Raw genomic sequence first — 72089 nt, forward strand, 5'->3', positions numbered from 1 at the left:
TGCGTGATGCGCGAACAACGCACAAATATAGGACAAGTCGTGCGTTTTTTGCAGCGGACTCACGCTGCGCAAAACTCACGGACTGTCTGCACTGCCCCATAGACTAACATAGGTCTGTACAACACGCGTGAAAATCACGCGCGTTGCACGGACGTAATATACGTTCGTGTAAACAAGCCCTTATGCACAGTTTAGGCAAAGCCGCAACAAAATCTGCAACACAGATTATGTGCGGCTTTGATGCGGACAGTGTCTGTAGAAAGACGTCTGGTCATACCCTTAAAATAGACTAAAGCAGCAAGTCTTCTAACATTCTCAATCCTTGTCTGAAATCTCAATTAAGCATGAGCTGCGCAAATCTTATATTTGTATTGACTGCCTATACCGACACGTGGACCTGCTTTATTTTTTATTTTCCTGCGTTTAGGGTACTATTGCAAATTTTAACTACACAGACTTTGTTTATTCCAAAAGTTATTTTTTTTTACACTTTTAAATTTTCTTCTTTCAAATACAAAATTCTTTCAATAATTTTCATCTATAAAATTGCTTCGCACTGAAAAAAATTACATTCCCCCCCCTACGATAAAAATAGAGCAAAAAAATAAATAAATATATATATATTTTTTTTATTATTTTATTTTCCTGCTTTCAACCAAACAGTTTTTTAACATCTGGGGACACCTCATTACACCATCTTCCCCATTGCTGAGAACATTTTCTAGTTGCCTTCATGTTTTTACATGTAATACCTTTAAGATGGATGTATCTCAGGACCGCTACCTTCATTCTGGGGCTCATTAGAGATCCATTGTTTCAGTATCATTTTTCTAGCAATATATAAACTACACCCTAGAGATCTTTTTGGGGAATTATTTAGAGTTGTCCCAAGACTACATCAAAGTATACATGTAATTGGACTGCAATCTATCTCAACGTTATAAATTCTATTCAAAACTTCTATAACCCTGTTCCAGTATCTTCTTAACTTTGGACAATTCCACAACAAGCGGATCAAATCTCCCTGCAAGCCCTAACATCTTGTACAACTATCCGTCTCTCGATAACCCATTGAATATTCCAAAGTTAACTACTTGTTTGAGATGGATTGGTCAAATCCTTTGTTAGAAAAGCACACAAAACACTTCTTTGAGACGAGGTTATGTTTTATTGATAGAGAGAATATAGAAATGATAGCTGTTTGTACTGCTATTTCTCTTTCATGAAACCCTTTTTTAAAGATGTTACTTTTTGCACACATGGTGCGGGTCGGTGCGGGAAGTTCTGATATTTGCAAAGAACTTTTGATTGTTTTTCCTGCTTTGCACTTTTGAATTGTAAACATTAGGTTTTTTGAGATTCTGTTAGGAAAGTTTTATTTAAAATGTATGCTTATTTGATGCAATGAAATGAAATATACACTGAGCTATGTAGAGCTTCTCAGGAAATGATTTTTCTGATAAAGTGTTAAATATGCTTTGCTTTCAAGTTTGGGGCAGTTGGATTTCTCAATAGAGACAGATGGACTTTAAGGAAGTTCAACTTTATCCCAGTTTCAGTTGTTAGTGTCAAAATATGCTATATGAAGCAAAACTGCATTAGACTAGTATTTTGTGTAAGATACTCACTGTCATGTGCAAAATGTCACCTGGTTGTGGTTAAAGCCTATATAAACGTGTGCTTATGTGATGAAGCTCAGACAACTGCTGATCTGCCATTTGTCTCCTTGCCGCAAGAATAAAAGAAGCACTTATTCAGATGAATCATTGAATTTTTATTGATAAGAATGGAAAATTCTCCCAACAGATTCCTGAAAGCGGATGGAAGGGGCTGATTTTGTAACCCTCTGATAAAGCAGAATTATAGGCTGATCATTTCCCACCAGCCAGATAGTCTCCAAGTTGTTGTATAATCATTGTCATATATTAACCTGAGATTTGAGCGTGGTCTCACAATCTGTCCATTCTGCACTTCTATGATCCTCTCTCTCAGGTCCTGCTCCTCAGATCTTAATAAGTTGATGTTTTCCTTAGGATCTTCTACCTCTTTCAGGACTAGCTCTGTAAGGTCATCCTGCATGGTGGGCTCTGGGTCTGAGATCTCTGGTTGAGATGATGTAGAAGAGGAGGGTTCTTTAATGCTTTCTAATCTTTCTTTGCTCTCTCTACTTTTTTCTTGAGTGACTTTCTTTCCAGAGATTTTAGATTTAGCAACTTTCCACCAATATCTGATATCATCACTCATTCTTAGCCAGCCCCCTAAAACAAAATAACACAATTATAAAGCCGCAACACAAAGTACCTGCAATACCTTTATATACCTACAATATATAAACTATGCCTCGTTCACACTTTGCAGTGTTGGTTAATTTTTTGTGCAGTGAATGGATAGTTATGACTACCCATTTACACAACTGTTGGTGAATGCTGTGGTTTTGAGGGCCTATTGCATTTTTAACCTCATCATGCCTAAATCCTGGAATTTTTGTACACACAGGTTACGTGTATGGTGGGGTGCAGTGTACATCACTATCGCTGAGTGAGGACGAGCTCCAGTAATATTCTAGTAAATATTGTGGGCCACCCAGAAGGATACAGGAATAATGTATATAAACAATTGTAGGTAGGAACAGCTGACTTTGTTTATGGCGACCAATCAAATTTAAGTTTCCATTGTACTATTGAAGGTTAAAATATGAAAGCAGAGATATGATTGGTTTCCATGAGCAGCAGCATTGTATTTTTCCTCTAAATTAGATTTAGACCCCCTGTGTATTCTTCTGAAGAGAACGGCGTATTCAGCGATGCACATATAAGATTTATTAGGGCATATGGACATAATAGAGGGGGACCCCTTAATCAGTAACCCCCTTTATTACCCGGGTTGTGTAAAGTAATCAGGTTCCGATACTAAACTCCTGCATATTACTTCGTCTTGTAGCACCTTCTGTTCACATGACATTCACATAGGAAGCAGCGTCTTATCCAGGAGAAGACGGAATAACTGCAGTCACACTTTCTATAAGAGCTTGATGTACAGACACCATACACACTATAAAAGATGACTTACTTCTCTTTATATTCTCCTCTTCTATCCAGCATTCAGGATCGATATTACGGATCTTTTCATTGAATTTCCAATCCATTGACCTGTGAAGTGCAAAAAAGGAAAAATGAAAAGATATGTGAATTATTGCATGTTATAGAACAGGGGTCAGGAACCTTTTTGGCTAAGAGAGCCGTAAACGCCACATATTTTGAAATATAATTCCGCGAGAGCCGTACAATATGTTTAAAGGGCCATTGACAGATCAATCGCTCCAATGTTCACTTAGTACAGCAAGGAATGCTCCTCCCTGCTGTATAAAGCCACAACTGGACTGAAACAATGGTAATTAGCAGTAAAAAAATTAAATAAATAACTTACATTGTGAGCTTGCGATGCATGACATCAGTCCAGCAGTCTGGCTTCTTCTTTTTCCTGCGCATGACTGGAAGCTGGCATTCTTCCCACCTGATGTTGAGAGAATGCCAGCTTTGAGGCATTCGCAGAAGAAAGAAGCTGGAATGTTGGACATGTCACACAACGCATTGTCAGTTATGTCAATTATCTATTTTATTATTTTACAGCGAATTATTGTTTAGGTCCAGCGGTGGCTTAGTGCAGCAGAGAGGAACACTCCTTTGTGTACTAAGTGACCGCTGGAGCAATTGTATCTGTCAGTGGCCCTTTTAAAAGTGTTGGTCTTACAGAAAATGAACAAAAAAGAGAGGCTCAGACCCATCTGGGAGACCTCCAGAGCTGTAATAAAGCGCTCAGAACAGATTTTTGCCCTGATAGTGGTCCTTTAAATCAGTTTCTTATGCCCACAAGAGATTAATTTAAAGCCCCCAAGAGTGTAATATGGGTGGCAGATGTTTTTTAAGGCCATATTTTTATTTTTTTTTGGGGGGGGGGGCTATATTATGGATTATGTGGGATTATTTTCAGGGGTGAAGTGGGAAGGGGGGGTTGGTGGGACACACTGTATTACACAGCCCCTTTATTGATGCAGCTCACTGCTGCTGACCATGAGGCTGTGTAACAATTTCCATGTTATAATGTTCACCTTCAAAGCAGCAGCACAGCCAGGGGTTTCTGGAACGTCCAAGGGAGACACAAGGGAGGAGGCAGATGCCGCTTCACTAGGGGACGCAGGTGCGTGCTTGCAGACGGCGCGGCTATGCAGGGAGTTATGGGAAATGTAGTCCATGCTCCCTGCCGCTCACCACTGCCGCCAATGCTTATCAGGCCATCAAAGAACTACCGTATATGTCGGCGTATAAGACGACTGGGCGTATAAGACGACCCCCAACTTTTACCCTTAAAATATAGAATTTAAGATATACTCACCATTTCGTGCAGGAGCGCTTCACTATGGCCATCGGCGGCAGGACCCAGGACTCTCTGTCTCTTTGAACTCGCGCATGCGCAGATAGGCGAGGTACATGATGGGGTTAATTACTATTAATGTGAGGAACATGGAGGGTAAATTCATCGCACCTCGCGCCTCACATTAATAAGTGAATGAAAGCCGTGTTTATTTCATTTTTTTACAGCGTACACATCATAAATGATGCAAAAACATTGTTGTCCGCGCCATTACTGAATGTGTGTATTTTATGTATTGAGACTTATTTTAATGTTTATTGTAAAAAAAGGTGAAGGTGTATATTTTTTTAAAAATGTAACCATACTTTGTTTTTACTTTATTTTTAAACTTTAATGTACTGACATATATCAGATATGTGCCAGTACATTAGCCTGTGGACAGATAGCACACAGGCTGTTGTTAGGACATACTTGGGTATATCCTAACAACAAGAGATATGGTCAGACAGCCCTGGGGTCCGTCAATAGACCCTGGGCTGTCTGCCCATATATGGTATGGCCCTCGATCGCGTCACAGGAATTCCCTGTGATGCGATCCAGGGGCATCCCCCCTTCTCACTTTCCCCTCAATGCTGCAGTCAGCTGTGATCGCAGCATTCACGGGAATAACGGCGGAGATGAGAGGTTCTCTGATCTCCGGCGTTATAGAGCGGGGCTGCGGCTGTGTAATACAGCCATTGCCCCGCTCCTGACAGGAAGTGCGCGCGCGGTCAGCATGAGGAGATGCGGCCGGCGCTGCACTAATGAGCGGCAGTTCAGGCACTGAAGACAACATGGGGGTGCTGTGTAGCGTGCCCGCCATGTTCTGTCTTCAATGCCGCAGATCATTAGTGCAGCGCCGGCCGCATCACATGATGCTGACCCCGCGCGCATATGTCAGGACTCAGGAGCGGGGCTGTGGCTGAATTACACAGCCGCAGCCCCGCTCTCATAGTCATGTGTACTATACTGAGCTGTGCGGCTGCAACGTGCATCCCTCCCATAGACAGGTAGGAGCCCTGTCTGCGAGCCAGATACGGCCATCAAAAGAGCCATATCTGGCTCGCGAGCCATAGGTTCCCGACCCCTGTTATAGAACAACTTCTGGAGACACAGTCCTTTCTTTTACTGAATTTTATGTTACCCTATTTCTCATACTTGGGGTTTAAATTTATACTATGTTTTAATTAAAAAAATGGTACCTTGTCCTGACTCAGCCTCTAGGGCCTCATTTATTAATATAACCTGTGGGGTCTACATGTCCCAGCACAAAACGTAAAAAAGACATAAAATAAAATGATGAGAGTGAAATAAATAACATACCTTGTATCTGCAGATAATATGTCATCAAGATGAAACTGTGAAAGACAATGAATAAAGACGTTAGTTCCTATTTGTGACATACAAGGAACCCCACAATCCGGCATCTCTAGATTGTAAGCGCTAACGGGCAGGGGCCGCTCATTTGTCCCGTGGAATATATTATACCTGCTGTAGAAATGAAGGTTATTACTATTACTATTATTATTAAGGCTGGGTTCACACACCCTATTTACGGACGTTAATCGGGCGTTTTAGCCCCGAATTACGTCCGAATATACGGTTCCAAAGCATCGGCACACATCTGCCCATTCATTTGAATGGGTTTTACGATGTTCTGTGCCGACGGTCATTTTATTTACTCGCGCCGCTGTCAAAAGACGGCGTGTAAAAAAGACGCCCGCGTCAAAGAAGTGCCTGTCACTTCTTGAGACGTAATTGGAGACATTTTCCATTGACACAATGGAAAAACAGCTCCAATTACGTCCGCGAAAAGCGCTTGCACTTGCCATTACGTCTGAAATTGCGGAGCTGTTTTCTCCTGAAAACAGCTCCGTGATTTCAGCCGTTACGGACGTGTACGTGTGAACATACCCTAATAAAGCATGAGCGGCTGAGCTGCAGGAAACATTATGTCAAAGATACAGGAGAAGGCCTTCAATCTCCATTAGACTTCACCAGAACGTCCTAATACAAGTCTCTTTGTTCTGTGCCATCAATTTCTCCTTTTCCATCACTAAACCTACAAAACCCCAGTAATTCAGTGGATAAAATCTTGACTCACAGGTTCCTGCTGGTTGATGTGATGGATTATATATTCCCACTGAAGGAAGGTTTTGTCACGTTCTCCTTTTGGGGAATGAACGTGAAATAAATGTTCTCCTTCAGTTTCCACAGACACAATTTGATATAATTGGTGAAGCTGTTTTGTGGCCATCTTGATTTTGGACACCGGCCACATCCTGCAGGAAATGAAGAAGACAGAGAATAAGATTTAGCGGAGAATCATTGTTGGAACAATTTCTCTATATTATAAGTTATAATTCTTACTACATTATAGTTCATATTATTATTATCAGCCTTTATTTAGACAGCACCACATATTACACAGCTCATTATGGGGGAGGGGGCTGTTATAACACAAAGTATATTGAGATTTATAGTAGATAAGACTTGTGGCAATATACCATATGATGCATTACTGCAAAATTAGTGAGGTTTTCTATGGTAATGTGATCAGTTTAGTGGACATATGGAAGGATATATAATTCCCATGATCCCTTACCTTCTAGGCATGAATTCATCCATTAGAGGGTTGTAATCTATCCATAGGAGTTCCTCCGCCAGAAATGAATCCTGCTGCCTTGATATTACAGCCAGCACTGTTATTAGAGGCGCTCTCCTAAACTCGATAATTTTCTCCCTCTTTTGTCCGATCTTCTCTTTTTTAATCAGCTGCGTAAGTAAATGGAGACAGAATTACACACTGGGAGTATACACTGGTTTTATATATAGCCTTCCCTATCCTAACCTCTGTATACAGCTACTAGTCACCACTGCTGTATACAGAGGACAGTGCTGTACAATGTACTGGACAGATCTACAACTTCTCTCACAGCAGAGCTTCATTCTCAGCCCAACCAGGAGATCAGACAGAACATATGGAAGATGTATGACCAATATTACTCTGAATATATTCACTGATAACATTCATAAAGCATCTATGAAAATAACACTCGTCCATATACAATCATCTCTTCATATACAACCTGCTGGTCAGATACATAGAACTGCAATTACCTCAGAGAAGATTCCATGGACGATCTGGGATGTTTTCAGGAAGACCAGTTCTCCAGATAATCTCTCCTTAAAGTCAGGGACATCGGTGATCACTGGGTTTATAAGATGGTCACTGAACTGTCTGCCTTCCCTTTGGAGGCGTTCTTCCGATTCGTCATCGGCGGCCCTAAAAGTTGAATAAATAATTAGGAAAATGAGAACATTGAATGACTGGATCATTATTGTACATGCAGCATTAGCAGTGACTTTAAAGAGAAAGCTGAATGTATTCTGTATACTGCATCTACTATACATGGAAACAATACAATAAATAAACAATGTCTCCTCTGACAGATCCCATTTATTCCATCAGGATGAAAACAAATGGTAAGTACATTAGTTGGAATCAGTGTGCACATATTCTGTATGGATGTCTTATAGGATCCAGGAACTTGGCAGACAGAACTATAAAGTATAATGTCGTCTCTGTTTTTGCTAGAAGCAACCATTGAGGACCATCATAACAACTTAACCCTTTCAAGACCGAGCTCATTTTGACCTTCATGACCAGCCCCATTTTCTCAAATCTGACATGTGTCTCTTTATGTGGTAATAAGGGGGGATTCACACGAGCGTGTATTGGGTCCGTGCGGGCCGCGTGGTTTTCACGCGCCACGCACAGACCAATACAAGTCTATGGGGCAGTACAGACAGTCCGTGCTTTTTGCGCAGCGTTTGTCAGCTGCGCAAAAAGCGCGACATGCTCAATATCTCCGCGTATTTCGCGCATCACGCACCCATTGAAGTCAATGGGTGCGTGAAAACCACGCTGGTCGCATGGAAGCACTTCCGTGCGAACCGACTGAAACAGCGCACCAGCTGTCAAAAGGATGAATGTAAACAGAAAAGCACCACGTGCTTTTCTGTTTCCAAACATCCAAATGGAGTGTCTTTGAGATGAGCGAACCCGGACAATCGAACCGAACTTCACCGGGTTCGGCCGAACTCGTTTTGGCCGAACCCGGCAAAAAAAATTCCGGTACGCGACGTCAGGAGATAGTCACTGTCCAGGGTGCTGAAAGAGTTAATTATGATTTTTCTCATTTTAAATGTATCTGCTTGTAAAACAGATAGTAATACCACACAAAATAGTTACTATTTTATATATTCCATATGTCTACTTTATATTTGCATTGTTTTTTGAACATTATTTTATTTTTCTAGGACGTTACAACGTTTAGAACTTTAGCAGCAATTTCTCACGTTTTCAAGAAAATTTCAAAAGGCTATTTTTACAGGGACCAGTTCAGTTCTGAAGTGGCTTTGAGGGCCTTATGTACTAGATAGACCCCATAAATCACCCCATATTAAAAACTGCACCCCTCAAAGTATTCAAAATAGCATTCAGAAAGTTTCTTAACCCATTAGGCACTTCACAGGAATTAAAGCAAAGTAGAGGTGAAATTTACAAATTTACAAATTCATTTGTAATACATTTTTTTCTGTAACACAGAAGGTTTTACCCGAGAAATGCAACTCAATATTTATTGCCCAGATTCTGCAGATTTTAGAAATATCCCACATGTGGCTCTAGTGCAGGGGTGGGCAAACTTTTTGACTCGCGGGCCACAATGGGTTCTAAAATTTGACAGAGGGGCCGGGCCAGGAGCATTTGGAGGGAGTGTTTGGGCCGGATATACTAAAGCATTAAATGTAGTGTGTGCAAACCTCATAGCACAGTAAGAACACTACAACCCAATTTATTAACTGTCTTTCAAATGTGAAAAATAGCCCTTATCAGTTAATAAATTTGTCTCAAGGAATATGCAAGATATGGCATTTACATACTATTTCGCAGATACTGGGAGGAGGAAATGTAAATAGATTAAAATAACATACGCACTGTGATTTATCAAGAAAAAAGTTCTGTTGACTCTGTAAATTAGCTGCCAACCTCTGAGCAGTAGCCGCCCGTTCTTGTGTTGACTGCTTGCTAGCATAGTTTGCATGCTTCGTGGCAAAGTGACGGCTGATATTGTACTCTTTGAAAACCGGAGGGCTTAATGGTGACGTGAAACGAAGTGAAAATTAAAGTGAAATAAAGAGAAATACGCGCCACATTAACCCCTTAATGACCGGGCCATTTTGCACGTTAATGACCAAGGATTATTTTTTGTTTTTCCACGGTCGCATTCCAAGAGTCGTAACTCTTTTTTTATTCCGTCGACATAGCCGTATAAGGGCTTGTTTTTTCCGGGACGAGTTGTATTTTGTAATTGTACCATTTTTAGATGCTTATAACATATTGATTAACTTTTATTAACTTTATTTTAGGAGAGAATTGAAAATAAGCAGCTATTCCAGCATTAATTTTCACGTTATAAATTTACGCCGTTTACTATGCAGCGTAAATAACATGTTAACTTTATTCTATGGGTCGGCACGATTACAGGGATACCAAATGTGTAAAGGTTTTATATGTTTTTTCTACGTTTGCACAATAAAAACCCTTTTAGAAAAAAATTACTTGTTTTTGCATCGCCGCGTTCCAAGAGGCGTAATTTTTTTATTTTTCCGTCGATGTGGCCGTACATGGGATTGATTTTTGCGGGACAATGTGTAGTTTTCATTAGTACTATTTTGGGGTACATAGGACTTATAGATGAACTTTTATTTTATTTTTTATGGGGGGAATGGGAGAAAAGAGAGAATTTTGCCGTTGTTTTTTGCGTTTTCTTTGGACGCCGTTCATCCGGCGGTTTAATTAATGTGTTCATTTTATTGGTCAAGTTGTTACGATCGCGGGGATACCATATATGTGTATGTGTGATTTGTTTTGACCGTTTTATTAAATAAAACCACTTTTTGGGGCAAAAAAGTAGTTTTATTTGACTTTGACTGTAATTTTTTTTATTTTTTTTTCACAAACTTTATTTAACGGTTTTACTTTTTTTTTTTTAGTCCCACCAGGGGACTTCACTATGCGATGTGCCGATCGCATATATAATGCTTTGGTATACTTCGTATACCAAAGCATTATTGCCTGTCAGTGTAAAACTGACAGGCAACCTGTTAGGTCATGCCTCTGGCATCGCCTAACAGGCAGATGCTGAAGACAGACCTGGGGGTCTTTGTTAGACCCCCGGCTGTCATGGAAACCCGACGGCGACCCGCGATTTGTTTGCGGGGGCGCCGATCGGGAGACAGAGGGAGTTCTCCCCTCTGTCAAACACATTAAATGCCGCTGTCACTGTTGACAGCGGCATTTAATGGGTTAAACTGCCGGAATCGGCGCGTGCTTCGATTCCGGCAGTTGAAGCAGGAGCCAGGCTGTGTATAACAGCCGTGCTCCTGCCGCTGATCGCGTGGGTAAACTGTCAGTACCCGCGCGATCACAGGACGGATATATCCGTCCTCCTGCGCGAACTAGCAGCTGCTGAGGACGGATATATCTTGGACAAGTTCGGCGGGCCGGATTAAAAAGCCTAACGGGCCGTATGTGGCCCGCGGGCCGTAGTTTGCCCATGTCTGCTCTAGTGTGATAATGGACTGAAATACCGGCCTCAGAAGCAAAGGTGCACCTAGTGGATTTTGGGGCCTCCTTTTTTTAGAATATATTTTAGGCACCATGTCAGGTTTGAAGAGGTCTTGTGGTGCCAAAACAGTGGAAATCGCCCAAAAGTGAGACGGTTTTGGAAACTACACACCTCAAGGAATTTATCTAGGGGTATAGTTAGCATCTTGACCCCACAGGTATTTTGCTATATTTATTGAAGTTTGTCTGTGAAAGTGAAAATCTACTTTTTTTTCTGAAAAAATATTAAAAAAAATAATATTTGCAAGGAATAAAGATTAAAAAGCACCCCAGAACTTGTAAAGCTACTTCACGCCAATACCCCATATGTGGTACTAAACTGCTGTTTGGACCCACGGCAGAGCTCAGAAGGGAAGGAGCGCCATTTGGATTTTGAAGCGCAGATTTTGCTGGATTGGTTTTCAGTTCCATATCGCGTTTGCAACGCCCTGGAGTAAGCAAAACAGTGGAATCCCCCCAAAACTGACCCCATTTTGAAGACTACACCCCTCAAGGAATTGTTCTAGGGGTATAGTTAGCATTTTGACCCCACAGTTTTTTTGCTGAATTTAGTGGAATTAGGCCGTGAAAATGAAAATCTACTTTTTTCTGAAAATACATAGAAATTTTTAATTTTCACAATGAATAAAGGAGAAAAATTACCCCAAAATTTGTAAAGCAATTTGTCCTGATTACAGCAATACGCCATATGTGGTAATAAACTGCTGTTTGGACCCACGGCAGGACTCAGGAGGGAAGGAACAATATTTGGCTTTTGGAGCTCAAATTTAGCTGGAATGGTTTTCGGGTGTCATGTCGCATATGCAAAGCCCCTGAGGTACCAAAACAGTGGAAACCTCCCAAAAGTCCCTTTAGGGGACTGGAACGAGCGATCATTAGGTCGCTGGTACAATACACTGCAATACTAATGTATTGCAGTATAATGTCATTATACAGGCTCCTGTAACAGCGCGATCGCTGTTCCTGTCCGTTAGTCCCGGGTGTCAGCTGTAATACACAGCTGACACCTGCAGAATATGGAGCGTGCACAGCGCATGAGCCCGCTCCATAAATAACCCCTCGCACCACGACATGCTATTAAGTCGTGGTGCGCCAAGGCGTTAATGCGCAGCGGATGGTGCAAAGTGAAAATTAAAATTTTCCACTGATATGCCATTTTAATGTACAATATATTGTGCCCAGTTTGTGCCACTGAAGACAAATACCTCATACAATGTTGAGCGGGTTCTCCCAGATATAAAATGTCATATATGTGGACGTAAGCTGGTGTTTGGGCACGCTGTGGGGGGAGGGAACACCATTTGGCTTTTGGAGCGCAGATTTTGCTTGGTAACTGTTCTGTTTGGGGTTTTGCTGGTATTTCAGTTTATGATGTGGGGGTATATGTAATCTGTGCGGAGTACATCAGGGCATAATAAGAGGGTATAATAATGGGGTACATAAATAATAATTCGCAGATATGTGGCCGGTGTCGCACTGATAAATGGTGCCCAATCTTATCCGCTTTTGGAACACTCTGCACATTTTGCATCGCCATATTCTGAGAGCCAGAACTTTTTTATTTTTTCTCCAACGGAGCCGTGTGAGGGCTTATTTGTTGCGGGACAATCTGTACTTTTCATTGGTACCATTTTAGGGTACATGTGATTTTTTTAAATCACATTTTATTAGATTTTTTTGGAAGCAAAGTGACAAAGAAACATGAATTCTGACAATGTTTTTCGTATATTTTTTTTACAGTGTTCACCGTGCGGTATAAATGACATTTTACTTTATTCTGCGGGTCGGTACGATTACGGCGATACCATATGTATATAGGTTTTTTATGTTTTGTGGCGATTGCGCAATAAAATCACTTTGATGAAATTATTTATTTTTTGTGTATTCTGAGAGTCATAATTTTATATTTTTTCCGTCAAAAAAGCGGTGTAAGGGCTTGTTTTTTGCGGGACAGGTTGTAGTTTTTATTGGTATTATTTTGGGGTACATGCGACTTTTTGATCACTTTTTATTCTATATTTTGGGAGGGTTGATGACCAAAAAAAAGTGATTCTTGACATTGTTTTTTAATTTATTTTTTTTTGCGGTGTTCACCGTGCGGGAAAAATAATATTATAGTTTTATAGTTTGGGTCGTTACGAACGCTGTGATACCAAATATGTGTACTTTTTTTTAACATTTTCATTTTTTTCCTATAATAAAAGACTTATTATAGGGAAAAAAGCATTCTTTTTTTTTGTAACTTTTATAACTTGTTTTTACACTTTTATAAAACTTTTTTATTACTTTATTTTTTACTTTTTACTTGAAGCCTGGCAGCACTGATCGCTGCTATAATACATTACACTACCTAGGTAGTGTAACGTATTATAAACTGTCAGTGTGACGCTGAGAGTCACACTGACAGGAAGCTTATGAGAACCAGCATCCGGCTGGTTCTCATAGGCTGCTGTGCATGGCAGACCCGGGGGCTGTTATATGGCCCCCGGTTCTGCCTTATAACCGACTGCAGCACCCGCAATCGGTCCCCGGGAAAGTTTGTTGTAGCAACAAACTTTCCACTTTGTTATAGCAACAAACTTTCCAGTTCGTTGCTACAACACACTTTCCCTGCGATCACATGACCGGGACCTGAACTAATCAGGTCCCGATCATATCTCCGGGACCAGAGGCAGGTGATAACAGCGCGATCCGGGTGTCAGCGCTACTCTGAGACACCCGGATCGCGCTTTTAACACCCACCGTGAATTCAAGTCGGCACTGCACAGAGCCCAGCAAGTGCCGACGTGAATATACAGTGGGCGGTCGGGAAGCGGTTAAACTGTGTGACTATAGTTTCCCTCCTTATTTCAGGTTCTTTCCACGATTGAGTTGGCTCCGAGAGGAGATTATAGATCTGGACACTGCAGATTCTGCAGCCAACTCAATCGTGCAAGGATTGAAATTAGGAGGCTTGACGACTAAAGTGGATAACATCTGTAGAACCGAATTTGTTGTGTGTATTGTCATGTGTCCCTGTAATCTCTATTACATCAGGAGGACCATCCACCCGATATTCAAGAGATTCAGGCAGCATGTACGATCTATTGGGTACAAGGTAGGGATCTCCTCCTTTTAGTGAACGCATGCTTACATATCATGGAGGTAATCCCAGGGGAATGTGGATTGCGGGCATTTTGTGCATTAAACACGCTTTCACAGGGGGGAATAGACATAACCTTTTGCTTCAAAAAAGAGGCAGAAATTGATCTTACAGGCGGAAGCCCTCGTTCCATTAGGTCTTATTGATCGCAAAGATCTAAGTGCATTTTTTAAGTTAAAGTATGTTATTCTATTCATCTTATACAGATGTAACTGCGTAGACTCTGTCCAAACATTTGTTGTGTCTTATGTATCACTGTAATGTACGATTTAAAGTTGCCTTGTTTCTATATAACGCCGAGGCCTTTACAAAGTATAAGGGTACACGTGAAACTGCCGTAGGTTAACACTCCACATCCCACTACTGCTTATGCTGAATAAAGTAGAAATCAACATTGCTAAATAGTGAGCACAGTGGTTTTTCTCATCATACAAATACTTGATCTAATGCTGCACCGCAGGGTCTAATGACTAATGTCTAATTTTCATAAAGGGAAGCTCTAACCGTGAAAGTGCAGGTGTCTCTAAGAAAGTGGCCATTCAGTACATAAATATACTGATAGAGATATATATATATATATAATACAACACATTCCTCCATAAATCATATCTAAATAGCAGTATTAGGGTAGTGGGGGTTATTACTCCATGCAAACAGCCCTTACAAGCTTGTCCACCATTAACCCCTTCCCGACATGCGCCGTACATGTACGGCGCTGTCGGGAGGTGCTTCCCGCAAAGCGCCGTAGATGTACGGCGCAGTGATGGTGCGGGCTCAGAAGCAGAGCCGGCACCATCACCGCGGGGTGACAGCTGTATTATACAGCTGGCACCCTCCAGAAGAGGCTGGACGCAGCTGCAGGCTTAAGGGAAGCCGACATGACCGTCCTGGTAGGGAAAGGGTTAATGTTATGAGGTGAGGGAAAGTTGAAGGAGCTGAAGGAGCTGCAAACAGCAATTTATGGCCACAAGTAAGGCATTACCATACCCGGGAGAACCCGCTTAACAATTTATGGGGTTAGATTCTCCAGGGGCACAACATATTGTGCGATGAATAGGCATGTTTTGGTAATTTCCTCTTCTAAAAATGAAATAAAAAGTGATCAAATAGTCGTATATGTCCCATAATGGTACCAATAAAATCTACAGCTTGTCTCACAAAAAACAAGCCCGCGCACTGCTCCATCAACCGAAAAATAAAAAAGTTATGGCACTAGTAATGCGGCGATGAAAAAACATCCCGATCTGAAGACCAGAGGGGAACATTCCTTCAGTTTCAGGGCCCTAGTATTTAGGAACTAGGAAGGGAAGGGACATAGCACATCTGCTGGAAGCGAGGGCACCCGTGTTATACCAGGGCAACACTTTCCCAGTAAAATTTCCCAAACTACTGTAGTATATCTGGGGCAATAATGGGCTGCATATTGTTACAATGTTATATGACTTGACCCAGAGTGCTGGGTGTGGTCACTCAGCAGTGGCGGATTAAGTGTACCCTGTGCCTTGGGCTGTTGACACAACTTGGGCCCCCTTCTCTCCCCTCGCACGCAATTCGACCCCCCCCCCCAACCCGCTGACACAGTACCCGTCAGTGCCACTAACCTGACGGATACAGGTTTTAGCACTAGATACAGACGCTATTTATTCAGGATATAAAGCAGCTGTATCTCAAAAAGTAAAAATAATTTTTAATAAAAAGTATTTAGAAAGTTGCACCAAACACACTGTTTTATTAGAGAAACAAAAAAAAAGAATAAAAAAAAAGGTATCACCTCTCTTTAACCCCTTAATGACCAAGCTTGTTTGGACCTTAATGACCAAGCCAGATTTGTCAAATCTGGTATGTGTGACTTTATCAGAGAATAATTCTGCAATAGTTTTGCATATCCAAGGAATTCTGACATCGTTTTTTTGTCCCATGTTGTACTTTATTTTATTGGTAAAAGTAGACTGATACGATTTGTGTAAATTAATGAAAAAATATCTAAATTTATGACATTTTGTAAAAATTAACATTAACATTTTTCCCTATTTGGAACTGGCAATATGTCACATATGTGTACATACATACTGTACATTTTTTTAATTAAATATATATTTCCATCTCTTTACTCTATTCCAGCAGCAATTTTGAAAAAATAAAATACATTTTGAACAATTTAGAAGACTTACAAATTTAATAATCATTTCATACATTTTGAAGTACATTTTGTTTTCCTGCACCAGGTTTTCAGGGCCTCATAGGGGTCAGAATGATGGAAACCCCCACAAATGACCCCATTTTGAAAACTATACCTATTAAGGTATTTATCTAGAAGTGTAGTGAGTATTTTGACCCCACAGTTTTTTTGTAAGAACTCATGCAAAGCAGGTGAAAAAAAAAAAAATTCCACTTTTTCCACAAACGTGTTATTGTAAAGACAGATTTCTTTGTAAAGCGAACATGAGAATAAAGAAACACACCCAAAAATCTATCACCCTGTTTCTCCTGTCTTCATAAATACCACCATTGTGGCCCTAATACGCGGCCTGAACACACGGCAGGGCCCAAAAGGAAGGGAGCACCTGGAGGCTTTCAGGATACATATTTTGCTTGAAAATGTTTTAGACCCCACCGCATATTTGGAGAGGCTTTGAGCTGCTAGACCGATAGAAACTCCCCATAAATTACCCCATTTAGAAAACTAGACCCCCTTTGATGCCACAAACATTTTGACCCCACAGTTTTTTGCTAAATTTAATGTAAAGCACGTGGAAAAAAATAAAATTCCACTTTTTACACAAATGTGTCATTGTAAAGACAGATTTCTTTGTAAAGCGAACATGAGAATGAAGAAACACACCCCAAAATCCATCAAGCTGTTTCTCCTGTTTTCAAAAGTACCCTCATTGTGGCCCTAAAACGCTGCCTGGACGCATGGCAGGGCCCAAAAGGAAGGGAGCACATGGAGGCTTTCAGGGCACAATTGAATAAATTATAGGCCCCATATCAAGCATTTAGAAGCAATGAGCTGCCTGAGCAAAAAAAAAAAACACCCAGAAATGACCCCATTTTAAAAACTAGACCCCCTAAAGGTATTCATCTAGTGGTGTAGTGAGCATGCAAAAGAGAAGTGAAGCTGTGTATTTATAACGGATGCATGTCGCTATAGACGTATTTGCCTGTACTTATGACTATGGCTTGCTAAAGAAGCAGTTGTCCCTCATCTGATGTCATTGTGGACAGAATTCTGTCCTAATATAAAATCAGTCAGAGAGGAAAAAATAAACTATACTGGAGTGACGGGCAATATTTAAAAAAAAATAATGGAGGAAAATGCATCCAACTATGTTGCAAACTCGAGTCTGTTCACTCAACACCTGCACGGCTGTCATGACAAGGTTTTTTTTTTTCAGTGACTGGTTGTACAACGTCTCTTTAGCTCCATCAATCCCTATATGACGAACGTGCCAACTGATTCTGCCCAGCAAGGTAGGAACTGTTATGTGCACAAAACAACCAACGGTTAAAGTATATATAAAGGGGCAGTGTCCAAAACCATCTATAGGAACAGTAAGGGTATGTTCACACAGGCGATTTTCAGCCGTTCTTCGAGCCGTAAACGCCCCGAAAAACGTCTAAACATGCGGGGGGCTGAACGCCTCCTAACATCTGCCCATTAATTTCAATGGGAAAAACGGCGTTCCGTTCCCACAGGGCGTTTTTAAAAACGGCCACGTAAAATAAAGCAACGTAAAAAGAAGTGCATGTCACTTCTTGAGCCGTTTTTGGAGCCGTTTTTCATTGACTCAATAGAAAAACAGCTCCAAGAACGGCCGTAAAAAACGCCGCAAAAAACGCAAGTTGCTTAAAAAACAGCTGAAAATCAGGAGCTGTTTTGGCTTGAAAACAGCTCCGTATTTTCAGACGTTTTTTTTAAGCGTGTGAATATACCCTAAAGGATCACTAATCCCCAAAATGATGTCAGTATTTCCAGAAGCATTGTCGGATGCAGGAGGTCCTGCGAAAACCCAAATGTAGTAAAGCCCATAGTGTATTGATTAGGAACAGCTCGATTATTAGTGATCCTCCAAATAAAAAAAAAAGATCATGCCCGTATCACCAATTAGAAATATTAATAAAAATAACAGCTTTGTTCAAAAGAAAAAAAATGATCTAAAATATGAAAGGGTTAAAATATTTTCTGAATAAATAAACTCTACTACCTCTCCCAAAAGAATTCCTCCCCACTTGGAAAGCCCACAAACTAAAATGAAAATATAAATTTAAATTTAGTTGAAATGGGCACATCGGGCAGTAGAATCGACTATCCCTCCTCCTTCCATGCTTACTGGAAATCCGGCACCTTTTTTTGGGGATATCTTTGCGTCTCGGTGGAAGGGACGGGGTGAAGAAAATGGCGCTCTGAAAGACTTTGCACATCGTCAGACTTGTAGGGTTATGCAGGGTCATTGGAGTAAAATAGGAGACGCTCAATAACCTCCTCCTGGAACTGGAGGAAGGTGAGCGTTCCTTGTGTTTTTTTATAAAGTACAAACCCATTATAGGTAGTGATCTGAATTAGGTAGATTGCTTCCTTTTTGTACCAGGCCCTGGTCTTCCGCTTCACTAAATACAGTTGAAGCATCTGGTCCGACAGATCTACACCCCCATGAATTTATTGTACTCTGTCACACAGACAGGCCTACGCTTTTCCACGATGGCCCCCTCTCTCTAACAGCCACCGTGGTGCCTGGATGCATAGTGGACAACATATAGATGTCCTTCTTCTCATTCCACTTTACTACAAGTAACTGCTCGCTTACCAGTGTGAATGACGCCCCCCTTTCCACACGTCTGGACACCAATTGCTTTGGGAATCCCACTCTGTTTTTATGGACTGTTTAGCAGGCCCCTGTATTTGCAGCATGGAGGGATTTAAAAAGGGGGACACTGCTATAAAATTATTAGTGTAGACGTGGTACCCTTGGTGCAGGAATGGCACCATTAGGTCCCACACAATTTTGCCAGATGTGCCAATTGTCTATGGGCAGCCTGGGGGATTAATTTGGCGGTCTTTGCCTTCATAGATCAAGAAACCACAGGTGTAACCTGTTGTGCTCTAGCACACTTTATATAGTTTAACGCCATATTTTGCACTTTTGGAGGGGATGAACTGCCGGAATGAAAGACGGTCTTTGTAGCTAATCAGGGATTCATCCACCGATAAATTTTGATCTGGGGTGTAGAATTTGACGAAAGATTCTTGTAGGAGGGAAATTAAAGGCCTCAATTTATTAAGGCGACCGTAGCTTGGTTCATTTCTTTGGGGGACTTGGGAGGTATCTGTAAAATGCATGAAGCGCATTATAGATTCATATCGGTATCGGGACATAACTGCTGCAAATACAGGGGTAGTGTGGACAGCTCTTGATGCCCAGTAGGAGCGGATAGTTGTTTTTTTGACCAACCCCATATTTAGATTAGGCCTAAAAAAAAATTAAGCTCAGGGACACTAGTAGGGGTCCATGATGAGTAGATGGATGTGGGTTTCTGTGCAATAAACTGTCTTGCATAGATATATGTCTATTGGACAATTAACTCCAGGACTTGGTCACTGACAAATATGTGGAAGAAGTTCAAAGGGGTATAATTAGCAACATCCACATTTATTCCTGGGATTGCTGACAGTTGCGGGACCTGGAGGTAAATTAAATTGCAGGATCCCAGAACATGGGAGGCCCTGCACCACTTGACCCTGCACCGGGGATTTGACAGCAACAATTGATTCTACCACCATAGGGCCTGGGGTCCAGAGGTAGAAGTATAACTTGAGCCGTCACTGTCTGAAAAAAGTTCCACCTCTGAAGCAGTCGGTGTGGCTGCCTGAACTGCCGGAGCATATCAAGGTGTACGCTTGCTCCACAGTAAACCTTCTCTGAGCCATTATTTAGGTAGAACTGTAACCATTAGGCTACTACGTTTTTTTACGTTTTATGTCTAAAAAACATTTTCTTTGTTTTTTGGTATTTTTTTTCAAACTAAGAAAAAAAAAAAAAGTTTATCACTAGGTAGATAAATAGATTCCTAAATCCAGCGCCAAAAAATATATGTAAAACTGGCTGATCACTTGTGCTCACACAGGGGATGAGGGGGCACAAATGGGGTGATCAGGGGGCACAGACATGAAAAGTTTGTGTTTTTTTTCACTTTACTTCATTTGTACAGCTCAGGATTTGGTTATAGTGTCTCTCTCTTCACTCACAGATCAACTACAGTGAGGGGAGAGGAAGACAGCCAATGTCCTTGTTGTATTTTCTAAACAGACTTACATAGATCACTGCAGGGACCACTCAGATTGATCCCTGGCTGTTACTATTTGCCATATGCTGCCACAGGCAGCATTGGCAATATGCAAACGGCGCATACCGTTATCAGGGACAGGGTGGTGGGCGGGCGAGGGTCTAATAGGTGCTGGCCCTTATTTTTACTATTTCTCTCTTTTCTCACAGAATATATTCTTAATATAAAACTTTTGACATGTCATAGTGATATGTCAGACTTTTTAATCGGTGGGGGGTCTGAGCACTGAGACCCCCACCGATCGCTAAAGTGAAGCGGCAAAAGCACTCGATTGAATGCTAAGCCGCTTCGTTTCTGATCGTCATTCCTCGGAGTGGTACACCACTTGCTCGGCTTTTCAAGAAGAGCAGATCAGAAACTAAGCGGCACAGCGGTCCTTCTGCCACTTTGTTATAGCGATCCATGGGGGTCTCAGTGCTCGGACCCCCACCGTTCAAAACTTCTGACATTTCACTATGACATGTCAGAAGTTTTTTAGTAGTTTAGTTACACTTTAACCCCTTCCCGCCGGATCACGTATATTAACGTCATTAAAACCGGTGTCTTACCGCATTTTGACGTTACTGTACATCATGGAGATGAAGCTGGCTCAGGAGCTGAGCCAGCAACATCACCGCCGGGTGACAGCTGTATGTTACAGCTGGCACCCTGAGGTATCGGCCAGGACCGGAGCTGGCCTCCGATCCGACCGATTAACCCCTCACATGCTGCGTTCAATAGAAATCGCAGCATGTGAGGAGTTTATAGCCACCGACACCCCAGCAACGTGATTGCTGGGTTGCCGGTGGCTGCAAAGGCGATCGGAGGGCTAATGCTTACCTCCCGATCAGCCTGTAACGGAATCCTCCTATGCCTCGTCGTCGGCGGGGCCCAGGAGGCTTCCGGTACCATCGGCAAGATGGCGCCGCCTTAGCTTCCGGCTCAGAAGCGGAGCTGGCGTCATCAGCAGTGGGTGTCCACTGTATGTTACAGCGGACACCCCGATCTATCACCAGGAACCGGAGCTAGCTCCGATTCCTGGCATTAACCCCTTCGATGCAGCGATCCATTGTGATCGCTGCATCCTAGAGGTTTGTAGAAAATCGGCAGCCTTGCCATGCGATGGCAAGGCTGGCGACTGTTACTATGGCAACAGGAGCCCTAACAATGGGCTCCTGTCTGCCATTACGTAAGCTGATTAGGCCCCGCCCAGAGGCGGAGCCTGATCGGCTTGCTGTCAGTGAACAACTGACAGTTCCAAGACATTGCACTACATAGGTAGTGCAATGTATTAGAACATCAAACAAACAGTTGGACATTCAAGTCCCCTAGTGGGACTAAAGAAAAGTGTAAAAAAAAAGTGTAAAAAAGTAAAAATAAAAGTTGTAAAACATACAATAAAAGTTTAAAATAATAACACAAAACACAATCGCCCTTTTTCACTTATCAAGTCATTTATTATAGAAAAAAATAATAAAGCCATACATATTTGGTATCGCTGCGACCGTAACGACCTGAACTATAAAAATATTATGTTATTTATCCAGCGCAGTGAACGCCGTAAAAAAAAAACCTCAAGAACACTGCCATAATTACTGGTCACTGTCTTCCAAAAATTGAAATAAAAAGTGATCAAAAAGTCGCATGTATCCAAAAATGGTACCGATAAAATCTATACCTCGTCTCGCAAAAAACAGCTGCATCGACGAAAAAATGTAAAAGTTATGGCTCTCACAACTTGGCGACAGAAAAAATACATTCTCTTTCCAAAAGTAATTTTATTGTGCAAAAAGTTATAAAAAAAGTTCTATAAATTTGGTATCGACGGAATCGTACTGACCCGCAGAATGAAGGTAACATGTAGTTTATAACGCATGTTGAACGCTGTATAAAAAAAAAAACAACTAAAAAACTATGGCAGAATTTCTTTTTTTTTTGTCACCTTGCTTCCCAAAAAAAGGATAACAAGTGATCAAAAAGTTGATTGTACCCCAATATGTACCAATAAAAGCTACAGCTCGTCCCGTAAAAAAAGAGCCCTCATACCACTACGTCTATGAAAAAATAAAATAAGTTAAGGCTCCAATGATTCAGGAAAGAAAATTATCCAGTTGTGCCGGCCCGAGGGGAACATTTCTTCTGTTTCAAAAGGCGATGTATCAAGGCACTAAAATTAGGGAACCAGGAAGGGGAGGGTCCAAACATATCTGCTGGAAGCGACGGTGCCCGTATTATACCAGGACAACACTTTCCCGGCAAAATTCCCCAAACTGCAAAGGTGCGGAGTGTGGACCAAAAGGGGCATAAGGAAGGACATTTATCAGTGCGACACCGGCCTGTGCAGAAAGGATCGATCACAGCGTAATACACATCTATGGATCATTTTATTATTTTTTTTACCTTATTATTATACCACCTGACTATGCCCCTAATGTACTCTGCCCAGCTCAGATGTGCCCCACATTATAAACGGAAACAACAGTGATACTCCAAACAAAACTATTACCAAGCAAATTCCACGCTCCAAAACCCAAATGGCGCTCCCACCCATCTGAGCCCTACAGTGTGCCCAAACAGCAGTTTACTTCCACATATATGGCATCACCATACCCGGGAGAACCCTTTTAACAATTTTTGGGTGTGTGTCCCCAGTGGCACAAGCTGGGCACGACATATTTGACACTGAATTGGCATATCTAGGGAAAAATTTAAATTTGTACCTTCCGCAGCGCGATCGTTTATGGAAAAGACACGTGGGGTGAAAATGCTCACTACACCTCTTAATAAATGCCTTGAGGGGTGCAGTTTCCAAAATGGGGTCACTTCTCAGGGGTTTCTTTTATTATTTCACATCAAAGCCTCTGCAGTTGTGAACCAATACTTTATATGTCGCCAAATTAGGCCTCAATTTTACATGGTACTCTTTCACTCCTGAGCCCTGTCGAATGTCCAGGCAAAAGATTAGGGCCACATGTAGGGTGATTCTAAAACAGGGAAACACCGCATAATAATTGAGAGCTGTCTTGTTATGGTGGCACAAGCTGGGCACCACATATTGGCGTATCTAAGGAAAAATTACCATTTTCATTCTCCCACATCGTGTGCACACGAATTTCTGCAAAACACCTGTGGGGTTAACATGCTCACTACACCCCTAGGTGAATACCTTGAGGGTGTTGTTTCCAAAATGGGGTCACTTCTGGGGGGGATACACTGTTTTGGTCCCACAGGGACTTTGCAAATGCAACATAGCGCCCAGAAACCAAACCAAATGCAGCAAAATCTCTACACCAAAAGCAACTGGCGCTCCTTCCCTTCTGAGCCCTGCCGTGTGCCCAAACAGCATTTTATGACCACGTGTGGGGTATTGCCGTACTCCAGAGACGTTGCTTTACAAACGTTGGTGTTCTTTTTTTCCTTTATTTGTTGAGAAAATTAAAAATTTGGAGCTAAAGCTACGTCTTATTGAAGAAAAAGGATTTTTTTTGTTTTCACTGCCCAATTCTAATAAAATCTATGAAACACCTATGGGGGCAAAATGCTCACTACACCCCTAGATGGATTCCTCAAGGGGTGTAGTTTTCTCAATGGAGTCACTTTTTTGGCGTTTTCACTGTTTTGGTACCTCAGGGGCTTTGCAAATGCGACATGGCCTGCGCAAACCATTCCTGCTAAATTTGAGCTCCAAAAGCCAAATAGCGCTCTTTCCCTTCTAAGCTCCGCTGTGTGTCCAAACATCCGTTTATAACCACATGTGGGGTATTGTTTTACTCGGGAGAAATTGCTTTACAAATGTTGTGGTGCTTTTTCTCCTTTAGTCCTCGTGGAAATTAGAAAAAATTAGCTAAACCTACATTATCTTTGAAAGAATGAAGATTTTTATTTTCACGGCCTACTTCCAATAATTTCTGCAAAAAACCTGCGGGGTCAAAATGCTCACTATACCCCTAGATAATTTCCTCAAGGGGTGTAGTTTCCCAAATGGGGTCACTTTTGGTGGATTTCCACTGTTTTGGCACCGAAAGAGCCCTTGAAACCTGACATGGTGCCTAAAATATTTTCTAATAAAAAGGAGGCCCCAAAATCCACTGGGTGCTCCTTTGCTTCTGAGGCCTGTGTTTCAGTCCATTACCGCACTAGGGCCACATGTGGGATATTTCTAAAAATTGCAGAATCTGGGCAATAAATATTGAGTTGCGTTTCTCTGGTAAAAACTTCTGTGTTACAAAAAAAATAGATTAAAAATGAATTTCTGCAAAAAAAAATGAAATTTGAAAATTTGCTCTTGCTACCGCCCAGCCTCTTCCTGACTTCATGGAAGTCACCCTCTGTAACTTTCCATAATTCTCATAGTAGTGAATGGCAGTTACGGAAGCAGCGTAGCATGCGAGCTACGCTGCTTCCGTAACTACCATTCGGTTCTATGGGACTTACGGAAACAGTGTAACTCAGCAAACTATGCTTTTTTTTGTAACTCCCGACATTGAAGTCAGGAAATGTCCGGGAGGCAGCGAGAAAGAGGTAGAACATGGTTTAGGGGGCCCCGTTCTTAAGATAGGTGCGGGTCCCAGAGGTGGGACCTCTTTGGCCACTTTTGACCTTCCTGACAGAGCCCCATTTTTCAAATCTGACATGTTTGACTTTATGTGGTAATAATTTCGGAATGCTTTTACATATCCAAGGGATTCTGAGACTGTTTTGTCATGACACATTGGACTTTATATTACTGGCAAAATTTGCTCCATACATTCAGTATTTAATTGTGAAAAACACCAAAATTTAGCGAAAAATTGCAAAAATGAGCATTTTTCTAAATTTAAATGTATCTGCTTGTACGACAGGCAGTTATACCATACAAAATAGTTGCTAATTAACATTCCCCATATGTCTACATTAGATTGGCATTGTTCTTCTGAACATCCTTTTACTTTTCTAGGACGTTACAAGGTTAGAACTTTAGCAGCAATTTCTCACATTTTCAAGAAAATTTAAAAAGGCTATTTATACAGGGGCCAGTTCAGATGTGAAGTGGGTTTGAGTCCCTCATATATTAGAAACCTTCAATAAGTCATCCTATTTTAAAAACTTCACCCCTCAAAGTATTCGAAATAGCATTTAGAAAGTTTCTTAACCCTTTAGACGTTTCACAGGAATTAAAGCAAAATAGAGGTGACATTTACAAATTTCATGTTTTTTTTCAGAAAGTATTACCAGAAAAATGCAACTCAATATTTATTGCCCAGGTTCTGCAGAGTTAGAAAATATCCCACATGTGGCCCTAGCGTGGATTCTTTGGGCCTTCTTTTTGTTAGAATATATTTTAGGCACCATGTTTGAAGGGCACCACTAAAAGTGACCCCATTTGGGAAACTACATCCACCAAAGAAATTATCTAGGGGTATAGTGGGCATTTTGACCCCACAGGTTTATTGCAGAAATTATTGGAAGTAGGTGATGAAAATGAAAATCTACATTTTTTCAAAGAAAATGTAGGTTTAGCTAATTTTTTCTCATTTACACAAGGACTAAAGGAGAAAAGGCACTGCAAAATTTGTAAAGCAATTTCTCCAGAATAAAACAATGTGGTTGAAAATGGCTGTTTGGACACGGCAGGGCTTAGAAGGGAAAGAGCGCCATTTGGCTTTTGGAGCTCAAATTTAGCAGGAATGATTTGCAGAGGCCATGTCACATTTGCAAAGCCCCTGAGGGACCAAAACAGTGAAAACACCCAAAAACTAACTCTATTTAGGAAACTACACCCCTTGAGGAATTCATCTACGGGTGTAGTGAGCATTTTGACCCCACAAGTTTTTCATAGAATTTATTAGAATTGGGCAGTGAAAATAAAAAGACGTAGATTTAGCTCAAAATTTTTCATTTTCTCAACAAATAAAGGAAAAAAAGAACCCCAACATTTCTAAAGCAATTTCTTCCGAGTATGGCATACCCCATTTGTGGTCATAAACTGCTCTTTGGGCACACAGTAGGGCTCACAAGGGAAGGAGCGGCATTTGGATTTTGAAATGCAGATTTTGCTGGATTGGTTTCTGGTCGCTATGTCGCATTTGCAAAGCCCCTGTGGGTCCAAAACAGTGGAAACCCCCCCAGAAGTGATCCCATTTTGGCAACTACACCTCTCAAGGTATTCAGCTAGTGGTGAAGTGAGCATGTTAACCCTGCCGGTGTTTTGCAAAAATTAGTGTGCACTCGATGTTTCAGAGTGAAAATGGGATTTTTTTCTATAGATATGCCAATATGTGGTGCCCAGCTTGTGCCACTATAACAAGACAGCTCTCTAATTAACCCCTTCCCGACATTTGACGTATCCATACGCCAAAGTTGGGTAGGGGAAGTATGGAACGAGTTCACAGAGTGAACCCGCTCCATACGATGCCAGTGTTTGCTGTATGTTACAGAGTAAAGAGCGGCATCTCGCTCGAGTCCGATCCCGCTCGTTTATCTCGTTAAATGCTGCGGTCAATAGCAACCGCAGCATTTAACTCATTAGAAAGAGGGGGGCGACCCCCTCTAACAGCTCATTGCGCCCCCCGCAACGCAATCGCGCGGGGGTGGGGCGATGGTTTCTATGGCTGCCTGGGGGCCTAATGAAGGCCCCCAGGTCCGCCGTCTTTGTGCATCTATTGAGCCCTCACATAAGTACTTACATTAGTATTGCAGTATATTGTGCAAGCGATCTGACGATCGCTGGTTGAAGTCACCTAGGGGGACTAATAAAAAAAAGTAAAAATGAGTTAAACAAAGTTTTTTTCTTTATGTAAAAAAAAAAGAAAAAAATTAAAAGTGCAAAAAAAAAACATTTCCCCATTTTCCCCCTAGACAGAGGCGTAGCTAGTTTCTCCTGCACCCGGGGCAAAGATTCACCTTGGCGCCCCCCCCCCCCAAACTCTTTCCCGACATCTCCTTCCCACTCACAATGTTTGCTTAATCAACCAATCAATGAGGTGTAACTTTTTTTTCACTTTTATTTTAATGTAACTGGAGCATAAAGCCATTTGTACATTTTACAAGCAGTATAGTTCTATGTGCGGTCCTTGTTTTGCGGATCCGTGATATGAAGCCGTATAAATGGCAACGGTTGTGTGCTTGAGGCCTTGGGCCTCATGCCCACTTCAGTTTTTTTCATCAGGGTGCTATCCGTTGTTTGAACTGATAGCACCCTGACAAATTTATTTCAATAGGTCCATGCACACTTCCATTGTTTTAACTCAATCGTGCCACCGTTCCCTCAAAAATAGGGCAGGTCCTACTCCTGCCCGTTTTTGACGGAACAGTCTCTGCATTTGCATTGATTTGGTCCGTGAAACAACGGACTGTACACGGAAGCCATCCGTGTGAGGTCCGTGATTCACGGAAACCGTCATTAGCGGCAGTACAACGGCCGACGGAAGTGTGCATGAGGCCATACAGTCAAATCCTTCCTCCCCACTAAAACAGATTATACAGAATCCCCTCACCCAACTTATTTATATGCATACTCACACACCTCCGACACAAAAACGATTTATAAACACACTCACACACCTCCACACACACCTCCACACACACCTCCACACACACACACACACACACACACACACACACCTCCACACACACACACACACTCACACACCTCCGACACAAAAACGATTTATAAACACACTCACACACCTCCACACACACCTCCACACACACACACACCTCCACACAAACGCACACACACACACACACACACACACCTACACACACACACACACACACACACCTCCACACACACAAACCTCCACACACACACTTCCACACACACACCTCCACACACACACCTCCACACACACACACACACGCACACACCTCCACACACACACACACACACACACACACCTCCACACACACACACACACACACACACACACACACACCTCCACACACACCTCCACACACACTTCCACACACACCTCTATACACATACACCTCCACACACACACACAAACACACACCCCCAAACACCTCCAAACACCTCCACACACACACCTCCACACACACACACAGACACACACCTCCACACACACACACACACACACACACCTCCACAAACACACAACTCCACACACCTCCACACACCTCCACTCACACACACACACCTCCACACCTCCACACACACACACACACACACACACACACCTCCACACACCTCCACACACACACACACACACACAACTCCATACACACACACTTCCACACACACACCTCCACAGACACACACACACACACACGCACACACACACACACAAACACACCTCCACACACCTTTACACACCTCCACACACAGCTCCACACACACCTCCATACACACACACCTCCACACATACCTCCACACACACACACACACACACACACACACCTCCACACACAAACACCTCTACACACACACACACACACACACACACACACACACCTCCACAAACACACAACTCCACATACACACACACACACACCTCCACTCACACACACCTCTGCACACAAACACCTCCACACACAAACACCTACACACACACACACACACACACCTCCACACACTTCCACACACACCTCCACAAACACATACACATACCTCCATACACACACATACACACACCTCCATACACACACTTCCACACACCTCCACACACACACCTCAACACACACACACACACACACACACGCGCGCGCGCGTGCGCGACACACACACCTCCACACACACACACACACTCACCTCCACACACACCTCGACACGCACAAACACACCTCCACAGACACACACACACACACACACACCTCCACCACAGATACACCTCCACCCACACACACACACACACACACAACTCCACACACACACTTCCACACACACACCTCCACACACAAACACACATGCACACCTCCACACACCTCCACACACCTCCACTCACCTCCACACACACACACACACACACACACACCTCCACAAGCACACAACTCCACACACACACCTCCCCACAAACACACACCTTCACTCACACACACACCTCCACACACACACACACACACACACACACACACACACCTCCACACGCACACGCACACACACACATACACACACGCGCGCGACACACACACCTCCACACACACACACAATTATACACACCTCCACACACACACACACACACACACACACAGACACACGCACGCACACACGTCCACACACACACACACACCTCCCCACACATACCTACACACACACATACGCACACACACACACGCACACCTCCACACAGACATACACACACACACACACCTCCACACACACACACACACACACACACACCTCCACACACACCTCCACACACACCTCCCCCTACTTGCACATACACAGCTGTACTTATCAGTTCGGAGCTCCGTAGTGGGATCTTCATGTTATGAGGGGTCACACGTTGCAGGCAGGAGAATAGCTGTGGATAAGACTGCTCCTCCCCATCCCTCTCTTCCTCCATCCTCCCTGCTTGTCTGTCTGCTAGCTGGAGCTGAACACTTCAATGGTGTTCTCCTCACAGGCAGAGTGTATGGCCGGCTGCATTATATGACGTCACATGTGACGTATAATGCAGCTGCCCGGAGCACACACACACACGCTCTGCCTGTGCAGGAGAACATCGTGCATACATTACACAGCTCCCACTCCTGTCCCATGTGCTGCCCATGGCACTAAATGTCTATGGGGGTATCGGCCCGGAGGGCACATGCCTCCACTCCCCTGGTCGGCGCCCCCCCTTCCTTCCGTTGTAGTTGCATCTGGGGCACATGCCCCGCCTGCCCCCCCTAGCTACGCCCTTGCCCTAGAGCATAGTAAAAAAAAAAAAAAACTTAATTGGTATCGCCGCGTCCGTAAAAGTCTGAACTATTACAATATATCATTATTTAACCCGCACGGTGAACGCCAGAGCCTCTATTTTTTTGGTCAACTAATCTCCCACAAAAAAATGAAATAAAACGTGATCAAAACGTTGCATGTACACCAAAATGGTATTATTAAAAACTACAGCTTATCCCGCAAAAAATAAGCCCTCATACCACTTAATCGACGGAAAAATAAAAAAGTTACGGCTCTCGGAATTTGGCGACACAAAATACATTTTATTTTTTACACTTAGGTTTTTACTTGTAAAAGTAGTAAAATATAGAAAAAACTATATATATTTGGTATCGCCGTAATCGTATTGACCCAAAAAATAAAGTTAACATGTTGTTTTAATTGCACAGTGAATTCCGTCAAAAAAACTACGCACAAAAAACCATGGAGGAATCGCTGTTTTTTTCATTTTCTACCCCACAAATAACTTTTTTTCCCATTTTCTACTTCATTATATAGCACAATAAATGATGCAACGGAAACCTACAACTCGTCCCGCAAAAATCAAGCCCTCATAGGACTATATCGACGGAAAAAACGAAAATGAAAATCTGAAAAAAGGGCTGCGGCGGGGAGGGGTTAATATGCTGTGTTTCCCGGTTTTAGAAACACCCTACATGTGACCCTAATCTTTTTCCTCAACATTTGACAGGGCTCAGGAGTGAAAGAGTACCATGCAAAATTGAGGCCTAATTCGGTGATTCACAGAGTATTGGTTCACAATTGCAGTGGCTCTGATGTGAAATAATAAAAGGAACCCCTGAGAAGTGACGCCATTTTGAAAACTGCACCCCACAAGGCATTTATTAAGGGGTGTAGTGAGCATTTTCACCCCACAGGTCTTTTCCATAAATGATTGCGCTGCAAATGATGCAAAGTAAAATTAAAATTTTTCCCTAGATGTGCTATTTCAGTGCCAAATATGTCGTGCCCATCTTGTGCCACTGGAGACACACACCCAAAAAATTGTTAAAAGGGTTTTACCGGGTATGGCGCTGCCATATATGTGGAAGTAAAATGCTGTTTGGGCATGCTGTAGGGTTCAGAGGGGAAGGATCACCATTTGGCTTTTGGAGCATGGATTTTGCTTGGCAGTAGTTTTGTTTGTACTTTTACTGGTGTTTCCGTTTATAATGTAGGGGGTACATGTAAGCTCGGCGGAGTATATAAGGGGCATAGTCAGGTGGTATAATAATGGGGTAAAAAAAACAATAAAATAATCCATAGATGTGTGTTACGCTGTGACACAATCCTTTCTGCACAGGCCGGTGTCTCACTAATAAATGGTCCTTACTTATTCCCCTTTTGGTCCACACTCGGCATCTTTGCAGTTTGGGGAATTTTGCCGGGAAAGTGTTGTCCTGGTATAATACGGGCACCCTCGCTTCAAGCAGATATGCTTGGGCTCTCCCCTTCCTGGTTCCCTTATTTTAGGGGCCTTGATAATTCGCCACTTGAAACAGAAGAAATGTTCCCCTCGGGTCGGCACAACTGCATATTTTTTCTTTCCTGACTTATTGGAGCCTTAACTAATTTTATTTTTTCATAGACGTAGTGGTATGAAGGCGTTTTTTTTTTTGCGGGACGAGCTTTTATTGGTACCATTTTGGGGTACATGCGACTTTTTGATCACTTGTTATCCTTTATTTTTTGGGAGGCACGGTGACCAAAAAACAGCAATTCTGGCATAGTTTTTTAGTTTTTTTTTTATACAGCGTTCACCAGGCGTTATCAATTACATGTTACCTTTATTCTGTGGGTCAGTCCGATTCTGGCGATACCTAATTTATAGCAGAGGCTGGACGGCAGCACGGAGGGCTTAACGGGAAGCCTCCATGACTGCCGTAGGAGGGAGGGTTCAGCCAATAGGAAGGACAGGTTAGGTGAGGGAGGAGGGAGAGATGGGAGGAGCCAGGGTGTGGTAACTGTTCCTCCCGCTGTTTTCGGCATTGAGCCGGAAGAAGCGGGAGGAGAAACAAGCAAAAAACTTAGCTTCCACCCACCCGCCCTGAATTAGGTTCCATTTATGGGATTGGGGTGTGGGTTTATCTGTTTCTTGTGCTTTTGATGTATGCTTATGTAACTTGTGTTTTGTTTTATTTCTTTTAAGCAGGTCCGGGTGTCATGGCAGCTGGCGGGGGGAGCCTTGAGGTTGGTCAGTACAAAATGTTGGGGGGGTCGCAACGGGGGTATGCGTCCCCCAAAAAATGGTAGATCATTTGAAGACTTCATAGGGTGTTATCCCTTTGAAGTGGTCTTCTGGTGGTTGGAGCCATCTACAGGGGTGAGCGGTGCTTCCGAGCTGGTTTACAGCTGGAGGTAAATAGTTGGTGGTGGTTTGCAGATGGCTAATTTAAAGGAAATCGGAAAAATGGCTTCAAGGACTTCCCCTGCTCTGTTTAGTGTTAATTGACCCATGTTGAGTCATGTGAATTATAGTAGGAATTCTCTGGTCGAATTCCTAAAAGAGTTATTTGAATGTTTCGGATTAAATTGCATTTAATCAATGTTAAATAAATAAACGGCTGCTGTGGCCATTTCACATCCAACCTCGGTTGTCACGTATCTTTATTGGGAAGGGGGCGAAAAAAGGGGAATAAAGGTAAAATGGTTAATCAGCACATGACTCTACTTAGGCTAGTCAAGCACTTTTTTATGTTTTACAACTTTGTGCACAATAAAATAACTTTTGTAAAGAGAATGGATTTTTTTTGTCGCCAAGTTGTGAGAGCCACAGCTTTTTAATTTTTTCATCGCAGGAGCTGAGGGCTTGTTTTTTGCGAGAAGAATTATAGTTTTTATAGGTACCATTTTTGGGTACATGCAACTTTTTGATCACTTTTTATTTAAAGTTTTGGAAGAAAAGTGACCAAAAAATAGCAAGTATGTCAGTATCTTTTAGTATCTTTTAGTTTTTTTTTTTTTTTTACGGCGTTCACTGTGCGGAATAAATAACATAATATATTTATAGCTCAGATCGTTACGATCGCAGCGATACCAAATATGTATGTCTTTATTATTTTTTTCAATAATAAAAGACTTGATAAGGGAAAAAGGGCGATTGCGTTTTATGTTATTGCTTGAAACTTTAAGGGTATGTGCAAACGAGAACTGGCTTTTACGTCTGAAAAGACAGACTGTTTTCAGGAGAAAACAGCTGTGTCGTTTCAGACGTAAAAGCTCCTCCTCGCATTATTGCGAAGCGTCTTTGACGCCCGTAATCTTGAGCTGCTCTTCATTGACTTCAATCAACAACGGCTCAAATTTCGTTGCAAAGAAGAGTCCTGCACTTCTTTGCCGAGGCAGTCAATTTACGCGTCGTCGTTTGACAGCTGTCAAACGACGACGCGTAAATGACAGGTCGTCGGCACAGTACTTCGGCAAACCCATTCAAATGAATGGGCAGATGTTTGCCGACGTATTGTTGCCCTATTTTCAGGTGTAAATCGCCTCGTTTACGCCTGAAAATAGGTCGTGTGAACCCAGCCTTATTGTATTTTTGGCAACTTTTATTTTTTCTTTTTTTGCACTTTTTTTTTACATTTTTCTTTAGTCCCACTAGGGGACTTGAAGCTCCAACTGTTTGTTTGATGTTCTAATACATTGGCACTACCTATGTAGTGCAATTTTTTAGAACTGGGCGGGGCCTAATCGGCTTCCGTAATGGCAGATAGGAAGCCATTGTTAAGCATACTGTTGCCATAGTAACAGTCGCCAGCCTTGCCATCGCTTGGCAGGCTGCCGATTTCATACAAACCATTTTGATGCAGCGATTGCATTGGATCGCTGCATTGAAGGGGTTAATGACAGAAATCAGAGCTAGCTCCGTTTCCTGCCTTTACAGTGGGATGTCCGCTGTAACATACAGCGGACACCCACTGCTGATGACGCTGGCTCAGCTTGTGAGCCGGAAGCTGAGCCGGTGCCATCTTGCCGATGGTACCGGAAGCCTTTTGGGCCCCGCCGACGACGGGTCATAGGAGGATTTCGTTGCTGGCAGACCGGGAGGTATTGGGCCTCCGATCGCCTTTGCAGCCACCGGCAACCTAGCGATCATGTTGCTGGGGTGCCGGTGGCTATAAACTCCTCACATGCTGCGATCTCTATCTCGGTTGGATCGTAGGCTAGCTCCAGTCCTGGCCGATACCTTAGGGTGCCAGCTTTAACATACAGCTGTCACACGGTCGTTATGTCGCTGGCTCAGCTCCTGAGCCAGCTCCATCTCCTTCACGTACAATTACGTGGTATTGCATGAAAACACCATCTCCCATCACGTAACTGTACATGAAAATGCGGGAAGGGGTTAAAATCAATTTGGCGAACCTCTTTGAAAGAGAAAGGGCTTCTCTGTGGATATCCTCCTGCAGGGGATGGTTTCGGCCTACCTTCCAGGAATGGGAGACAGGAGGCCAAGCGAAAGACCTGCGTGCACCCCATGGGCACCTCCCGACTCATGCTGCCCCGGTTCTGAAGGTTGTTCGTCGGTGGGGTCTGGAGGCGAGGGAGATCAAGACCATGTCGAGAAAATTTCTTGACAGAAAGGTCTTGTTGACCTGCTTTCAGAAGCCCCTGGCGCTCAGGAACTGCCCAAGTAGAGACCTCGTGGTGGGATTAAAACTTTTAAACTCTGTGAGGATTCCCCAGAAGTTTTAGGATCTGGCTTGGCGCTGCTTCCATGGAGGCTGTATGTAAGGGGCAATCTGAAGTATAGAAACTCAGATGAAAGAGGTTGTCCTCGGGAGGAGTGCGGTGACACGCTGGAAAGCATGGACCATTTCTTGCTTCGGTGTCCCTTCAATGAAGAGGTTTACAAACGGGTGGGAGCTTCCATCGGTTGGCCCGGTCTGACTAACCTCTCCTTACGCTGGTTGGGCCTATGGGGCATTCGGAGAACTGGGTGGAAGGGATCATTGCACTTATTTTTTAGTTAGTTTAGTGATCAGGTATTTTTGTGTTTCGTGTCGACTCAGTTTAAAATCCTCCTGGAGGACGAGGTGTGTAGGAATATCATGGGTGACCTGGTGAAGGTCCGGTCTCTGGAGGTTGAGAGACTGGGTGCATCCAAGGCCTCTCGACTTTGGAGGGGCTTTAATTTTAGGTGCCTTAGGTCGAACCAACCTTTAGGGGGAGGGGGTGCCCCTGGGTATTAGACTGGGGGTAGGGGTCTACACCTGGCCATGACACCGTGAAATAGTGATAGGGACAGAATGAGGGACAGCCGGAGGGACAGATTAGTTTATAAAGTAATAAGGGATAGAGATAGGGAAGCTGGATAGGTTTAGCGATAGGGACCGGGGTGGTGGTTGGGGGTGGCTTTGGCCTCTGGGCTGGTGCTCTAGGGGGGCTTTCCTCTCCTTCCCCTCTGTTGATGGGCTGAGTAAGCACAAGTAGGTGTTTGTTTTGAGCTTTTGGAGACAGAAAAAGGGTTTACAAGCGGCCAAACTTAGGTTTTCGGGTTTATGTATATAGTATGCTATTTGGTTATAGTTATGTGTCTGTTATGATTTGAATGGTGTATAGGTGTATGCATGGGTTTGTGTGAATGTTGAGGTAAGATGGGCAGTACATAGGTGGGGGGCCTGGGGGTGTGCCCAGCCTGATTCTGGACTACGTGGATGTGAAGAGGAGATGTGACGTTGGATCGGGCTGGGTCGGTGTGTTGGGTGTTGGGGGCCAGCATCCGAACTATGCGGACATGGGAGGACATGAGGCGTGATGCTGGTCAGGGGAGGTGATGGGTGGTGATGAAAAAGTTAGTATGTATAAGGTTAGGCATGAATGTGGATAAGTTAAATTAAATAAAAAAAAAAATAAAAAATCTAAAATAAAAAATCATTTAAAAAAAAAAATCATTATTTTTTGAGGGTTTTGTACTTTTTTTTCATTTACATAATGCACTGAAGTAAGTGCACCATGGGATGGTAATTTTTTATTTTTTAGAGTTTATTATTATTATTTTGTTATTTCTATTATTAGTGTGATTATTATTCATTTTGTTTTATATATGTGGTGATTTTGGTTTTTAGGGGGCCATTGGTTGGCACAAGGTTATAAGAGTATGTTGTAATAAGTATGCTGTATATAGTGTTATAGTTATGTTTCCTTGGGGTTGGGGGGTATAGGTGTGTGTATGAATGAGTATGGGATTATAGTTATGTATGCATGGGGATGTATGTAAGAATGGTCAGGCTGGGTAAATTAATTTTGATGTACAGAAATGTACATACATTTTTTTTGTTGTGTTTTGCAAATATTGTATATTTTGTAATGTTTTATATTTTTTATTAAAAGAGTACCAGCAGTGACTAATGAGGAGGGAGGTTGTGTCTGAGTGCTGCTGCTGTGTCTGATTTGTGAGGACCACACCCAGGATGGAGGGAGTTTCCTTTTTTCACCAGCCCAGGTTCATATCACCTGCCTGGGCTAAGGAAACGTCTGTGAAGGAGGCTCCATTCATACATGGAGCCTCAGACCTCTACCCCCTTGAGCATGCAGGCGGGGGGTAGAGGGTCTTCCCAACCTGTTGGGAAGATGCAGCCAGCATCAGGGGTGTGAAGGTCATCCCGTGGAAAGATCTGTGTGGCCCCCCCTGATGCTGGGGCTCTGGAAGGTGTCGAGAGGAGAGACGTGGAGGAGGAGATGTAAGTACGCCCAGGTGGAGGCCCAGGAGAAGGCCCAGGAGAAGGCCCAGCAAGGCAAGATACCCGACCCAGGGACCAGAGTACGGTCGAGGAGTGGGGGCTACTGCGGTCGGGGAAGTCGGTGGAAACCTTCAGCCCCCGCCTAGCTGCCCGACTGGAAGAATACCGGGACCTCAGTAAGTCCCTGCGGCGGCTACGGGAAGATCTGGCAGTCGCCAGGGGACGAGCCGCGAAAACAACAGGCGCCAAGAGGTCCCGGTATAGTTTCCAGGTAAAACAAATTCTGGAGGAAGTGAAGGCGGTGGAGGAAAGGAGATTGGAGATCGTGGCCGGTGGGGGAGCCTTCGGGGAGAAGCTGGAGAATGACGAGAGGTTTTCCCTGATGGCATCCCCCACGCAATGTAACCAAACCCCCTACAAAGGGGAAGAAAGGAAAAATGAAGAGGCTGCTAAAAGTGCAGAGGCATTGGAGGCTGCAGAAAAGGAAGCCAGGATTACAGAGGCCGCAGAAGTGGAGGCCGCAGAAGTGGAGGAGAGTCTGGAGGTGGAGAGGATGCCAATCCGGGAGGAGACGAAGATGGGCTCGGAGGCCCCCTGGGAAGGCAGTAATGGAGGGGCAAGTGGGGAACTTTCCTGCAGCCAAGGTGTACAAAACTTTGAATCGGGCAGTGAGCAGCCCCCGGGGGTTGCTCACGCAAATACGGCTGCAGGAGTCCCCAGTGTCCCTCCAGAACATTTGTTTTGGAGCTCAGTTGCCACCGGAGGAGGACAAAGTGCAAAAGAAAAAGCTATGGAAGATAAGACGGAAGAGGACAGGTGGGGTATCCTATAAGTATTCCTACCTGTCTTCCTTGCGTTTCGGACCAGGTGAGAGCTCCGTTCGGGACGCAAGCCCCGCAAATCCCCCAGCTTCGGCCTCTACAGTGGAGTCGGAGCGGGAAAGCGGGCAGAATAAAATGGTGTCGGTTCAACTCAATGTGGCCAAGATGGCGCCGGACGCCGTCTCCTGTAAAGGAGGCGGTGCAAGCGGCCAAGAGGCGTTAGGGGGCGTATCCCAGTGTCCAGTGTATGGGGAACCTCAGAAGCCGGCCTTTGGTCCAATATCCTATGATGACAGATGAACCAACACATGGATGCAATGGTAAGTTTGGTTTCCAGGTTCTGGGTTGTCCCTGGGTACAACAACACTGCTACCCGATATGTGCAGACATGTCTTCTCTGTGCCGGCCATAACACAGGGAGAACAGTAAAAGCCCCCGAGTAGCATACCGCAAGGCCATTGTACCCATTGCAGCGACTGCAGATTGATTACATACAGCTACACAAGGTTGGTAGGTATGAATATGTCCTTGTCTGTGTTGATATCTTTTCAGGATGGCCTGAAGCATGATCTGTGGCAACAGCCAATGCAAAAAAACGGCTAAGAAGCTGCGTAATGAAGTGATATGTAGGTCTGGTGTTGCAGAAACCATAGAAAATTATCCAGCTACACATTTCACAGGGGAAATATTTAGAGAAGTAATGTCAGCATTAAACATTGAACACACTTTCCATAAACCCCATCACCCCCAGCAGTGGCGTAACTACCGCCGTAGCAGCAGTAGCGGCTGCTACGGGGCCCGCGGCATGAGGGGGCCCGTGTCGCCCGCCAGCACGGGCCCCCACCATGGCCGGAGGCTCCGCTAGCAGCCGCTATGGCTGCTACAGCGGGACGCCACTGATCACTACGGCAGAGCGGGGAGGTATCTCCCCGCTCTGCCACTAACTGGTTCCCGACCGCTGGCTGTATTTTTACGGCCAGCGGTCAGGGACGGGTCCTTAAAACCCGAGCCATAGACTTTCTACGGCTCGGGTTTTAACTTGCTGCCCGCGCGATCGGGCAGCTGAATGTCGGGTCTCCGGCTGTCAGTGACTGCCGGGGACCCTGAGGAGAGGATAGAAGCAGCTTTCGCTGCTTCTGTCTTCTCTGATGACTTGTACACAGCGCTGAATGCGCGCTGTGTACAGGAATAGAGACAGCAGCAGCGGCGCTGTCTCTATTCCTCCCGGTGATCATGTGACTGGTCACATGATCACCGGGTACCGTTAGTGGCAGACTGCTGCTGGGTCTTACTAGACCCAGCACAGCCCTATTAGTGACAATCGTCACTATGAGAGGGCTGATTTCACCTGTAACTGGGGCTGCTGTGCAGCTCCAGTTACAGTGGAAAAACATGGTGTAAAAGAAAGAAAAAAAAATATATAAAGTTCCCCAAAGGTCTTTTTTGACCTTTGAGGAACAGACCATAGTAATAAAAAAATAATAAAGTGCAAAAAAAATGTAAATAATAAATACACATAAAATACCCACCCCAAAAAAAACTTTCCCCCCGCCAATCATTGTTGTAACGCTAGCACTGACCCAATTACGCTAATATAGACATGTAATATATAAAAATTTACGGTAGACAATGACGATCACAAATAAAAGGTCTATTTTAGGGTAAAACTATGTTATTACCAAAAACAAATAGCTCAAACGTAAAAAAGCTTATTTTTTTACTATTATTTTGAAACTTTATGAATAAAAATTCTAAAATAGCAAAAAAGGTGTGTATAAAAACGATAAAAAAAGAAACCTGCATTGTCTACGGAAAAAAACGTCGTAAAAATCACGTCGTTAGCCCAACAAATAAAAACGTTATAGCCATTTAACTAACGTGCTAAAAATGGCTAAACGGTGTTTGGTCCTGAAGGCGCAAAATAGAGCAAAAGACATGTATCCCCCCCCCCTCTCCACAGGACATGTATCCCCCCCCCCCCTCTCCACAGGACATGTATCCCCTCTCCACAGGATCTCCACAGGACATGTATCCCCTCTCCACAGGACATGTATCCCCTCTCCACAGGATCTCCACAGGACATGTATCCCCTCTTCACAGGACATCCACAGGACAGGGGATACATGTGGGATCGCTGGCAGGGATAGGGAGAACGGGGGACTGAAAGTCCCCTGAAGTTCTCCATCACAAACCTCGGACTTCCGGGGTCTGTGTCGGCAGCTCCGTAGAAATGAATGGAGCGCCGGTCGTGCTTGTGCGCATGCGTGACCAGCGCTCCTTTCATTTTTATTGAGCTGCGCAGACGCCGGAAGTCAGAGGTTTGTCATGGAGAAGTTCAGGGGACTTTCAGTCCCCCGTTCTCCCTATCGCTGACAGCGATCACTCATGTATCCCCTGTCCTGTGGAGATCCTGTGGAGAGGGGATACATGTATTTTGTAGGACACACTGTAGGTCACATTTTTGTTGGGAGGGGGGACGCTGTATGGCGTTCCCTACGGGGGGGGGGGGGTGGCTGTATGGCGTTCCCTACAGGGGGGGTGGCTGTATGGCGTTCCCTACAGGGGGGGTGGCTGTATGGCGTTCCCTACAGGGGGGGGGGGTGGCTGTATGGCGTTCCCTGCAGGGGGGGCTGTATGGTGTTCCCTACAGGGGGGCTGTATGGCGTCATCTACAGCGGGGGCTGTAAAAATGGCACTATCTACAAGGGGGGGGGGTTGTGTGACACCCAGGGGAGGGGGGGCCCCAGTCAAAAGTTTGCTATGGGGCCCAGTCTTTCCTAGTTACGCCCCTGACCCCCAGCGTAGTGGGGCGGTAGAAAGAATGAATTGGTACACTGAAGTTAAAAATTCAAAAGGCAATGTCTGAGACAGGAAAAACATGGACAGAATGCCTTCTAATAGCGTTACACTCAGTCAGAGTCACTCCAAACAGAAAGATCTTACTGCATTTGTGGGAGCACTGAATAAAAATAGAATTTCTTTGTATTATCGTGTTTATGGTTCCCTTCCAGATCCAGATTTCCTTGCAGGGTCTCATTATGTTAAGCCCAGAGATTGGATAATGATAAAGACACACGTCTGGATAACTCTTGAGCCCGGATGTAACGAACCGTATCAAGCCAGCTGACCATTTCCACTTCGGTAAAACTTGAAGAGAAAGCTTCCTGGATATTTACCGGTCACTGCAAGAAGGTTCTGAACCCCGAGGCTTCATCATTGTAACCTATCTTTTACTCCAATGTATTACATCCTTAAATCCCAAAGGAGAATTGAGACAAGATTATCAAATATCATCAGACTGTCGTAAAAAATGACTAACTTGTGTCCGATGGTTGGAACTTGACATTGTACGATTACCATATGTGGACGAATGTCAGCGTCCCTCATACAATAGTAGGGCATGTTTTTGACCCTTGATGGGTGGTCAACATTACTAAAAGAGTGCATCCGTGGATGATGGACTACAGATAAGGAATCCCAGGAAATTGGAAAGGGGTCAATATGATGGCACTTAAGCTGGGAGATACTACTAGTAGTAAATTGAAAATTAGCTTTTAGAAGGCCTCAGATTATCTAGGCTGTCACATGCCACATTCAAATGACTGTTTAGGTTGGTATGTGCACGATTAAGCTTGTGGATGGGCATCAAATTTTACGAAAAGAGAAAATACCACCTGTACCCAAAGGGGAGCTATTCCTGATCTTGGGGATAATTCTAATCAAAGTGATCCTTCCATATACAGACAGGAAAGATATCATAGCCCCATGGGTAACAAGACTAGTGAACCCTGGTGCCTTTTCCATAATTCACTAAGACTTGTGGAATTAGCAGATATGATGGTACATCATAGGAGTGGCGCCTTTAACCCCTTCCCGACATTTGACGTACATGTACGTCATGGAAAGTACTGACTTCCCGCATCTTGCCGTACATGTACGTCAAACGTTTGGCACCGGCTCAGAAGCTGAGCCGGTCCCATCATCACCGGATCTCAGCTGTATCTTACAGCTGACATCCGACTGTAACGGCGGGGACCGAAATTAGCTTCGATCCCCGCCATTAACCCCTTAAGTGCAGCGCTCAAACGCGATCGCTGCACTTAAGGTGTTTGCAGCTCATCGGAACCCCAGTAATGAAATTGCCGGGGTTCCGGTGGCTGCAATGGCAACCGGAGGCCTAATACTGGCCTCCCGGTCTGCCTAGCACCGAAGCCGGTCAAGATCCGCCCGGCGGCGGAGCCTGATCGGCTTCCGTAGCTGCCGGCAAGATGGCGCCGGGTCAGGAGCTGATCCGGCGTCATCAGCGGTGGAAGTCAGCTGTACTGTACAGCTGACATCCACCTGTAACGGCAGGAACCGGAGCTAGCTCCGATCCCTGCCATTAACCCCTTCGATGCAGCAATCGAAAGCGATTGCTGCATCGTAGCGGTTACAAGCAGATCGCCAGCCCTGACAGGCAATCGGGACTGGCGACTGCTGTTATGGCAACAGGAGACACAATGGTCTCCTGCTCTGCCATTACGGAAGCCGATTTAGGCCCCGCCGGGAGGCGAAGCCTAAACGGCTTGCTGTCAGTGAATGACTGACAGATCTAATACATTGCACTACATAGGTAGTGCAATGTATTAGAAAAAAAAAAATCTGACCGTTGGACCTTCAAGTCCCCTAGTGGGACTTGAGAAAAAGTGTAAAAAAAGTATAAAAAAGTGTAAAAAAAAGTGCAAAAAATAAAAGTTTGAAAACAATAAAAGTTTCAAGTAATCAAATAACACACAATCCCCCTTTTACTCTTATCAAGTCCTTTATTATTGAAAAATAATAATAAACCATATGTATTTGGTATCGCCACGACCGTAACGACCGGAGGTATCAAAATATTATATTATTTATTGCACGCGGTGAACAGCGTAAAAAAAACCCGTAAAAAACGTTACCAGAGTTTCTGTTTTTTAGTCACTTTGCCCTACAAATATTACAATAAAAAGTGATCAAAAAGTCGCACGTATCCAAAAATGGTACCTATAAAAACTATAGCTCGTCCCGCAAAAAACAAGCCCTCATACAACTCCGTCGACAAAAAAATTAAAACGTTATGGTTCTCACAACTTGGCGACAGAAAAAATACATTCTTTTTACAAAAGTAATTTTATTGTGCAAAAAGTTGTAAAACATAAAAAAGTTCTATAAATGAGGTATCGCCGGAATCGTACTGACCCGCAGAATAAAGGTAACATGTAGTTTATAATGCGTGGTGAACTCTGTATAAAAAAAAACCAAAAAAAGCTGTGCCAGAATTGCGTTTTTTGGTTTACCTGGCATCCCAAAAAATAGGATAAAAGGTGATCAAAAAGTCACATGTACCCCAAAATGGTACCAATAATAACTACAGCTCGTCCCGCAACAAACCAGCCCTCATACCGCTACGTCTATGAAAAATAAAATTAGTTATGGCTCCAATAAGTCAGGAAATAAAAAAATATGCAGTTGTGCCCGAGGAGAACATTTCTTCTGTTTCAAGAGGCGATTTATCAAGGACCTAAAATTAGGGAACCAGGAAGGGAGGGCCCAATCATATCCGATGGAAGCGACGGTGCCCGTATTATACCAGGATAATACTTTCCCAGCAAAATTCCCCAAACTACAAAGGCGCGGAGTGTGGACCAAAAGGGGGATAAGAAATGACACCATTTATCAGTGCGACACCGGCCTGTGCAGAAAGGATTGCTTCACAGCGTAACACACATCTATGGATTATTTTTATTTTTTTATACCACCTGACTATGCCCCTTATATACTCCGCCCCGCTTACATGTACCCCCACATTATAAAACACCAGCAATACTCAAACAAATATAGTACCAAGCAAAATCCGCTCTCCAAAAGCCAAATGGTGCTCCCTCGGCCCTGAACCCTACAGCGTGCCCAAACAGCAGTTTCCTTCAACATATATGGCACCGTCATACCCGTGAGAACCCTTTTAACAATTTTTGTGGTGTGTGTCTCCAGCGTCATAAGCTGGGCATGACATATTTGCCACTGAATGGCATATCTAGGGAAAAATATAAATTTTTAATTTGCACCATCCGCAGCGCATTCATTTATGGAAAAGACCTGTGGGGTGAAAATGCTCACTACACCCCTTAATAAATGCCTTGAGGGGTGCAGTTTCCATAGGGGGGGTCACTTATCAGGGGTTTCTTTTTATTATTTCACATCTGAGCCTCTGCAGTTGTGAACCAATACTTTGTAAATCGCCAAATTAGGCCTCCACTCCGCATGGTACTCTTCACTTCTGAGCCCTGTCATATGTCCAGACAAAAGATTAGGGCCACATGTAGGGTGTTTCTAAAACCGGGAAACACCGCATAATAATTAGAGAGCTGTCTTGTTATGGTGGCACAAGCCGGGCACCACATATTGGCATATCTATGGAAAAAAATCCCATTTTCACTCTGCAACATTGAGCGCACACTAATTTCTACAAAACACCTGCAGGGTTAAAATGCTTACTACACCCCTTGGTAAATGCATTGAGGGGTGTAGTTTACAAAATGGGGTCACTTCTGGGGGGTTTCCACTGTTTTGGGCCCACAGGTGCCCAGAAACCAATCCAGCAACATCTGCACTCCAAATGGCGGTCCTTCCCTTCTGAGCCCTGCCGTTTGCCCAAACAGCAGTTTATGACCACATATGGGGTATTGCCGTACTCGGGAGAAATAGCTTTACAAATGTTGGGTTCTTTTTTTCCTTTATTTGTTGAGAAAATGAAAAAATTTGCGCTAAAGCTACGTCTTATTGAAGAAAAAGGACTGTTTTTATTTTCACTGCCTAATTCTAATAAATTCTATGAAACATCTGTGGGGTCAAAATGCTCACTACACCCCTAGATGCATTCTTCAAGAGGTGTAGTTTCCTAAATGGAGTCCCTTTTTGGGCGTTTTCATTGTTTTGTCCCCTCAGGGGCTTTGCAAATGTGACCTGGCCTCCGCAAATCATTCCTGCTAAATGTGATCTCAAAAAGTCAAATAGTGCTCTTTCCCTTCTAAGCCCTGCCGTGTGTCCAAACAGCCGTTTATTACCACATGTGGGGTATTGTTTTACTCGGGAGAAATTGCTTTACAAATTTTGTGGTGCTTTTTCTCCTTTAGTCCTTCTGGAAATGAGAAAAAATTAGCTAAACCTACATTTTCTTTGAAAAAATGTAGATTATTATTTTCAGGGCCTACTTCCAATAATTTCTGCAAAAAAACTGTGGTGTCAAATCGCTCACTATACCACTAGATAATTTCCTCAATGGGTGTTGTTTCCAAAATGGGGTCACTTGTGGGGGGTTTCCACTGTTTTGTCCCCTCAGGGGCTTTGTAAATGTAACATGGCCTCCGCAAACCATTCCTGCTAAATTTGAGTTCCAAAAGCCAAATGGCGCTCTTTCCCTTCTCAGCCTCGCCGTGTGTCCAAACAGCCGTTTATTACCACATGTGGGGTACTGTTTTACTCGGGAGAAATTTCTTTACAAATTTTATGGTGATTTTTCTCCTTTAGTCCTTGTGGAAATGAAAAAAAATTAGCTAAACCTACATTTTATTTGAAAAAATGTAGATTTTCATTTTCACAGCCTACTTGCAAAAATTTCTGCAAAAAACCTGTGGGGTCAAAATGCTCACTATACCCCTAGATAATTTCCTCAAGGGGTATAGTTTCCAAAATGGGGTCACTTGTTTGGGGTTTTCACTGTTTTGTCCCCTCAGGGGCTTTGTAAATGTGACATGGCCTCCGCAAACCATTCCTGCTAAATGTGAACTCCAAAAGCCAAATGGCGCTCTTTCCCTTCTCAGCCACGCCGTGTCTCCAAACAACCGTTTATTACCACATGTGAGGTATTGTTTTACTCGGGAGAAATTGCTTTACAAATTTTGCGGTGCTTTTTCTCCTTTAGTCCTTGTGGAAATGAGAAAAAAAATCGCTAAACCTACATTTTCTTTGAAGAAATGTTGATTTTAATTTTCACGGCCTACTTCCAATAATTTCTGTAAAAAACCTGTGCGGTGAAAATGCTCACTACACCCCTAGATAATTTCCTTGAGGTGTCTAGTTTCCCAGATGGGGTCACTTTTGGGGGATTTTGACTGTTTTGGCACCGCAAGAGCCCTTCAAACCTGACATGGTGCCTAAAATATATTCTAACAAAAATAAGGCCCCAAAATCCACTAGGTGCTCCTTTGCTTCTGAGGCCGGTGTTTCAGTCCAGTAGCACGCTACGGCCACATGTGGGATATTTCCTAAAACTGCAAAAACTGGGCAACAAATATTGAGTTGCATTTCTCTGGTAAAACCTTCTGTGTTATAAAAAAAATTGTATTAAAAATGTATTTCTGCAGAAAAATATGAAATTTGTAAATTTCACCTCTACTTTGCTTTAATTCCTGTGAAATGTTTAAAGGGTTAAGACATTTTCTAAATGCTGTTTTGAATACTTTGAGGGGTGAAGTTTTTAAAATGGGGTGACTTTTTTGGGGTTTCTAATATATAAGGCCCTCAAAACCACTTCACAACTGAACTGGCCCCTGTAAAAATAGCCTTTTGAAATTTTCTTGAAAATGTGAGAAATTGCTGCTAAAGTTCTAAGCCTTGTGAGGTCATAGAAAAATAAAAGGATGTTCAAAAAACGATGCCAATCTAAAGTAGACATATGGGGGATGTTAATTAGCAACAATTTTGTGTATTATAACTGCCTGTCTTACAAGCAGATACATTTAAATTGAGAAAAATGCTAATTTTTGCAATTTTTCGCTAAATTTTGGTGTTTTTCACAATTAAATACTGAACATATCGAGCAAATTTTGCCAGTAACATAAAGTCCAATGTGTCACGAGAAAACAATCTCAGAATCGCTTGGATAGGTGAAAGCATTCCGGAGTTATTACCACATAAAGTGACACATGTCAGATTTGAAAAATGAGGCTCTGTCAGGAAGGTCAAAAGTGGCTAAAGAGGGAAGGGGTTAAGCTTCCGGATGATATCTATATAGTGTGGTAATAATGCATATAAATGGATACCTATGGGAGCAGAAGGAACCTGTACATTAGCTAGACTCCAGTCAGCCACATGGGTATGGGAAGATAATGATTATCCTTACAGTAACATATCAAACCATATGTTGTTCAAGAGGGAAGCTAACCCGAGTAAGGCTAAATCCCTAGTATATGTTCCCTGGCAAGAAAAGTTAGGCCTATCACTCATACTAGTAGGGCTATCTGTAAGAAATGCACATAATATTGAAAAGCTTGCTGACTTATTTGACAATATTACAGAATATGTTTTTGATGCTTTAAATATAACTAGCACATTTACCAGTTAGCTTATCTTAGTAACTATCCAGCATGCTGTAGTTCTGGACTATCTCATACCATCCCAAGGAGGTATGTGTCAGATAGTAGGCCCTGCCTGCTGCCATTATATAGAACCCTCTGGCCTGTTGCAAGTCACGTATGATATCGAGCAGGATAATAGCTATAATTAGTTATAAAAACCCAACGCAGATTAAAGTTCTATGTGTAGAAAAAGGAGAAACATTGGGACATAAAATAACTTCTACATCCCTGCTTCCAGTAACAGTTCCCACGCCTCAATTCATTAAGGATGATGGATGGATATGCGCCTACTGTGATGGATGAAACCCCTCTCAGGTCGACATATGTGTCCATCGTGGTGGTGTTAGGAAAGAATCATATAATTAGGAATAGATTTGTGTGGCCAGGAACACCCCACTCTTAGGTAAATGATTTATAGATGATCTGTGGGAAAGGATCTCAAGGCAAGTTTGATGATCCCACTGTTTATGTGGCTACCCGTGTAATCCGTGATATACCTGTAAAGGATCTGCCAGACACAGCTTCTGTGTCGACACCCGTGGGTAATCAGTCTGCACCTGCTCCTAGGTCTGATAGAGTGACTCGATCTGCTACCACTCAGGCTGGTAGGCTCAGGAGTGGGAGAACCTATCACAGCAAGGCCAGACGGTTCTAGCTCCCGCCCTCGGTCTATTTATACCTGCATTTCCTGCTTGTCTTTGCCTGTGATTCTTTCCTGTTTCCTGGCTCTGCTGCTCCTGCTATTATTATTGAGCTTGCTTCATTTTGACCCTGGCTTTACTGACTACGCTCCTGCTCTACGTTTCCTGGTTTGACTCGGCTTGTTCACTACTCCTGTTGCTCACGGTGTTGCCATGGGCAACTGCCCCATTTCCCTTAGCTTCTGTGTGCCCTTGTCTGTTTGTCTGTCGTACACATATTGAGCGTAGGGACTGTCGCTCAGTTGTACGCCGTCGCCTAGGACGGGCCATGCAAGTAGGCAGGGACTGAGTGGCGTGTAGATTAGGGCTCACCTGTCTGTCTCAATACCCCGTCATTACAATACCACAGTTTCAGCTGTAACTCATGATAGGTAGATTCCCCAATCTAATGGACACCATACTAGGTTAGGAAGGGATAGGAGGATCCGAGTTTTCACCTTCAGAGGATATCGGTTCCCATAGGGATAGAATAGTTGGATGCAGTATTTTGTCAAAAAGAGGGGAACTGTCAGTAATAAATCTAATACCTGTTAGATTTATTTTGTATTAATATTATCAATACAAAATGACTGCATTATATTGTTTGAGATATGTATTAGATGTGTATTAGATATGTTTTTAATCTTTTCTTAAATGAATGCATTCCCTATCCCCTAAGATAGGGTAAAGATTACATCATCTGGCATTCCAAACAGATGAGTACCAGGAATAAAGTCATTACCTTATATGGAAGTATTGTTGGGTGTATACCTATATGTACTTGGCATCATCTGATTGGTTGTGTCTTAAGTGAAAGCATGAACCTATAAATAAAGGCTCCGTCCACAGCCATTTTAGATTTCTGTACATCAAACCATTGTATGTGCAATCTCTCCCGATCGGTCATTTTTGTAAATATGAATGAATCCTGGACAAATTCTGTTATGGAGAAAAGCAACTCAAGAGTGATGGGGATTAATTTCACAGTTGGGCATATGTGAGCTGGGCAAAGTACATCAGGGGCATAGTCAGGTGGTATAATAATGGGGTAAAAAAAAAAACAATAAAATAATCCATAGATGTGTGTTATGCTGTGACACAATCCTTTCTGCACAGGCCGGTGTCGCACTGATATATGTCCTTCCTTATCCCCCTTTTGGTCCACACTCGGCACCTTTGCAGTTTGGGGAATTTTGCTGGGAAGTGTTGTCCTGGTATAATACGGGCACCCCAGCAGATATGTTTGGGCCTTCCCCTTCCTGGCTCCCTAATTTTAGGCCCTTGATTCTTTGCCTCTTAAAATCGAAGAAATGTTCCCCTCGGGCTTGCACAACTGCATATATTTTATTTCCGGACTTATTGGAGCCTTGACTAATTTTATTTTTTGATAGACGCAGTGGTATGAGGGCTGTTTTTTGTGGGACAAGCTGTAGTTTGTATTGGTACCATTTTGGGGTACATGCGACTTTTTGATAATATTTTATCAAATTTTTTTGTGAGGCAAGGTGACCAAAAACCGCAATTCTGGCATAGTTTGTTTAGGGTTTTTTTTATACAGCGTTCACCATGCATTATAAATTACATGTTAACTTTATTCTGCGGGTCAGTACGATTCCGGCGAAACCAAATTTATAGACTTTTTTATGTTTTACAAATTTTTGCACAATAAAATTACTTTTGTAAAAATAATGTATTTTTTCTGTCGCCAAGTTGTGAGAACCATAACTTTTTCATTTGTTTGTCGATGGAGCTGTATGAGGGCTTTTTTCATTGCAAGACGAGCTATAATTTTTATAGGTATCATTTTTGGGTACATGCGACTTTTTGATCACTTTTTATTCCAATATTTGTAGGTCAAAGTGACCAGAAAACAGAAATTCTGGTATAGATTTTATGGGTTTTTTACCACGTGGAATAAATAACATAATATTTTTATAGTTCAGGTTGTTACGGTCGCGGCGATACCAAATATGTGTGGTTTATTAATTTAAAAATAATAATAAAGGCCTTGATAAGGGAAAAGGACGATTGTATTTTATTTTATTACTTGAAACTTTTTTGACACTTTTTTTAAGTTCCACTAGGGGACCTGAAGGTCCAACTGTCTGATTTTTTTTTTCTAATACATTGCTCTACCTATGTAGTGCAATGTATCAGATCTGTCAGTCATTCACTAACAGCAAATCGATTAAGCTTTGCCTCCGGGCGGGGCCTAATCGGCTTACATAATAGCAGAGCAGGAGACCATCGTTAGGCTTCCTGTTGCCATAGCAGCAGTCGGCGGCCCTGCGATTGCAGGGCAGGGCTGCCGATCTGCCGCCAACCACAAGGATGCAGCGATCGCTGCATCTAAGGGGTTAATGGCAGGGATCGGAGCTTGCTCCGGTTCCTGCCATTACAGGTGGATGTCTGGCCACCAGAGGGAGTACTTCCCAGAATTACAGCAAGGTGAATAAGGTAAAGCAAGCTGACTCACAGCTGCTGTAAATGTGTAAGGGAATCTCACCCCCCTCCATATTTTTGTCTACAAGCCAGGAAAAGGTGTCTTCAAATTGCTAAGCATTGTCCGGCTCCCATTTTGGGAGTGATTGTACAATGCAGCTGGTAGACGCTATAGGACACACCAAAAGGCTAAGGGTATGTTCACACGCTTAATAAAAAACGTCTAAAAATACGGAGCTGTTTTCAAGGGAAAAAAGCTCTTGATTTTCAGGTGTTTATTAATCAAACTTGCTTTTTTCGCTGCGTTTTTTTACGGCCGTTTTTGGAGCTGTTTTTGTATAGAGTCAATGAAGAACTGCTTCAAAAACAGCTCAAGAAGTGACATGCACCTCTTTTTCGTGGGGCGTCTTTTTACGTGCCGTTTTTTGAAAATAAGGCGTAAAAAAATGCCCCGTTGGAACACAACGCCATATTTCCCATTGAAATCAATGGGCAGATGTTTGTGGGCGTTCAGCTTCTGATTTTTCAGCCGTTTTTTGAGACGTTTACTGCCCGAAAAGTGTCTGAAAACACTACGCGTGCACATACCCTAAAAATGATGAAAGTGAAGTGAATGACTTTTCAATTGACAGGTTCACATGGCGTGTATTTGGAGTGATTTTTTGGTGCATTTTACGTACCAAAGACTGCATCAAAAAACGCTTGATTGCACTTATCATTTACATAATTGGTAAAGTGCGCTGTTAGTATATACAACCCGCTTTTTTAGACACGTGTTTTTAAAAAACGCGCTGTGTAAATATAGAAGTGTCGAGTCAATTACTATGCACGTAAAACACGCCAAATGTTCCCATAGTCAATGGGAGTCCTAATTATTCGCCAAAATGCACACACAAAATGCGTCAAAAAACACGCAAACAAGGTGGCAAATGCTTGATTAAGCTTCCCATTTACATCAATGGGAAAACGAGCCGTTACTTCTTTATGCAAGCGTTTTAAAATATAATTTTGCATAAAAAAGATCAGTGTGGGGGGGTTGTGTGTGGCACAGCTGCATGTTTGGCGGGATTTGTGTGTGTGAGTGTGGTGGGGGGTGCTTGTCGCTGATTCTTCAAAGCACCTGATAAGCGGCTATGAAGGATCAGCGGTGCCCTTGCATACTCCGTTGCACAAAAATAGGACACAGTTCTTCTGCGCACACTACGCACACACACAGCTCTGCTATACACACAGCTCTGCTACACACACACACACACACACACACACACACACACACATATCTCTGCTACACACACACAGTTCTGCTACACACACAGCTCTGCTACACACACAGCTCTCATACACACACACAGCCTTTGCTACACACACAGTTCTGCTACACACACACACAGCACACAGCTCTTGTACACACACACACATACAGCTCTGCTATACACACACACACACACACACACACACAGTTACAGCAGGTGTGCGGGGGTGGCCACGAGGGGGGGGGGGGTGTGGCAGGGGGTCCGCTAGAGACAGACATGGACAAACACCTTACCTGCAGTGCTGCCGGTCTTCCTAATGGCGCCGGCTTTCCAACTACAAACCAGCTTCTATGCTGGGTCGCTCTGAACTGTGCCTGCGCAGTACAGAGTGACATAGCAGAAGCAGAGGATACAATGAACGAGAGCCGTATACACTCTAGCTGCCGTATTCCATCTGTGTATGTGTTAATAAAAAAAAATTTTATGTGAAAAAATAAATAATGTCAATATAATATTTTATTAAATAAAAACACATAAATTAATAATAATAAAAAAATCATGACACTGTCCCTTTAGGGTATGTTCACACGCAAACTCAAAAACGTCTGAAAATATGGAGCTGTTTTCAAGGGAAAACAGCTCCTGATTTTCAGACGTTTTTTAAGCCACACTTGATTTTCGCTGCGTTTTTCACTGCGTTTTTTACGGCCGTTTTTGGAGCTGTTTTCAATAGAGTATATGAAAAACGGCTTCAAAAACGTCCCAAAAAGGGACATACACTTCTTTTCCGCAGCTGTTATTTTACGCGGCCGTTTTTTTCAAAACGGCCGCATAAAAAAACGGCCCATTGTAACAGAACGCTGTTTTTTCCATTGAAATCAATGGGCAGATGTTTGGAGGCGTTCTGCTTCCAAAAATAAGCCGTGTGAACATACCCTCAAGGGTTTAATGCCGGGGATCTAAGCTAATTTCGGTCCCCGCCATTACAGCCGGATGTCAGCTGTAATACACAGCTGACATTCGGCGATGATGGCACCGACTCGGCTTCTGAGCCGGTGCCATCCATTTGTCGTATGAATACGGTAAAATACAGGAAGCACTGGCTTTCCATGACGTATCCATACGACAAATGTTGGGAAGGGGTTTATATTGAAAAATGCTATCAATAAAAACAAACAATCACTTCCATTGAAAAAGTGGGGCAGGCCAGCATGTTTTTCAGCAAGGTTTTTTTCGCTTTAGGATTTTGTATGTGTAATTCAGTATTCACTCAATGGTTAAATGGGTAAAGTTATTTCACTCAGATAAGCTCCTTAGGCTGAGTTCACACATAGCGGCCACAGCACGGTGATGTGACCAATAAATTGCGCCCACATGCGATTAAACCACAAAAATGGCACTTTTTTTTAATGACTGTTAATGGCAGTCGAAAAGCTCGCCATCCGCCAATCAGCTGCGCTGTGGATGCTACGTGTGAACGCAGCCTAAAGCTTGTATCTCCATGAGCAGTCTTTTAGGCCTGATTTACACGAGCGTGTGCGTTTTGCGCGCGCAAAAAACACTGCGTTTTGCGCGCACAAAAGGCATTTGACAGCTCCGTGTGTCATCCGTGTATGATGTGCGGCTGCGTGATTTTCGCGCAGCCGCCATCATAGAGATGAGGCTAGTCGACGCCCGTCACTGTCCAAGGTGCTGAAAGAGCTAACTGATCGGCAGTAACTCTTTCAGCACCCTCGACAGTGAGTTCCGATCACAATATACACCAACCTGTGAATCAAAAAAAGACGTTCATACTTACCATGAACTTCCTGCTTCCTCCAGTCCGGTCTCCCGGCCGTTGCCTTGGTGACGCGTCCCTCTCTTGTCATCCGGCCCCACCTCACAGGATGACGCGGCAGTCCATGAGACCGCTGCAGCCTGTGATTGGCTGCAGGCTGTGCTTGGCCTGTGATTGGCTGCAGCTGTCACTTGGACTGAATTGTCATCCCGGGAGGTCGGACTGGAGGAAGAAGCCGGGAGGTTTATCGGTAAGTCAGAACTTTTCTTTTACACGTTCATGTATATTGTGATCGGAAGTCACTGTCCATGGTGCTGAACCAGTTTAACTCTTTCAGCACCGTGGACAGTGACTGTCTCCTGCCGTCGCGTACCCGAACATTTTTTGCCGGGTTCGGTCAAAACGAGTTCGGCCGAACCCGGTGAAGTTCGGTGCGCTCATCTCTAATTTGACACTCCGTTTGGATGTTTGTAAACAGAAAAGCACGTGGTGCTTTTCTGTTTACATTCATCCTTTTGACAGCTCTTGCGCGAATCACGCAGTTCGCACGGAAGTGCTTCCGTGCGGCATGCGTGGTTTTCACGCACCCATTGACTTCAATGGGTGCGTGATGCGCGAAAAACGCACGATTATAGAACATGTCGTGAGGTTTACGCAACGCACTCGCGCTGTGCAAAATTCACGCATCGTCTACACTGCCCCATAGACTAATATAGGTGCGTACGACATGCGTGAAAAGCACGCGCGTCGCACACGCGTATATTACGCTCGTGTAAATGAGGCCTTATGCCCATCATTTAATCATTATATACTGTCAGTTTTGTCAATTGGGCTGGGGCTACACACGATACAGGTCGAACATCCAAAGATCACTGTGTCGTGCTGCGTACATTCACCGCTCCATTCACTGTCTATGAGACTGATGGAAACAGCCAAGGGCTTTACTCGGCTGTTTCCGTCATTCCCATGGACTTTGAATAGAGCCACAGAGCGCACGCTGGACAGCCGTTCCATTCAATGCCTACAGTCGAGCATTGAGGAAGATCTGGGGGTTCGGAACTCCCGTTCTTAAGATCGCTGGTTGTCCCAGGGCTGGGGCGCTCAGCGATCAGACAATTATCCCCAATGCTGTGGATCGGTGATAATTGAAGATTCTGGGAATATCCATTTAAGGTGTAAAGTCAGCTTTAGCCGAAACCTTCTGGAATTAAAGCACATGTTCCAAAGCACTGAGATAACTAATCTGGTGTTATACAGGCTACACCCACCCCATGCCAATGTTTTTATACTTGGGCAGAAATACATTTTGTTTCCAGCCGATTAAACGTAAAAATAATCCATTCACAGACTGTGATAAACTAACTTTTTTTATTTAGAGCATTTTTCAGAATTATTAGCGTTTTGTTTTTTTATTTGATAAATGTTTCAAAGTGCTAAACATGTGAAATGCAACATTTTTCTTAACTGTAACACCTCTGAATTTCTAGTACACTATTCTTTGACATATGTCTACATGGCCAAGGGATGTCTTTGCAATATTTTGGCCTAATGCAGGAAATTAAACTGAAGAATACAGTTTTGGCAATTTGGAGAAAACCGTTTTGGAAAAAACATGTTACAGACGCAGTCAGCCACATCATTGACAAATTAAACCCATATGACAAGCCATACAATATAATGAGTACTGCTGATATAATGGTCATGCTAAAAAGTAATCCCCACACAACATACTTAGACCCCCAAGCCACAAGAAAACATGAAGCTCCTTTCAGATGGTTACACACATTATAACATGTTTTTAGCATGACATTTTCTTGCTGTGTCTCAGGGTGTTCTTCAGTACATGTATCACTATCCTCTAATACATCTATTTGATTCGCTATGTCTTCCGGGAGCACACAGTTGTTATGTGACATGCGTTGCCTGGTGGGTAAACATTCCATGGGGGTGACACGAGATTCCATTCCTATGTTTTCTGAACTATTTTCCGTTGTTCCATCTCCAGAAGAATCCTGGTTTGCTGTGTCACTTACTAAAGATGTTTTTGTCAGTGCAGAAAATGGTATTAATTTATCTACTAGCCACTCTATAAAAAACATAACTGTGGAGCTTTGAAGTCCAACCATAAAAGATCGAATAACCTGGATTTCGGGTTCATCGATTTCACTTTTTTCTGCGTTGAAAAAAATGATGTTGATGAGCAGACTGCACATGAGAATCACAAAACTACACGAAAGTCTCTGAAATCTGGTCAAAGCTAATGGCAAATTAGTGAGGAAAACGGAAAAACACAAATGTTCTTCTCTGAGCCGGCAAGATAATATAATATAGAAATATTCTGATTTTTCTAGCGGCTGTTGAGTATTCATAGGAGAGAATGATCTATGTATTAATCCATAATGTCTTTCAGCGTCAAGCCAGGTCTGACACACAAAAAACCATTCTTGGTCACTAAACATTTTTTCAATTTTAACTCTGCTTAGGAACCAGCCAGGAGAATTCCCAGTATTATCATGCCATATTCGGATTTTAGATATGTCTCCTAAGGGGTAGCTAGTAGTAAACATAAATGTATCTATCCCTCCTCGTCTGAATAACTGACGGCCAGGGAATGTTAAACACAATACACGGTGGTTTCTCTCTGTGCCCATAATTTCCAAATACACTTTTGCTGTGGTACCAGATCCAAAGCCACTGCCAGTATAAATAGTAACACTATAACGATGTTCATGGCCTGGGCTATTGGCTGGTAACCTTATTGCATCTCGGTTTGTCTGGTCACTTATATCTTTATTTCTCGCCCACATAGACAATCCCAGATAAGTAACGCAAATGACAAGAACAGAAAGCAATGTCACTAAGTTTGACTGTAAAGATCGGACAGTAACTTTCGTTAAATCTATTGGATTAGGCAGAACGAATACTCTGGCTGATAGAAATGTGTGTCTTTTTTTCAGAAAGGGCACATTTCGTCTTTGTGCTTTTGTCAAACCCCCACAAATGCAATGTATCACTGTATTATTTGAAAAATTACCTACTTTACAGTTCCCTTCATTCCAATTATTTTCCATGTCTTCAAAGTCTAAGCAAGCAATATTAAAGATAGATGCGCGCAATAATTTTGTTTTGCGCCAAACAACAAATGTAGTGGTCAGTTCAATTGTAATATTGTGTATGAGCGAGATCTCAGGGAAAGATTCCAATGGAATGCGAATCATTTTGGAATTCCAAGTCTTTATGTTTTCGTCTTCGCTTGTTTTTGCTTGCTCTTCTGAATTAGGAATACGGAAAAATGCAACAGGGTTATTTGTGATATTATCCCCAATGTGAAGTGAAATATCAAAGATGATGCTTTCTGCATAAAAAAACTGCACAAACCACTCTGCCTCCGATGTTTGGTCAACTTCAAAACAAAATATTCCACTTGTTGTTTTATGAACATCTGGTGAAACCCAAATATCAAAAACGGGAGGTATATTCTTTCTTTTCATAATAACATCAACTTGAGTAGGATGTAAATTCATTAACCTTCCTGTATCATCTGGAGCTACCATATAAAACCCAGTTATCACCGTATCAATATCTCTTCCATTTTTTAACCACGGCAGAGGATCCTCCAGGAATTCATAAAACGCATATGTTACAATAGCATCAACAGGTACAGTCGATTCATTATCATGTAATTTTAGGAAAAAAGATGGGAACGTATTCTCTGTTTTTCTATGTGAGCCAGAAAGATCCCATTTTTCTTCTCTTTTTAATGTGATCCTAAAATTATTGGTTACCATGGACGTTTCCGATTCTCCAGGAACTTTCCCAAATGATACAGCATCTGTCACAGTCTCCAGTACAGATAAAGTGTTCTTAAGCACGTCCACAGATGGAAGAGGTATTTCAGCTGCAAATCTGTCCATCTTTATTAATGAGGCATTCAGAACATTGGACAGGGATTCTAGTATACCAGAGCTTAACTTCTCACTCTCTACGGAACCAATGATTCCTTTCCTATATTTGGTTAAGGCGACACTAACTTCTCTTAACTTTGTCAATGCAATGTGTTGAGATTTTGTATTCACTTCTTTGGCCTCTTCTGTAAGTTGGCTGATACTTGTGATTATTTGGTTGACAGCCATGATATTTGTGATCATTATACTAGATGACATGTTCAGAAGACTTTCTCTCAATTCACTTCTCTTGTCCATGAAAGCTTGTACAAAGGTGTCGGTCTTAAAACTGTTTAAAACAGAGGCTATCATGTATATAAAATGCCCTGTTTTTAAAAAGTCTCCAGTGTCAAGAAAAAATCTCATTGTGGGGTCATGGGCATGGGAAATAAGCTCTTCAATGGATGATTCTTCTGGCTGATCCTCATATGAATTGACCACAGTTACACTTAGGGCTATTTGTGTGTATGAAGAAAGAGCATCGGACACTTGAACATATACGGTCAAAATATAGGAATTATCAGGGGCTCCGATTGGCAGCAACAATGGTGACGTGGAACTGTTATAGCCATCATAAATAATTACACCTAATGAGTTTTGCTGCAATGAACTTATGTAACTTACTTTATCTAAAGCTGTTAGAACTTTATAACGTAACGGTAAATTTTTGTCCGAGAATCCTTTACAACTAACAATGAATTTAGTCTGCAAAGCGATGCCAATAGACGGCTCAATATTACAGCTGCCAGCTTTTGGAGGGGAATTAACATAAAATGTGTATTTATAAGCCGATGGTGCACCAGTCCAAGTCGTAACTGTTAGATCAAGACTATACCACATATCTGCAATATCTATAAATGCTGAAGCCATGAAGGACATGTAGGCAATAGACCTTCCAGTAGTGGTCTTTGCCTTCCAGTCAAAGCTCAATTCTGTTGAACTCTGACGTATAGACCATTCATACTGGGGCCGGCTTGTTTTACTACAATCAGTGCATTTTCCTGACAAAGAAAATCGTTCAGTTGGAACTAAAATTCTCCGACAATTCTCTATACATTTAACACTGACAGCAGGTGGAGACCCGGGAGCAATGAAAACGGTCTGATCAATATAGGCTGTCCTGTTTGCTTTACTAACAGACAGTCTAAAATGGTAATGTCTGTTGCCTTGTAAGGTTTCAGGCTCCACAGACTGGCTGACAGCACTCGGGTTCACCCATAATAAGCTTATTTGTTCTGACTGACAGCTTTCTCCTGTACTTAGAGTCATAGTCTGGTAATCAGATGCAGTTTTTGAGCAATACCATGAAAATGTCAGCCCTTCAAATGGATCTAGTGAATCTGGGTCATATGAAGAATGCCCGTCAAGAGTCCACTTTTCACTGAAACCAACAGTCCTATAAGAGCCCCCTGAAATGACAGCTATCAAGTCACTCTCCCTTACCTCCACAACAACAGAATCTGTATTGGCACGTGAGGACTCTTCATCATCATCAGCAGTAGCAATGTCAATGGAGACGTTAAAAACATAAAACCCATAATTTAAAGAAAACTCTGGAATTTCAATATTGTTTTGATTTACTGCTAATACTTGTGGCAATTGTAAATAGTTATCCCAGACTGGTGTGTCAGATTCTGAGGAAACGCTATAGATTCTCCACAAGATATTTACCCCGTGCATGGCAGAGCAATTTACTTGTATGGCTACAAAAATGGAAAGACGTGCTCCTCTTGTTGACACTATAATTGCTGGATGTGCAGGTCTTTCTATGCGGAATTCATCTATCTGACAGAAGACTTTGTAGCAGTATACCGAGGTCTCTAATACTTTCCTGTCATGTCTGCCATACACAGCTTTTAGGACGACAGGCTTCACTCCACTTCTAGTAAAGTTCACCTTGGCTACAAAGCCTGCATAATACCTGGGGTTGAATGGTAGGACAATGCCTGGTATGAATGATGCTGCATTGGAAACCTTATCTGTATAGGTGTATGTTGTATTTCTGAACAGGTAGTTTTTTTTAGACCCATATAGTTCTAGTATAAAGGTCCATTCACACTGTAAAGATGGATGTTGAAATGGTATAAACCAAACTATGTATATGGATGTATACAGTAATGAAGATCCACTACTGAACAGGTGAACCTCCAGACCCGTATCATTTAAAGACTTATACAAAAGGCTTTTTCTGTTTAAATACACGGCTACTGTGAGAGAGAATTTTTCTGTATCTACAAACTTAAGCTGGAACAAATATACAAAACTTTCCTGTTGAAGGAATATAAAGTGGTCGCTGCCATTCATGTCCTCTTTATTCTCAGATGAGAAGTGCAGGCCACTTGTTTGACTAAAGTAGTAGGTGTTGCTTTTTTTAATACTAGGGTTTAGTTTTACAGAGAATGAAGATTTAAGGTTGACGGTCAAGGCAACAGCACCTTTGGTGTACAAAAAATCCCCATTGACTTTTCCTATTTTGCTCCCATTGGTTAAGAAATGTGCAACTGCAAATCCATGTCCACTAGTACTGAAAGGTGATGAACAAAACACGGTGTTAATTGCATATTTGGTGAAGGCCACATCCCAATTCCCTATTCTATTTTCATCTGTGAGCTGAAAGGCAGACACTTTATTTGTCAATTGCTCAAACATCCAAGAAAGTTTTACCTCAGTGTTAGGGGGAAGAAGGGGAGAGGTGGCCCTCAGTACATACAGCAGAGCCCGTTCGACTTCTATAGACACCACCAGCTCGGGCATCATGTTATTTTGGAGAGTAAGAGAAGCCACATATTTTCCCACTTTGCTATATCTAACATGGACCTTGTAGTTGTAGTAGGTAGAACAGTAGTCACGTAGACCTGCCGGGTAAGCCGAGTCTTCAATCTCTGTGTGGTAATTGCTTGGTATAACAGTCGCTGCCTCACCTTGCCTGCTGGAAAATTCATATTTCCAGGCACTGCTCTTCATCTTGGCACACCAACCAAAATATACAAGTTCATACTGCTGAATGGGGGATGGGGGACTGAAGAAGAACTTGACATCTTGTTTGTACAACGTAATGGTGGTTTTCTTGTGAATACAAGTAGGTAAAGAGCAGGTGGGAGTGATGCAATGTACAGTGACTGTATCATCAACAGTGGTGGAGACTTTTATGGTGCCAGACCAGGCCAATGTATCAAATAGTTTTTCTCTATTTCTGTGCCAGGCACAATTTGGTGGGGGGCCATTCACATCCACTGTAGAAGTTGGGTCAAATGTAAATTCAGTCTCTGATTTCCAAATGCAACTGACCTGTGTCTCGTTGTCCTTCCGTGTGTAGACCCTGTCTGAGGGGTCTGAACATAGGACCCTTATTGGACTTTCTTTTATCGCCTGGCCCAGAGCAATTGTTACAATAATGCTCCCGATGATAATTGTCATGAACATTATCAATAATAGTTATTGTATAAATGTAGGAAGAAAACAACCACTGCTTCTTCAGCATTCACCATCAGCCAAATATGGCAGGTACCAACGGTTTCTAACTGACTGCAGGATTCAAAATGCAAGCAGCAACCTGATTGGTTGCTATGGACAAGTCTTCCACATTTCCTGTAACAGTTATTTTAACCCTTTCTTTTTTTTTCTTTTTTTTTTAAATCTTTATTATTTTCCGTAAAAAAAACAAACACATATAATATAAGTATAGAATACATAATATATCAGACATTGAATAAGGTTACTCCGAATACAGTACTATACAATTACATAAATACACAACTTTTGCACAACTTGTTTCAGACGATAGATTATAATTAGTAGCAAAATTCATATTGGTAACTTCTAGCAGGAGGATAATACCAGTTATAGCATATCCTGATAGTGCTGGGGGTAACTGCATTGCACAGACCTCTGTCAGACGTCTAATTCAGGTCACCTTGTTCTTACCTCTGATATTATTATTGATTTAACAAAACCCCCTATAAGTGAATACTTCTAATACAACGTCAGAAAACTATGACCAGCTATGTGTCACAATCACAGAAACCTAATAAATATGGAGTCCATCTGTCATCTAGACCGTGAGGAATCCCATTATATAGTTGTGTATTACACTGCCCAACTTATTACCCCCCACCCCCTACAACTACACCCCTCCATACTTTCACATAAAAAGACAAAAAAAAATCATGTATAAAAATCTCCACTACCCTACCGTCCTGCACCCCCAGTCACTATATTATACTCCTCCTGGGGCATATCCCGAGATGCCCATCTATCCCAACATCTTTTACAACCTCTCTCTGAGGATGGAGAAATCGGAATATCTGACCCTCATCTCAATTACCGGAGCCTCTTTCCTTATTCAGTTTTTCACAATTCACTTCCTAGCATAGAATTAGGGACATTCACACGAGCATGTCTGATTTCTGTGCACAAAAATCAGACCGTATTTCCTGCATTTCATGTTCGTGTGCCCTCAATGTGCTTTGCGTGTGCCATCCGTTTTCACCTCCGTGATTATCCTCTACAAGCACTCCCTTTTCTATTTTTTTTTATTTCTCTGCATTTCTTAGCAACTGATGCATGAAACACGCACAGCACACGGATATCATCCGTGTGCTGTCCGTGTTGTTAACGCACCAATAGACCTCAATATTTGACAACGTCTGCAGAAACGGACCAATAAAGGATATGCACTGAGTTTCACGCAACGGACAGCCGCTGCGTGAAAATTCACGCATGTCTGAATAGCTCCATTGAAATGCATTTGTTCGTGTGCGGTCAATTATTTAAACGGACAGCACACGGACGAGGATCACACTCTTCTGAATGAGCTAAAAGTCACCACTCTGTTTTTAATCCGTCTTCCAATTAGTCCTATAGGTAGAACCTATAAAAATAGGTAGAAATTGTTTATACTGCAATAAGGGGCCTTTTTCTATAATATATGTAAATTGTCCGATTCCTCCTCCCCACATCTCAGGCACCCTGAGTCCCTTAGTGCAGTGGTCCCCAACCACCGGGCCGCGGACCAATACCAGGTCGTGGATAATTTGATACCGGTCCGCGGTATCCGCCACGGTGGCTGCAGGGAATACCGGGTGAAAAGCCGCACCAAACTGTGGTGCAGTTTTTCGCCTGGAATGTCCATTGCGGAAAACTGCAGCATTTAGCCGGCCTGCTAGCTGGCCAGCCCCCTGGGATGACATTTCATTCCAGGAGACAGCTGCAGCCTGTGATTGGCGTCTGACGTCATCCAGGCCGGCCTCCTGGGATAACATTTCATCCCATGTGACCACTGCTACAGCCTGTGATTGGCTGCAGCGGTCACATGGGATGAAACGTCTTCCCAGCATGCCCGCCTGGAGGAAGAAACACAGACTTCTGGGTAAGTATAAGATTGTTTTTTTCTGAGTTGTGTTTTTTTGTGGTGGAATCGATGCGATTTCGCCCTAATGAACGCAACAACTGCTATTTGTTGTGGGTTTCACCTCCCCGTTGAATTCCCCATTGAACCCGCAACAAATAAGCAGTAAATAGAATTGACTTGCTGCGGAATAAAACTGCACCGCATGACAATTTCTGAGCATTTGTCAGCTCAGTATTTACGCAGCATGTGGATGAGATTTGTTCCATCTCATCCACTTTGCTGCTACTGTATTATGCTTCTGATATTTCGCAAAACAAATGACGCTGCGGAAAATCCGCAGTAATTACGCGACGTGTGATCTCATCCTAAAAACGTTTCCCACTTTACTTTATTTCCATCTAATTGCAGTCTGCAGGGTGTTTTGTGATGCGTGTGATCCAACCAACACCCCCCCCCCCCCCGCGCGTGCGCCGATCCGTGGAAAAATTGTCTTGCATGAAAGTGGTCCTTGGTGCAACAAAGGTTGGGGACCGCTGCCTTGTTGGGCACATTTAGGTCAATTTTCCAGGGGAATAATAAAACCTATGTATGGTATAGAATGGAGAGAGTCTTTGTGCTGAATTTAAAGCCATATGTTTAATCCCTGATATAATCTCTTGTCAGCTTCTATCTTCCAATTCTCCTACTACTCCTGCCTACCTTTTTTTTTTTTTATTAAATGGGGGAACTTTATCAATTTCTGACTAAGTCATTTTTTATAACATTTTGCTATCAATCCTTTCTCGTTGATCGGCGCTCGTTTACACGACCCAGGATGGGCCGTGTAAAACCACCTTAAGTGCGTGGGTCAGCTGCAGATTAAAGAATGACGCTCGATCAGTAAGATTATATTTTTCAATATAATTTTACGTCGATTTTTACGTTGTTTTGACAGAATCAATAGCGCAGTCGACTGCGCTATTGATTCCATCAAAAAAACGGAACCCGTTCACAACGGTGACAAACGGAAACCATTAGCAAAGTTTCCTTCACTATTGAGATCAATGGTGATGCAAACGAAACCTAAGGTTTACATTTGCCTTTCCGTTGGGGGGTTAAACCCACGGAAACCTTCAACGTAAGGGCAGCGCTCATGTGAACAGGTTCTTATTTATTTATTTATTTATTTAGTTGTATTTAAAAGTTTTAAATGTTGATGGATAATAAAATTGGCTGCTGTGGCCTTTGAAAACCAAAAGTAGTTGTATTTATATCGTTGTATTCGAAAGGGGTGATAAGGGTTTATCCAAGGATATAGAAAATCCTAAATAATTGTAAGCGGGGGGGATTTAATGGTTAGCGGAAGGTTGAGTAGTCTACAATCCCTTCAGTCAGGGGTTTTGTTTTTTTTGGAGGACAAGTTGTAGTTTCTACACGTACCATTTTGGGGAGGCATACACTAGTATGGTACTGAAATGTCCTAAATCCGAGTCATTTCTGTTGTGGATGTGCCATAGGTGTGCAGCAGATCTTCATGAGGATTAGCCACATGTCATTCAATAGGACTAACCTTCAGATTTTCTGTGTGGATACAATGCTCCTCCCAATGTCCTTTTCAGTGAGATGCGAGGCACAAACATATATATATATATATATATATATATATATATATATATATATATATATATATACATATATATCCCCACAAATGATCTTCCTGTGCTCTCTAAAAGGGGTAGTCCTAGCACCCACAATTGTAACCCTTTATAGATATTATGACACTGGTGCTCGTTAGTGACTGACCATAGGTGTTTTTATGGAAGCCACTAAGAGGCTTTATTCTGATGCAGTTGACTATTTACAGCGCTGCATCACAATACATTTTAGCGGGGGGAGCAGTTAAATCTCCCTGCTCTCAGCTACCGGAGGGTGTGACCGCAGGGTGCCAATGGTTTCTATGGCAGCCGCGGGTCTAACAATGGCCCCCAGGTCTGCCTCTAGTTAATGTCAGTTTTACACTGACAGGCGTAATACAGAAGTATTGCAGTGCATTATAAAAGCAATCAGATGATCACATAGTGAAGACCCCTAAATAACACAATAACATTATTCAGCGGGTTGTTACGATTGCAACGATACCAAATTTGTATAGATTTTGTATGTTTTACTACTTTTACACAGTAAAAACGCTTTTTTTTCAAAATTATTTGTTTTTGTGTCTCCATATTTGAAGAGCCGTAACGTTTTTATTTTGTCGCCGATGCAGTTGTATGAGGGGTTTTGTTTTGCGGGAAGTTTTTATTGGTACCATTTTGGAGTATATGCGACTTTTTATCACTTTTTAATCATATTTTTTTAAAGTCAGGATTCACAGAAAACAGCAATTTTTCCGTCGTTTTTTATTAAATTTTTTTACGGCGTTCACCGTGTGGGTTAAGTAATATAATAGCTTATAGTCAGGGTCGTTACAGACGTTACAGACGCGGCGATACCAAATTTGTGTAACTTTTTTACTTTACGTTTTCTAATACTAAAGCAGTTTGTAAGGGGAAAAAGTGGGTTTTTCATATTTTTTTTTCACATTTTTTTTATTAACTTTATTAAACTTTATTTTTTCACTTTTTTAATAGTCCCACTAGGGGACTTTAATATGCGATTCTCCGATCGCTATTGTAATACACTGCAATACTTTTGTATTGCAGTGTATTACTGCCTGTCCATTTAACACGGACAGGCATCTGCTAGGTCATGCCTCCGGCATGATCTAGTAGGCGTTCGGTACAGGCAGACCTAGGGGCTTTTATTAGGCCCCCGGCTGCCATTGGAGACACAGACAGTCGGCGATCTTATCGCCGGGTGTCGGTGGGAGAGAGAGGGAGCTCCCTCCCTCCAAAACCACTCAGATGCGGTGCTCGCTATTGAGCACCGCATCTGAAGAGTTAAACGCACTGGCGTAGCTATAGGGGTCGCAGCGGTCGCAATTGCGACCGGGCCCCGAAGCCAGGGGGGCCCACGGCCCCCCGCACCACATCAATAAAAAGTTACTATAGTAACTCGGGCCGCGGGCCCCTGTTACTATAGTAACATACTTTACTTACCTTCCTGGTTCCGGATGGCAGCGGAGGTCCTGACGTCAGGCGCTGTGCGCAGCGCATGACGTCACAGCGCTATGCGCCACGCACAGCATCGAGACGACAGAACTCCCGCCGCTGCCGAAGAGGAAGGTAAGGTTAGCCCTGACTGGCGGGGACCGACTCCCGGGACCCGCCAATCAGCTGTTTTGAAGGGGCCGCAGCACTCGTACGAGAGCTGCTCCCCTTCATTCCTGTCACTTCATTCCGGTCACACTGTGAATCCGTGTCGGCGATTCACAGTGTGAGCGAGTAGTGAAATGAAGGGGAAGCAGCTCTCTGATTTGCGGGTCCCGGGCGACACATCAGCTATTGATGGCCTATCCTGTGGATAGGCCATTAATGTTTAGGGACTGTACAACCCCTAAGCCTACGATGTAGCAGGCTTAGAGGGCCCATGAGACAGGATCACAGATTGTGTGATCCTGTCTGCTGGGCCCTGTATCTTTGCCAATCAAATGGTAGGCTTAGATACATGGCCCATGTGTGATCCTGTCTGCTGGGCCCTGTATCTAAGCCAATCACATGGTAGGCTTAGATACATGGCCCATGTGTGATCCTGTCTGGTGGGCCCTGTATATAAGCCTACCACACTGTAGGCTTAGATACATGGCCCATGCGTGATCCTGTCTGCTGGGCCCTGTATCTAAGCCAATCACATGGTAGGCTTAGATACATGGCCCATGTGTGATCCTGTCTGATGGGCCCTGTATATAAGCCTACCACACTGTAGGTTTAGATACAGGGCCCCAGCACACAGTAATCTTATACTGTATAAGATTACTGTCTGCTGGACCCTGTATCTAAGCCTACGTTGTGGTAGGCTTAGATACAGGGTCCCACAGACAGTATCACACATGGGCCCTGTATCTAAGCCTAACACGTGTTACTAATCATTTTTTTTGTGTTTTCTTACAGGTTCGGTCGTTGGACTACGTCGGATTCCAGGATTACTTCGATGACGGCTTTTTTTTTTATTATCAATAAAATGGTTAGTGAGGGCTGTGTGGGTTTTTTTTTATTTCAATAAAATATTTTTTCTATGTCTTTGTGTTTTTTTTTAAACTATATTACTACCGCCTTAGTAATGGCCGCCGGCTGATTGACGACGTCCATTGCTAAGGCGGGGCTTAGTGTTAGCCGGTGCAGCGGCTAACACTAACCCCCTTTATTACCCCGGTACCCACCGCAACCAGGGGTGCTGGGAAGAGCCGGGTACGATCCAGTACCTGACCATCTGTAGTGATGGTCGGCCACTGGGGTGGCCGCAGGCTGGTATTATCAGGAGGGGAAAGGCCAAAAACAGTGGCCCTTCCTACCCTGGTGATGATAGGCTGCTGCTTTATTGTATCTGGCTGGTTATGAAAAATGGGGGGGACCCCACGTCATTTAAAAAAAATTAAAAAAAAATTGGAAAGAACGATGTGGGGTCCCCCGACGATTTTCATAACCAGCCAGATACAACACAGCAGCAGCAGGCAGCATTACAAGGGTGGGAAGGGCCACTGTTTTTGGCCTTCCCCAGCCTAATGCTACCAGCCTGCGGCCACCCTGGTGCCTGCCCGTCACTACAGATGGTCGGGTACTGGTTCGTACCCGGCTCTTCCCAGTACTCCTGGTGGCGGTGGTTACCGGGGTAATAATGGGGGTTAGTGTTGGCCTCTGCACCTGCAAACATTAAGCCTCGCCTTAGTAATGGGGGTTGTCAATCAGCCAGCGGCCATTACTAAGGCGGTGATAATAAAGTTTAAAAAGATACAAGCACATAGAAAAAATATTTTATTGAAATAAAAAAACATAACCCTCATTAACCATTTTATTGAGAATAAAAAAAAACGCCGTCATTGAAGTCCTCGAATCCGACGTAGTCCAACAACCGAACCTGTAAAAAAACACAAACACAAAAAAATAATCAGTAACACATAAAGAAGCAAAATTATTATTCTTACCTATCCTGGGTCCAGCGCTGGAGACGCAATGTCTAATCCAATCATGTGTGATACTGTCTGCTGAGCTGTGTATCTAATCCAATCATATGTGATACTGTCTGCTGAGCTGTGTATCTAATGCAATCATGTGTGATACTGTCTGCTGGGCCCTGTATCTAATCCCGTCATGTGTGATACTGTCTGCTGGGCCCTGTATCTAATCGTATCTTGTGTGATACTGTCTGCTGAGCTGTGTATCTAATCCTATCATGTGTGGTACTGTCTGCTGACCCACTGTATCTAATCCCATCATGTGTGGTACTGTCTGCTGAGCCACTGTATCTAATCCTATCATGTGTGGTACTGTCTGCTGAGCCACTGTATCTAATCCTATCATGTGTGGTACTGTCTGCTGAGCCACTGTATCTAATCCTATCATGTGTGATACTGTCTGCTGGGCCACTGTATCTAATCCTATCATGTGTGATACTGTCTGCTGAGCCACTGTATCTAATCCTATCATGTGTGATACTGTCTGCTGAGCCACTGTATCTAATCCTATCATGTGTGATACTGTCTGCTGGGCCACTGTATCTAATCCTATCATGTGAGATACTGTCTGCTGAGCCACTGTATCTAATCCTATCCATAGTTGATAGGGTTGTAGTGCTATAGATATGCTATGCTGTCTCCTATACACACATTTTTTTTTGGGCGGACACATATGTATTGGGGCTATTTCCCCTGACATTTTAAGCCCTGAGGGTATGTTCACACGGCAGCGTCCGTTACGGCTGAATTTACGGTGCTGTTTTCAGGAGAAAACAGCACCGTAATTTCAGCCGTAATGGCATGTGCAGGCGTCTTTCGCTGCGTCCATTACGGACGTAATTGGAGCTGTTTTTCTATGGAGTCCATGGAAAACGGCTCAATTTACGTCTGAAGAAGTGACAGGCACTTCTTTGACGCGGGCGTCTTTTTTACGCGCCGCCTTTTGACAGCGGCGCGTAAAAAAAATGACCGTCGGCACAGAACATTGTAAGACCCATTCACATGAATGGGCAGATGTTTGCCAACGCTTTTGAGACGCATTTTCGGACGTAATTCAATGCTAAAACGCCCGAATAACGTCCGTAAATAGGGTGTGTGAACCCAGCCATAGTGACGCCCCCGGCTGCTAGTGCTGCATTGTTGGGTCACTTAGGAGACCCAGCGATGCAGCTGAAAGCTGCGGACCGTCGGCCATGAGAAGTTTGCGGGGGGGCCCAGTAAGAATTCTTGCATCGGGGCCCATGAGCCTTTAGCTACGCCCCTGGTTAAACGGGTGAGATCGATACTAATGTCGATCTCACCCGGTCGAGCAGGGATGTTCCCAGCCCTCAGCTACGTCTGGCAGCTGAGAGCAGGGAGATTTGACAGCTCCCTGCTCTGTTTACTTTATTCTGATGCAGTGCCGTAAAAAGGCATATGCATCAGAATAAAGCCCGTTAGTGGCCGCCGTGAAAAGGCGTATTGGCGGTCACTAACGGGTTAATAAAGTTTGTAATAAATAAATGAAATTCCCAAGTAAATAAACATGAAAAACCCACTTTTTCCCCTTACAATTTGTTTTATTATGAAAAACCTGTAAAAAAGTTACACATTTGGTATTGCTGCGTCCGTAACAACCTCAACTATAAAGCTATTGCGCCCTTTAACCCGCTCGGCAAAAGGCGTAAACAATTTTTTTTAAAAAGTGCAAGAGTTGCTGTTTTCTGGGCATTCTGACTTCAAAAAAAGGTGATAAAAAGTGATCAAAAAGTCGCATGTACACCAAAATGGTACCATTAAAAACTGCAAGTCTTCCTGCAAAAACAAAGCCCTGATACAGCTGCATCGGCGGAAAAATTAAAAAATTATGGCTCTTCAAATTTGGAGACACAAAAACAAATAATTTTGAGGAAAAAATGTTTTTTTACTTTATAAGACCTGATTCACACGTCCGTGTTAAATGTCCGTGGGACGGCCGTTGAAATAGCAGCCGTCCCACGGACCTATGTTTTTCAATGTGGCCGATCACACAGCCGTTGTTTGAACGGACCGTGTGAAGGGTCCGTGGGAAAATAGGGCATGTCCTATCTTTTCACGCATCACGTATCCCTCCATAGACTCTCAACTATGGTGGATGCGTCACATCGCGTCCCGCAGCGCTGAGGACAGATGCACCTCGGAATGTAAATTTAGGATGCAAAAAAGTGGCAAAATTGCTGGGGTTATTGCTTTTCCCCAAAAAAAAGTAGAAGAAAAAATTAAAACATTATGGTTCTCACAACTTGGCGACACAAAAAAATACATTCTTTTTACAAAAGTAATTTTATTGTGCAAAAAGTTGTATAATATAAAAAAGTGCTATAAATAGGTATCGCCAGAATCGTACTGACCCTCAGAATAAAGTTAACATGTAATTTATAACGCATGGTGAACACTATATAAAGAAAACGAAATAAAACATGCCAGAATTGTAGTTTTTTGGTCATCTTGCTTCCCAAAAAATAGGATAAAAAGTGATCAAAAAGTCGCATGTACCCCAAAATGGTACCAATAAAAACGATAGCTCGTCCCGCAAATAGCGATAGCTATACCACTACGTCTATAAAAAATAAAATTAGTGAAGGCTTCCATAAGTCAGGAAATAAAATATATGCAGATGTGCAGGCCCGAGGGGAACATTTCTTCTGTTTCAAGAGGTGAATTATAAAGGTCCTAAAATTAGGGAACCAGGAATGGGAGGGCCCAAACATATCTGCTGGAAGCGAAAGTGTCCGCATTTCACCAAGACAACACTTCCCAACAAAATTCCCCAAACTGCAAAGGTGCGGAGTGTGGACCAAAAGGGGGATAAGGCAGGACATTTATCAGTTACACACCGGCCTGTGTAGAAAGGATTGTGTCACAGCGTAACACACATCTATGGATTATTTTACTGTTTTTTACCCAATCATTATACCACCTGACTATGCCCCTGATGTACTCTGCACAGCTTACATGTGCCCCCACATTATGTATATACATGTAGGGAAAAAAAGGGATATAATCTATTTCAACAATAGGTAGTTTAGCTGGGGGAGGCAGCAATGCCTGGGTTAGGAGCTTTCTAGGATGTTTCTTGGGGAGCTATTAAAGGATGGGGGTGGGTAGGCAGGATAAGCGGAAAGGCTAGTTTGTGTTTTTGTTTTTTGTTTTATTTATTTATTTATTTTTATTTTTTTCTCTTTCTTTTTTATAAATTTTTTGAAAATATTATCCTGGAATGTTAGAGGTCTAGGACATAGGCCAACAACAGAGACCTTTTCCATGACATTAATACACATATACACGTTATCATTATTGAAGCCGCAAAAATTATTTTTCTAAGGCTCCATTATGCATATTTATCATAGTATCCACATTATGAGATGGATTTTTTTGTTTTAATCTACAAAAAAATGCAGCCTCTGTTTCCATAACTTGCAGAGATCCCAATTACTAATATCTATAAGCATACTGCTGTCCTGTTTTATATTTACGATAATCGCTGAAGTGCGCAGGCGCTGACATGCGCATTGGTATATATAATTATAGGGGAGAAAACCTCACCAAACATGGCCGCCGACGACCTCATATCACCAGTGCGCATGCATGGACATGCACAATGGGTTTCTGCCGGAAAGAGCGTTTATTTTAATGAAGATGTATTCCTCATTTGTGAAACGACAGACCTGCGCAGTTTGAAACTCAGGACGCTGGAAATAATACAACATAACAGCACACTGGAACATGGATCCACTGTATTACATGGCAATGTGGTTTTTAACAAATTGCACACATATGCACCTGTTTAATATTGTTTGTAACAATTAGCACTTTTGCACTTTATTCATACATCTGAGGAATTATTGCACTTGATCTGCTTAGAGAATGATCATTGTTGACACAATATGTATTTTTATATTCATTGATATGTACGGCATTTTTGCTGTTCTTTATTGTTTTGTATCAATCACCTGTTAATTGGGACTATTTGTTTAGCCTCCATATATACCACTGTTTTGTACACTGTTAACATGCTTGAGAAAGGCTCCTTGTATTGAGCCGAAACGTTGCACGAGGGCTATTAAAAGCGACTTTTTTCACCTTGATGTGGAGTGCTGCCTATCTTTGGACACATATTGGTTTACAATCTAGTTAAAAAGGGCGTGGCAGGATGCCGATTGAAGAGGACGTGTGAGGCCGGAGCTCCGCGCTACTTTCTCCATTAGCGGCTCAAA

The 72089-nt window shown here is 42.9% G+C and overlaps 1 protein-coding gene across 1 annotated transcript; it reads right to left on the bottom strand.

Moving 5' to 3' along the window:
- Positions 1–1860: 1860 nt before the first annotated feature.
- Positions 1861–30176, bottom strand: LOC142696317 (uncharacterized). Its single transcript, XM_075847648.1, has 7 exons — positions 29949–30176; positions 7531–7696; positions 7016–7185; positions 6515–6692; positions 5734–5768; positions 3070–3149; positions 1861–2258 (listed from the first exon to the last, which is right to left on the bottom strand). Exons 1-7 carry the CDS (start codon positions 30068–30070, stop codon positions 1861–1863), a joined length of 1149 nt encoding a protein of 382 aa, XP_075703763.1. The 5' UTR covers positions 30071–30176.
- Between the last annotated feature and the right edge of the window lie 41913 nt (positions 30177–72089).

This window comes from Rhinoderma darwinii, assembly GCF_050947455.1.
Source record: "Rhinoderma darwinii isolate aRhiDar2 chromosome 5 unlocalized genomic scaffold, aRhiDar2.hap1 SUPER_5_unloc_54, whole genome shotgun sequence".
In the NCBI taxonomy this organism is placed as follows: Eukaryota; Metazoa; Chordata; class Amphibia; order Anura; family Rhinodermatidae; genus Rhinoderma; species Rhinoderma darwinii.

Excerpts from the sequence above, each read along its gene's own strand:
- LOC142696317 (XM_075847648.1), bottom strand. The coding sequence starts at position 30,070 with ATGGAGGAAGAGAGGGATGGGGAGGAGCAGTCTTATCCACAGCTATTC. Across the intron at positions 5,769-6,514 it reads ACATCAACCAGCAGGAACCT|TTTCATCTTGATGACATATT; the intron begins GTGAGTCAAGAT and ends TGTCTTTCACAG. Across the intron at positions 3,150-5,733 it reads ATATTATCTGCAGATACAAG|GTCAATGGATTGGAAATTCA; the intron begins GTATGTTATTTA and ends TGCACTTCACAG.